Source organism: Saccoglossus kowalevskii, chromosome 12, assembly GCF_978046115.1.
Source record: "Saccoglossus kowalevskii chromosome 12, keSacKowa6.1, whole genome shotgun sequence".
Lineage (NCBI taxonomy): Eukaryota > Metazoa > Hemichordata > Enteropneusta > Harrimaniidae > Saccoglossus > Saccoglossus kowalevskii.
This window is the reverse complement of record NC_140652.1, coordinates 3,739,634-3,811,722: the sequence shown is the minus strand read 5'-3', so window position 1 is coordinate 3,811,722 and position 72,089 is coordinate 3,739,634. Positions and strand designations below refer to the sequence as shown.

At 36.6% G+C, this 72,089-nt stretch overlaps 1 protein-coding gene, 1 long non-coding RNA gene and 1 pseudogene across 2 annotated transcripts in view; 1 reads left to right on the top strand and 2 right to left on the bottom strand.

The window, feature by feature from the left end:
• LOC144358039 (uncharacterized) overlaps positions 1-2,473 on the bottom strand; it is an 18,340-nt gene extending 15,867 nt beyond the window's left edge. The window contains exon 1 of the mRNA XM_085506077.1: positions 2,340-2,473. Coding sequence (XP_085362203.1) covers positions 2,340-2,450 — 111 coding nt within the window. The 5' untranslated portion in view covers positions 2,451-2,473. The remainder of the gene's footprint in view (positions 1-2,339) is intronic.
• Positions 2,474-30,587: 28,114 nt separating this feature from the next.
• On the bottom strand, positions 30,588-43,354 carry LOC144357545 (uncharacterized; annotated as a pseudogene).
• A 9,875-nt stretch (positions 43,355-53,229) lies between these two features.
• Positions 53,230-53,951, top strand: LOC144357546 (uncharacterized). The gene is made up of 2 exons (XR_013421667.1): positions 53,230-53,313; positions 53,813-53,951. It is a non-coding gene; the product is annotated as an uncharacterized LOC144357546 (long non-coding RNA).
• The last annotated feature ends 18,138 nt before the right edge of the window (positions 53,952-72,089 follow it).

Here is a 72,089-nt window from a genome sequence, read left to right as displayed (position 1 = left end):
ACAAATGTCTATTTCAGGGCAACAGAAACAAAAACAATAAATGTGTAGGTAGGCATTTTAACAATTGCACAATTAATATTGGATGAAAACGTCATTACCGATATAAATCATAATTCTGTTCAAATTAAAAATAAGATCACATTTAATTTAGTCAGTTTTCATAATTAAATACATAATAACATGTACTTATAAATTTGAATAAGGTTCAACGGCTTTTTCATTTAGTGCCAGTTTATACACCATAAAACTTCTGGTTTAGGTGTCACACTCAAAGAGTGAAAGGCCTTTGGTTTGGCATCGCGAAATGTTGGAATTGAATCCCCCCAAAAATTCAGTAAAGTTTACGAAAAGTAAAGTATTTTCTAAAAGAAGTTTTGAATAAATACAAACACGAATACATTGCTTAGTTGTTAGTACCGGTAGCAAATGATCACGGTAGCACAATCTGGTCATTCTGTGTTTCGCAAGTGAATAACTTACTTGTTTTCGAAGTATTGCAATTGTTTATTATTATTCAGTAATGATTATAATACGCACAAAAAAATAATTCGTTGAATTTTTATGAATTGGAAGTAATATTCAACTTAGTTTCATCGTAAACGAATGATTTCGGTCGAATGTAAATGCGATGCGATATCCGCCATGTTATTTCAGTACACGTGGTCATTTAAATATGTTAATGACGGCTCAGTGACCTCGTGGTGAACGCAACAGGGGATTCACCGATGTTTAGCAAGATCTTTATGCTTTGATTTTGACGGGGAAAACGGCATGATTTTTTTTAAATCGAAAAATTAGTTGTTTTCAAAAAATAAACTGAGCATTCAAAGAATAATTTAACATTGTTCACAGAAATAACAGCCCATTGTCGAAACGAAGCTTACCCATTCACGCTATTCACAATAAACATGATACTCTTGAATAAGTGTCAATGACTACGGTAAAATATAAATTAGACTCTTTTAGGCATCAGGAGTGAATGAAATATCCAAAACATTAAAAAAAAAAACTGCCGAAAAAACGGGCGATTTCACGGTCCGTTCACAGACTGTGGTCCGTTGCAGACTGCTCGACCGACCGTCCATACACGTGTTGTTACTGTACATCCGCCATGTTGAATCGCACAAGATCGCCAAAATCTTCATTGCAACTAACAGTTCAATGCTCACAACATAAAAATACGAATATAATCATAGGCAACCTGCTATTATATAATGAATAAATTGATCGACACAGGGAAATTCTCCCCCCCCCCCGAGTTGTGAATATTTCGGAAATCGCTACACAAGCAAAAGACCAGAAAACGATTTACCGGTACTTGAAAACTATGTCCTCGTGAATTAATCGTTCGTGTACAATAATTTTACAGGGTATACAATTCACAAACTAGTTTCGTAGATTAGAGACAATTGTTTGCTTTTTTTGGTTTTTCACAAGAATATAAAGCTGGCAATCATCATAATATTCACGTCCGTACGACACGAAATGTACACCAATCGTACCCCAATAAACTGGAAAACTTACCTTTGCAAACACGTCTCTTATGCCGCCTTCTTGAAGTTCTTGAAATCAAATAAAGTTACTAGTTCTTCTAGTAACTAGTGAATGAGACCACTGAGCCGAACAGAATACATGTATAAACAGTACTACATGTATAATAAATTGCATGCAATGGAGAAATCACGTGCCGTAATAACAGCAGCGTTACTCACAGATCTAATCTACTGTAAAATATTTTATTTCAGCTGGAATTATCATTCGCTGAAAAGACTTTTTCTGGGTGTTTTGTATTGAATTTATTTTCATTGATTTTTGACAAGTTGACTGTAAAATATAAGAAAAGGGTATATTCGCTGGATTTTATTTTAACTGAAACATTCCTTCAGCAAAAATAGCAAAAAAATGTTGCAAGCAAAAATAAAGTATTTTACAGTAATTAATTTATTCTGAGCATGCGCAGACGTTTTGTCAATGTTGCCGGGAGAGGCAATTTTTGATAAAATCGTGAAAAAGACCCACTTGGGATTTTCAGATCTGGAAAAAAAATTACGTGCATACTCGGAGGGAACATGTTCATCAACCTGCCAAGTTTCACTGATATCTGCTGTAGAATTTCTGAGAAAATGTTGGAGACGGAATTATGGACATAACCTGAATTATTAGTCCCCTTTTCAGGCTGCGCCTGAACGGGGACTAATGAGTGTTACAAGAGATTATTATATAAACATTTATTATGCACAAGATACACAACTTACGCACACATAAAATTAACCAAATATGTCAAATAAAATAATAACTACGCCCATGTACCTACACTGTTTACATTTTGTTTTACTTACTTCAGATGGTATGAAATCATGTACTTCATCATTAAAACAAAGACGATCTACATTGCTGGTGCTTGGCTGTGTCACTTGCAACCCGGCCATGGTGGTGCTTGGCTCTGCCATTTGAGATATGTCAGAGCATTGAAGCGTTGTTGAATTAGTGTCTAATTGTGAACTGGAAGCGTCATCTGACTTGGAACCACATGCAGCATCCTTGATACCATTGCATACTGGAACAGTGGTGCTGCTTTCCAACGTGTAACATCCACTATCTGTAAGTAATGAGAATAAAGACAAACAACTTAGATTAATAATTATACAATGTAATGTACACTTACTAATGTATGCATGATTGTGTATGCAATTGACATGTGATAGATCAGCTCTAAAACAGCATCTATGGTACATGGACTGCGTTAGTGCTCAGGGTCCTCAACTCAGAAAATAATGATTTTTTTTTAGGGGTTGGCACTCACCCAAGCACCCCCTCTGGGAAAGAATGCATATGACAATTTTTGTTCACCATGTGACAGTTTGAGGGGATATTACGACTTTGGGGGAAAATATATTCACAAAATTGATTGCATCGTTTATTTATTACAATATAAAAAATATTAGAATCTGTTGGAACACAGTCATAGTCGAAGATGTCTGATTTCTCGCCAATGAATCAGATATAATTGATGAGGTGCACTGCTTCTTGCGGAAAATAGAAGGCACGATAGGCTGCAAATGATCCAAATGCAGACAGCCAGCTTCCTAGCGTGTTAATGGACTTGAGTTTACTTTGAGAGGCGACTGTAGCAACGGTTGGGGCAGAGCTCCAGAAGGAGTACCTACACTTTATGCAAATTTTTTAAAATTATGCTAATTTATTCATGACGTAGCAGTTTCTGTGCTCATGAATATTCATTAATTTGTGGGTCAATACATTTTAAAAGGGGCGATATATTATTTTGGGGGGAAGAGTTAGAAAGGGGGATTAGCAATCCTTAGGGGGTCAATACAAAAGAAGGGAGAGCAGCCATGCTCCTCGTGTCTGTTGTTGCACGTGACCTACAGCTGTCAACTGTGTTCGTTCTTCGACGACTTCGACTGGCTTCCTTGTGGGGTAGTATTCTTGTGTTCTGTTTTCCTGACTTGAGTTTTTGAAACCGCTGTTTATGATTTTAACGTCTTTGATGTCTTTTGCAGGAGTGTCCAATCCGTGATTCGAACTTGCGATCTTTGAGTTCCCAGCGCACTGTCTTGTCCACTGTACCACGAGTGTCTTCACACATGAGTTAGGATTTAAGTCCTATTCATAGGAGCACTGTCTTCACTAGCATTCAAAAATCTAACTAAACATACTGGATACGAACCAGCGATCGCTCACATTGCTGACATAGTACAAATCAACTGAGCTATGTGAGTAGTCATGCAAATTAAATAATTTGTTGTCATATTTAGCTCTATTTCCAAATGGTGTTTGCGAGAAAAAGATGAGCAGGCAAGGGAATTGAACCCAGGTCCTCCTGATCACTATGTAGAGAACTGACCCACAAGACCACAATGGATTGACTGGATGTGTTTGCATTTGATAAGACTATGTAGTGTGTATATATATAGAAATACAACATATTTCTATTATTGAGTTACAATTGTCCAAAAAATTGCCAATTTTGTCTTTTTACTTGTGTAAACTATATGCATGCCATAACCCGTTAGTGTACATCTTGCCAATTGGGTGTTTGCCATTTGCGTTGCCCATACCTGACCCGACCCTAACCCTAATGCCAAGACACGTTCCTGTTAATAATTCCGTTGCCCATACCTGACCCAACCCTAACCCTAATGCCAAGACACGTTCCTGTTTATAATTGCTCAATAATGATACTCTGTTGTGCACTGTCTGCGGGTAAGTTGCATTGATGTCAACTGAATAAACAAGTCGCGTTTAAGTAATTTCCACTATTAACAAGTGGTTAAATTGTGACAATAAATGTGTGGACAAATATTTGAGATTAATTTTGGTGTAGACAACTCTCGTTTAATTATTTTACACCATTACAAGTTGTTAAATTGAGAGAATAAACGTCTCAACAAATATTTAATACTTAGTTTGATGTAAACAACTCACGTTTGATTAATTCCCACAATTACAGGTTGTTAAATTGAAAGAATAAATGTGCGGACAAATATTTTAGACTTATTTTGGTGTAGACATCTCTCGTTTGATTAATTCCCACAATTACATGTTGTTAAATTGAGAGAATAGATGTGCGGACAAATATTTTAGACTTATTTTGGTGTAGACAGCTCTCGTTTAATTATTTTACACCATTACAAGTTGTTAAATTGAGAGAATAAATGTATGGACAAATATTTTAGACTTATTTTGGTGTAGAAAAGTCGCATTTAATTTACTTCCACAAATTACAAATTGTTAAATTGAGAGAATAAATGTGTGGACACATATTTTAGACTTATTTTGGTGTAGACAACTCTCATTTAATAATTTTACACCATTACAAGTTATTAAATTGAGAGAATAAATGTATGAACAAGTATTTGAAACTTATTTTGGTGTAGACAACTGCGTTTGATTAATTCCCACAATTACAAGTTGTTAAATTGAGAGAATAAATGTGCGGACAAATATTTTAGACTTATTTTTGTGTAGACATCTCTCGTTTGATTAATTCCCACAATTACATGTTGTTAAATTGAGAGAATAAATGTGCGGACAAATATTTTAGACTTATTTTGGTGTAGACAGCTCTCGTTTAATTATTTTACACCATTACAAGTTGTTAAATTGAGAGAATAAATGTATGGACTAATATTTGAGACTTATTTTGGTGTAGACAGCTCTCGTTTAATTATTTTACACCATTACAAGTTGTTAAATTGAGAGAATAAATGTATGGACTAATATTTGAGACTTATTTTGGTGTAGACAGCTCTCGTTTAATTATTTTACACCATTACAAGTTGTTAAATTGAGAGAATAAATGTATGGACTAATATTTGAGACTTATTTTGGTGTAGACAGCTCTCGTTTGATTAATTCCCACAATTACAAGTTGTTAAATTGAGAGAATAAATGTGCGGACAAATATTTTAGACTTATTTTGGTGTAGACAGCTCTCGTTTGATTAATTCCCACAATTACAAGTTGTTAAATTGAGAGAATAAATGTGCGGACAAATATTTGAGACTTATTTTGGTGTAAACAACTTGCGTTTGATTAATTCCCACAATTACAAGTTGTTAAATTGAGAGACTAAATGTGTGGACAAATATTTTAGACTTATTTTGGTGTAGAAAAGTCGCATTTAATTTACTTCCACAAATTACAAATTGTTAAATTGAGAGAATAAATGTGTGAACAAATATTTTAGACTTATTTTGGTGTAGACAACTCTCATTTAATAATTTTACACCATTACAAGTTGTTAAATTGAGAGAATAAATGTATGGACAAGTATTTGAAACTTGTTTTGGTGTAGACAGCTCTCATTTGATTAATTCTACCAATTACAAGTTCTTAAATTGACAGAATGAATGTATGGACAAATATTGACCATTATATTTTTGAGTAAATACCTGTTGTTTAATTAATTTCCACCTCTACAGGGTTGAGAGAATAAATGTGTCGACAAATATTTGATACTTATTTAGGTGTAAGAACTCGTGTTTGACCAACTTCCACCATTGCAAGTTGTTAAAATAATGAAATAAATATACTGGTATCAATGGATATTTGATTTAATTGTGAAACTTTCTAACAAAGTGTTAACTGCTGGCTTCGAACCCTCAATCAACAATTCCGCAGACACAGTATAAATTCAACAACACCACAGAAGATATTCGTCTGTTGCCTGAATTGTTTTCGTATTATAGGGAACGCCATCGACACTTTAACAAAACTTACCTTGACTTGGGTCTTGTTTATCTCTTGTCACAATCTGGAAACTGTTGAACAAATTGCGTGTCGTCCAGTTTAAGACGCAAGTTATTTTATTATTTATTCATTCAGTTTTGTATGGTGGAGTTTTGTGCGCTTTATTATTTTTTTGCGACGTTCTTTGTTTACTTGTTTACGGTTTGAGAGATTTCAGTTTATTTGATTTACGTTTTTACGGTAGCTCTGAGCGGGACTGGAACCCACTGTCTTTTCAAGCTAATTTTGTTTTATTTTGATGGCACGCTTGTGTACCACGCCACGACGTTGGTCGTTAAGTGGTATTCATTTTTGTAACTACTCCAGTGTTCCGATGAGTTGAACGGAAAAGCCAAAACGATTGCTGGTTTCTGATTGCTTCGGTTCTGGTGAGTGTGTATCTAGTGTGATTCGAACCCATGTCGTTTGTATTGGGCGTTTTTTTTATTTCCCATGTTGGCTACGCCATAATATGCAACCACTTCCCCGTTTTATTGTAATTTTGAGTGTTTAATGATGTCTTCCTCACCCGTCACGCCATGACCCAGTTTCAACCACACGGCCATTTTGCAACACAGTTCGTGACCCTCGGAGTCACCCGACTGACTATATGAGCGTTCTGTTCAACTGTTAAGCTAGGATTTATTACCGTTATTATCATTATATTGTCACGTGATTTGTTTTACCTTATGTGTAATGTCTTAAGTATCTTTATTGTAATTTGTATATACCAATTCGTATATACCGAGGAAACGACCCCGATTGAAGGTCATGTATTTTATGACGTCACCAATTCGTGTGTAGGTACTGCTTCTAGATCTGTGCCACGGTTGGGTTGTCGGGGTCCAATTCGAAACGTGTAGAAATCGGTGGGGCATAGTTTGGTCGGTGGTTGATGCAGTGTAGAACGGTCAATGAACTTACCCCGATTTGCAAGTGCGTTCAGGGTTGATTGTTCTACGCATGGTAGGTGGAGCTCTGGAGCTGGAACTGATGGTAGAACACTGATTGGTGGTCCGGAGTTGTAGTTGTAGACTCGGAGGGTTCGGCTGATGTCCTTATAGTCGGTTCCAATGCCGGTATTGACGTTAATGGGAGCCGCCATATTGTTAGTGTTGAAAGCCGGAAGCGGATGTTGGTGCGCCGCCAGCGGCTGAAATTGGTTGAGTAATGGTGGTGAGATTGTTTATCGTTTGTGCTGGGTGTCCTGTTGCGGTTTGTCCTGTCGTCGCTGGTGCTGTGGCGTGGGTGAGGTCGATAAAATTCATTGTTGAAGCTGGAGACAATAAATTTTGGGGTGGTTGATTCAGTTGTGTGTCGACGGTTGGGTTTTTTCGAACGAGTGGTTCAGCTGCAGACTGTTGGTTTTGTACACGAACTATCAAAGCCTCGAGGTCTTGCATAGACATAGTAACAGTATTCGATGCATTTGGAGTGGTGTTGTCTTTGTTTGGTTGTAGAGACTGCGCTGGTGACGGTTGATCTCCGGCGATCTGAGTCTGTGGTGTGGTTGGAAGTGGTGCGTTGGCGGCTGATCGTGCTGCCGTTGCTCGGCGTTGACGTGTTGTGGTAGGTTGACTAATTGTAACATCGTCGTTGATAAAGCGTGCTGGGCGTTTTGACGATCTCTTCTTTCTTGCTGGAGCCATTGTTGGAAGTACGGTAAGCGATTTTGCGAATTGCTGGATACTAAGTGCATACAGCGAAGCAGCGAGATAGTGTGCTTCGGCAATGGAAGCATGGGCTAGTTATGCACTAAGGTGTGAATGGTTGAGTGTATGACACGAGCCCAGGTTAAATGCCAAGGGTTAAGCCGGTGAATTTAAGCCTGATGGACAGGCGAGAGATGTCGAGTTGAGGATTAATGTGAGGGTGTGCCAAGGTCATTTTTTAGCATTAACACTGAATATATCAGTGCCTTTAATATCCAAACAAATAAAAAATATTAGAATCTGTTGGAACACAGTCATAGTCGAAATCTTCATCATTATCTTCATTTTCGAATGGATCATACATCAAAATACGATTTGTTGGAATTGATTTGGGCAAATAAATGGCATGTATTTTCGTTACTAGCACTTCAGGTAAACTGAATATGGCATGAAATATTTATAGCATTTTACTTTTATTAAGAGGTCATTGTCGAAGCGTAGTTTTACGCATGGTTACCGTGGTCTATGCATTCACAACATATTCATGGTGGTTGCTATACACACTGTATCATATAAAAACGATTACCAGTATTCAGTATTCGTTAAGGTAGCGAGAAGGGAAATTTTCACTTTTTTCTTGATTTTTCAAAAATTGATAAAACGGTTACTCTAGACCTTGATACATCACCCCAGGTTTACAAAAGATCGAAATTGCGAAATAACGTTGCTCAAATTAGTGTTTTAAAACACTAGCAGAAAAGACTACAACTGCCGTATCGTGGATATTTGCATAGTGTTTATCTTTGAAAGGGTTTAAATGATAACATCTTATCTGTATACTCTGTTGTTGACGATTCTGATATAACGGGTGATAAGCTTCCAGTTGCAAACAATGCGTGTTTATCTAATGTCCATTGTCAGCATTATTGTCAGTCGAGACTTCGTCGGAGAAACATGGTCATACAGTACTCATTTCGCCCAACCTTCCGCTTTTACATCGACCGCTTATCGCTTAATTTCCGACCACGCGGTCTTGTCCGACCGGAAACCGACCGCATTTTAATTTTTTTTTTCGCTCGCTCGCTCATCGAAAACATTGACCGCTCGCCCAAACACTGAAAACTGGCACATGGGTGGTCGAAATGGTGGTTTTGATAGTAAAGTGTGAACATACAACTAGTATTAACTATTATTACATTCTGAACGACACTTCAAATCTAATAGTTGTATTACACTTGTATCGTGAAAGCAACTGAACTGGGACCTCTTGTTACGTGTTTTGGGTGCTTGTTCTAGATGTAATATTTTTTTTCATTTTAATGAGACAGTTACGTGAAAAAAGCCTAGGTAACTCCTTTTGACAGAGCAGAGAAACGAGGAAATGTTAGTGATTAATTCCAAAAATAACGATATCGAATCCACATTGGTCCTCGTCTGGTAAAATTTGACATTCAATTTTTAAAATTATGTCACGATCATTGAATGAGCTCGGTCTATACCGTATACGTACCGCAAAAGTGATCAAAGAAAACAAATTTTAAATTAGTGGCATTTTGAAGGGGTGGCTGCTTTGCTGAATGTGACCTAAAGGTGAGGGGTGGGTGCTTGACTGTGGTCCAGTTCAGTATATACATAGACATGTACTTGTATGCAAAATCCTCACAAATACATTATTGGCAATGATTCTGTTTGGTACTTTTACAACTAAAATGGGCATATCTTCATAAAAAATCATGCTCTTTAAGGTAGCGAGAAGGGTTTTGTGACATTTTCGAATAAAACATTCTCTGTCTGTTGTGTTGTTCAGAAGAGTAATTTAGCTTATATATTTCAAAAGACTAAGTATAGAGGCACAATTTCGCACAAACTGGACAGTCGTTGTTTACATAATTATCACGTGACATCAAAAATGGCGAACCTTGTAAAAATGACTAAGTACGCGATTGCGAGAGCACACTGCAGAATTTCCTGGTGAAATTTACGTCATGCATTGTCCGTAATCAAGTCCATTGAAATGCGTCTCAGATAATCAAAAGACCTATTATTCCGATTTCTATGCAGGTTTGTTTTTTTGTCCTCAACTTATTTCATACTTGACACCTTTAACAGACTATTATTCTGTGACAAAGCATTTTCTTTAAAAACCCAGACATATTTTTCACCATCATTATCTATTGAACGATAACTGCGAGTTTGAATGTCCTAGTCCGAACGCACTTGATTTGGCGGCGGTCCCAATGAGTCGTACTCAATCGAAACTTCAATTCGAGAAAAACGCGAAAAACAGTTTTGGTTAATAAAACACTGTAGATTTGCAGCATTATTATAAATATTCACTAAAAATGGCCAAACATATTAACCACTGATATCATAGAGCTCATAAAGAGTGTCTGATAATGAATAATTTCATGCTCGAGCGTGAAAAATGAAGAAAACTGCTGGCATTTGAGTCCCCACTCCAGGAACGTTCGGGTTTCCATTGTTATGCAAACGAATAACGAGGGATAATCCTCTGACAAACATTACTGTCCCACTGTACACGCTGACAGTTTACAAACAAGCTAATCCTTCAAGTGTCTCTGATAAGTGATCTAATAAAACGGTTTTCATGGTGAAACAAAATGGCCGATGTTTGAAAACAAAATTGCTGTGTCAGAGTGTGACACTGAGTGGCAGATTTTTCTTTGCCTCATCTGTCAACGCTTTTTTTTCGCCACTGCGTTAGAAAACATGGTACAGTGTATTAGTAAAATAGAATATTGACTTGGAAAATAAAACGATTTAAAGGAAAGTTGCGCAAATTTACAGTACTCATTTTGCACTACCTCCCGCCCGCTCCCGCGTTCCAAACACCTTTTTTCTCGCTTTTTTGACCGCTTGTTGAATTGGACAATTATTTAGTTTTATTTTCGACCGCGCAAACCCCGAAATATCACCGCTCGCTCGCACGCATTTAAAATTCGGACTAACAGAAAAATTTCCGAGGTTCACATTGTCTTATAATTGTCTTTATGGTTTTTATAGATGTTGAACAGCTGACAAAAGTTATAAGCACGCAACCTGATCCTTTGGCCTCGATTTGGCTTGGACTGAATATTTTATTTTAAACAATATTCTGACGTGAAATACAAAATGTATTTCAACACAAGTACGACATGGTTGTCTGGGTTTTCTTTCCTGATTATTGAGTCTTCGCAATGTGTTTTGTATAATTATTGTTGTTTTCCTCCGAGGCGAAGACAAGCTGAAGGACTATGAAGCTAAATGGCAGTTCCATGCATGGGCTGACTGAAAGAATATATTTCTAAGCCTAAAATAAACCTAGTCTTTCGTTGATAATTTTGATTGTTTGGAATGTCTGTCGACCGTGTAATAAAGACATTATTCTCTATCAATAATCCGCCCAAAATAGGAACATTTCTACTAATCGACGTTTTTCGAAAAATCTGCGATTAGGCTGCGAAAGTAGAACATTCCGGGGGGGTGAAGAGCATCGCCAGGCGATGGACGCGGAGTTCTTTGGCAACGACCGCAAACGTAATTGTGATCAGCCATTGGTTGGCCACAGAGGTCAAAATACGCGTTCTATTTTTATGCGTTAAGTTTGGCTCTTCCGTTTCACCGCCTCCGGAATGTTCTACTTTCGCAGCCGTGTGAATCTTGAGTTTCGAAATTGTTCATCGACTGGCCACCAAATATCTATGGCTATAACTAAATTTTTAAGCCCAATAAATTATTCATACATGTCAAGCTCTGTTCGATTTTTTCAGGGCCTGTGGCCGTTTTTAGTCGAAAATATTTTTTGTGGGAACAATTTTACGTATACGTATACGGTTTAGGCCGAAGTCATTCAATGATCGTGACCTAATTTTAAAAATTGAATGTCAAATTTTACCAGACATGGACCGACATGGATTCGGTATCGTTATTTTTGGAATTAATCATTAACATTTCCTCGTTTCTCTGCTCTGTCAAAATGAGTTACCTATGTTTTTTTTCACGTGATTGTCTCATTAAAATAAAATAACATATTACATTTAGAACAAGCACCCAAAACACGTAACAAGAGGTCCCAGTTCAGTTGCTTTCACGATACAAGTGTCATACAACTATTAGATTTGAAGTGCCGTTCAGAATTTAATAATAGTTAATACTAGTTAGTTGTACGTTCACACTTTACTATCAAAACCACCATTTCGACCACCCCTGCTGCGCCAGTGATCAGTGTTTGGACGAGCGGTCGGTGTTTTCAATGAGCGAGCGAGCCAAAAAAAAAAAAAAAAAAAAAAACGCGATTAAAATGCGGTCGGTTTCCGGTCGGACAAGACCGCATGGTCGGAAATTAAGCGTTAAGCGGTCGATGTAAAAGCGGAAGGTTGGGCGAAATGAGTACTGTATGGCCATGTTTCTCCGACGAAGTCTTGACTAACAATAATGCTGACAATGGACGTTAGATAAACACTCATTGTTTGCAACTGGAAGCTTATCACCCGTTATATCAGAATCGTCAACAACGGAGTATACAGATAAGATGTTATCATTTAAACCCTTTCAAAGATAAACAATATGCAAACGGCAGTTGTAGTCTTTTCTGCTAGCGTTTTAAAACACTGATTTGAGCGACGTTATTTCGCAATTTCGATCTTTTGTAAACCTGGGATGATGTATCAAGGTCTAAAGTAAACGTTTTATCAATTTTTGAAAAATCAAGAAAAAAGTGAAAATTTCCCTTCTCGCTACCTTAAATTAGAAATATATATAAATACACGTCTTTCATTAAGCATTGTTTTCAGGCATTCATGTACATATGTATATGGTTTAGTAACTTTTTTGACAGAGAAAAGAGATTGCATGATGATGTTCGTTCTATTAATTAGTGAATGAAACATAAATTATTAGTGCCTGCTTAAGATCTGAATCTTAAATGTAAAATAATTACCATTCAGGTCAGCTCGGAATTAGTCAGATTTTATGAGATAAATTGATACCAAATGACAGATCCTGGTAAGTATGTGCATAAATAAAAATCAGAAGCTGATTGACTTGCAAAATACCGATAACCAGACAAAAACACTGATTGCAAGCCATTGACAATAATTAAAAGCAGACTCAAACTGATGTGAACAAGCAGCATGTCGGCTGAGATAGCTCCGCTATTAGTAAAACACATTTCAATCAAAGAACTGAAGATATCATTAGAAAATGAACAATATGTATAGTATCACAGCTATCAGACTCAGACTGACCGGAGTCTATGGTGGGTAATTGAACGTAGTGAATTTGCTGTTTTCAACAAGAATTGGAAGATATCACTTTTTACCAAAAATGACACAAATATTCATCAAAATTAGAGAATTGATGATATCATCTTGAAATGTACAAATCTAAGAGAGGTCTATCTGAGGTACACATACACCAAGTATCAAAGCATTCAGACTGGTAATTTCCAAGAAGAAGTCGAAAAATGTAAAAAGTTGACGCGGAACACGGGCAATCACTCATATGGTAAGCTCTGCTCGACAAAGTCAACAGCAGAGCTAAGAATCCAATTTGCAGAACACCATCTTCACTATATGACTAGGGACACTGTATACCCCAGTGGTAAGATAGACAGTTCTTAAATATAGTGGTCACAGAATAGGTACTGTAATAGATTTTTTGCTTTGTTTTGTATGGAGTTTATTTTTACTGATTTTTGATCATTTGAATGTAAAATATAGGAAAAAAAGAATATTTGCTGGATTTTATTTTCACAGAATCATCTCTTCGATAAAAATAACAAAATTAAATTCCCAGTGAAAATAAAGTATTTCAAAGTAGTATAATTACTTTGAGCTATAATGGTCTAAATGTTTATGATAATCTTTACTTTAATCTCATCTCATTTAATGAACACTATAAAACCATGAGTGAACTTGAACACATTTTTAATGTTTATGAATAATTTTGAAGGCACTTACTTAGCCAGAAATATATTGAATGATATAAATTATAATATAAAAATAAATTTTTGATATGACATAGCAATAGATAGATCAAGGCTATTTTAAGAAACCACACAAGTTCAATACCCAAAAAGTCTTTGTGTTCTGTTTTTAGCTGTCTTAAGTTGGTGTTGGTGCTTCTGTGTACCTTATAGCAATTACTGTGAAAACATAGGATATATGGTGAGCAAAATTTTGCTGGATTTTTGGCTACTATTTACTATTTATATTTAAAAGTCTGTGAGATTTTCAAAACATAGTACATATATCACTATATTGAAAAAAAGAAGTGTGAACAAAAAAGTTGATACATTTGTATATGAAAAGATTCCCCCTCAATTTTAAATTGTCAATCTTTAATGTTTCAAATTTTGCTCAATGTTTACAAAAGATTCCTTATCTGATTTGCTCACCATTTACTGTACAGTTCTTGCGAAAGCTTTGGCTTCACTTCAGCGTCAGCTTCACTTCAGCGTCGCATCATTATGGCATTGTTATGGCTTCATCGTCGCATCAATGTCGCGACATTAAAAAGATAGGCAGTTATCGCTTCGCTTCATCGTAGCCTCATTATGGTGACAATGCGGCATCAGCATCGCTTAATCAAACAAAGAAGTACAGTACTCATTTCGCCGAACCTCTCACTCACTTCCACTTTTCAATCGTTTGATTTTGCGACTGCTTGTTGAATTTGACCGGACAATTTCTGCTTTATTTTTCGACCGTGCAAAAAATCGGTTACTAAATCGGTTTAGTAATTGTGCATAAATGTTGAACAACCATCAAATGTTCAAATACTTTTTGTTTTAACTATCTATAATTATATGCATGTAATCTGACTCTTTGACCTAGATTTGGCTGGGATTGAATATCTTATTTTAGACAATATTCTGACGTGACGCACAAAATAGACAATATTCCGACGTGACGCACTGCTACAAAATGTATTTCAAAATGGTTGTCTTGGTTTCTTTTCCTGATTGTGTTGAGTTTATGATTTGTGTAATTATAGCTGTTTTCCCCCAAGGAGAAGACAAGCTGAAAGACCATGAAGCTAAATAGAAATCCCACGCATGAACTGAGTGAAAGAGAATATTTCTTAGGGTAAAATAAAACCTAATATTACACCCCTTTTTGTATTTGTCAATTTTGCATATATTTGGTATGACAGTATGTTCGTAAATATCTGGAAAAATCTCGTCATTCGTTAATAATTTCATTTGTTTGAAATGTCTACCGACCGTGTCCCAATAATTTGTTTGGAATATCGATCCCCGTTGGTTTCTCCAAACTGTCCCAACGTCTGTCATTCAACACAATCAGCATTTATTTGACGTAATTCATGGGATCATGTCCCGTAATTTGCGGGCTGTAAAACCAAATAATTAAACAAGTACTATTTATTATATATTTTTTTTACCTCGCAAAACTGCAGCAGAGTGTAGAGTTGTCATGGTGAAATTGATGCAACTTCAACTATCCATTTCTCACCTTGAAATAAAAAAATCGAAGAGCATCGGAGGGATATATTATTAACCAGTCTTACCAATCGCTAGCTTTATTTTATTCAACATTTTCGACATTTGTTGGCAACTTCCATGCTAAAAATGGTTGAAAGTGTGGGTGTGGTTCTCTCGCAAAGTCCCGTTGATAATACAGACAAATATGGTTCTGTGACCCAGGTTGTGTGCTCCGATCATGTGACTCTCAGCCAATCAATGATGTTGTAACAAAGCACATTTGACGCTAATTGAAAGGTTGTCGTACCATCCAATATCCAGCGTCTATTCACATTCCGTGAACTTCCGTGTGAATCATGATTTTCAAATTGTTCATTGACTGGTCACCAAATATTTACGGCTACAACTAAATGGACACGTTTTTTTCTGAAGCCCAATGAATTATTTTTGCATGTCAAGCGCTATTCGATTTTTTACAGGGCATGTGGCTCGTTTTTATTCGAAAATATTTGTTGTGAGAATACTTTTAAATAGATCGAGCTAAGGTCACTGATCGTGACTTTATTTTGAAAATTGGATGTCAAGTTTTACCAGACCGACGCCACCACAACCATCCAATCATATTTGGAAATGTACGTACTTGTTTCGGAACTTTGTATCAAGTTGACTGCCGACAAACCGACGCACCGGGCGGCGTACATGTGTTTTACATGTATTAGTAGGGCGGGCACAGAACACAGAAAAATACCACGAAATAAGGAATCTGAATCTGTTCTCTTACCAGCAAATAAAATGAACGAAAATAAAGTAATTTTATAACAAGAAAAGTTTCATTTCGTATATAGCAAATTGAGTTGTGCCGAACGACGATTGCATCGTGTGATTTAAATTTATCACGATTTTCCTTGCAAGTTGCAGTCAATATGACACTCGTCACCTTGCCGATTGTAATGTACTTCACAAAGTTTTTGGTACCCAATACTCGCAACACTAAAATAATTAAACAAGATATCTTTTTAGTAAAATGTCATTTTACTCTTGATCATATTATTTTATTCCCCTTACCGCTTTGAATTTCAAATCGATTACATATCAAACTTCTGTACATGTGTTTTTCTCTACTGCTTTTCTGTGTGAAAATAATGAGGTCATACTCATGTCACAATACTTTGAAGCTGATGCCATGTTGATGCCATGAGACTGCGAAGCTGAGGCCATGATGATGATGCCACAAAATAAGCGAGGCAAACACAGCTTCAATTTTCAATGACGCGAAGATGATGCCACAGTGATGCCATGCTGAGGCGACAATGAAGCCATGCGAGAAATGTACTGTAACAAAGCTCACACACAACCACACTTCTCACAATAAACAATGAAATTAACATCCTAGGCATGTATGCATGGCGAAACAATCACATACTTCCAACTGTTTACATCATGGAACTACAGAATTAGGATTAAATTCTGTATATCTCACAGAAAATTTGCACAAAAAATTGGATGGGAAAACATCTGGCGGTGAAAGTTTTAATTGTCCATCAATGTTCTCCACAATTTACAGAATATTTATATGTGTATACACTATTTTACAGAACTTCATGTTGAGATACAATAACTCTCATCCATTACATGTACTTAGATTTACTATGGATGTATGAATATTTGTTGTTTGATTTATATGAAATAAAAAATACTTACCCTTGATATCGCGATTTCTACCAGAATTAGTTTTCTTCTTTCTCTGTGATGCAATTTCTGTCTGATTTCCTGTCACCACGAAGAAAAAATACACATATTAAAAACAAAATCGAGATAATCAATGAATCCCATATAGCACAAAACAACAATTATATTCACTAAATTTACGGTTCCATATACGATCAGAATTAAAAGACTAAAGTACCTGAACAATCCGAACACAACCAGTTTCCTTTTGGAATTGTTGCTGGCGACAGATCAACGCAACCATAATGAAACCATTCCACCGTACAATTTGGCGAATCGCAACAGATCATCTCGTCAGTTTTGACTCTATCACATTTTAGACAACACCTTTCTTTGAGAGACGCCATTTTGATCTCGCGAATGTCCCGCCATCACACGACCATCTGAGTTGTTCTTTCGTTCTGTTCGTTTGTTTATCATTACTTCTCTGTACACGTCCTTGTTATCCGCCAATAAACTACGTCCGCACAATGGGCCATCCCAGTTTATATCTGCACCCGCCCTAATGATGAGTTTGACAGTGTCTTACATAATTGGAGTCGCACACTTGAAGCACTGCACAATAATAATCTACATCTATCAGCTAGAAAGACCATAGTCTGCCCCAAATCTACTAATATTTTGGGTTGATTTTGGTCAAATGGCGCAATTAAAGCTACAGAATTGCTGCCCTCTCTTCAATTGATCCACCTAACAATGTCTCAAGTCTGAGGTCATTTATTGGAGCATACAAAGTCCTCAGCCGTGTCCTTAAAGGCTATGCTGACCTCATTGATTCTCTGGAGCAGGCAATAGCTGGACAACAATCAGCTAGCAAAATCAACTGGTCTGAGAACCTAATAGACTCATTTAAAACTGCCCAATATGCACTACAAAATTGTCAAGAGATTACAGTACCTGGGCCAAATGACAAATTGTGGATAATCACAGATGCCTCTGGGAAAAACAAAGAAATTGCTGCTACATTGTACTCCTCTCAACAAAATGGCAAATTACGTCTATCAGGTTTTTTTCAATGCTAAATTCAAGAAACATCAAATTGCATGGCTGCCCTGCGAAGTAGAAGCTTTGTGTATAGGGAAGCAGTAAAGCACTTTGCTCCTTATATAATACAATCAAAACATAAAACACAGCTTTTGACCGATAGTCGACCTTGTGTCCAGGCTTACGAGAAATTGAGACGGGGTGAGTTCTCGGCTAGTTCCAGAGTTACTACATTCTTGTCCACATTGATAGATGTTCAACATATAGCAGGAGTCTCAAATGTACCTACTGACTTTGCAAGTCGACATTCCTCAGAATGCTTGGATCAATCTTCCCAAATTTGTAAGTTTGTTGAAGAGTTGGAGAGTTGTGCAGTTAGTAATCTGACTGTAAGTGACGTCATTGAAGGGTCGGTAAAGATGCCTTTTACAAGTCGTGCGGCCTGGCTTGCCACTCAGCAAGAGTGTTCTAGCCTAAGACGTACCATTCACATCTTACCCAAGGCACCAGACCCTCAACGAAATTGGTTAAAATTAAAGACATAAAACGCTACCTGGGAGATGTCACTGTGGCCAATGATGGGCTTCTTATAGTGAGAGATACACAACCTTTCCTACCAGAGAACGTATTGTTGTCCTGAGGAGTGTCATTGATGGCCTGCTCACTGCAGTTCATCTACGCTTCAATCACCCCTCCAAACACCAAATGAAATGCCTCTTCAGCAGATATTTTTTTGCCTTAGATCTGGACAGAGCCATTGAAGCAGTATGTGCTTCATATCATCATTGTCTATCCCTGAAATTTGTACCAACACAGCTGTGTCCTCAGTCAACATCAACACCACCAAACCACATAGGCAGATCATTTGTCGCAGATATTATGCGCAGACAGCGCCAGTACATCTTTGTTCTTCGTGAAACAGTATCCTCCTTCACCCTAACGGCCATGATGGAGAGCCAGAATCATGATGACGTTCGAAATGTCATATTGGCACTCTGTGCTGAGGTTAGATCTTTGGGTGATGAGGATATCTTCATCCGTATAGACTCTGGCCCGGGCTTGGTTGCCATAACCAATGACCCGAAACTTAAATGACTAGGTATACGTTTACAGGTTGGAAATGTTAAAAATATTAATAAGAATCCTGTGGCGGAGAATGCTATCAAAGAACTGGGCCTTGAATGCCTCAACATAAATCCTGAGGGAGGTCCCTTATCCACTACTACCTTAGCAATGGCGACTGCTAATCTAAAGACCAGAATAAGGAAAGGAGGCTTATCGGCACGCGAGATATGGACACAAAGAGACCAGTTCACTGGGGAGCAGTTACCTATAGATGATCGACAAATAATACAACAGCAACATTTCCAGCGCATATTTAGCCATGGTCCTAGTTCAAAATCGAAAGCGCATGGCAAGTCAAAATCTGCTGCAGGAGATATATGTCTTGGAGACCTTGTATACCTTTACGGCGATAGGGATAAAACTTGTGCCAGAAATCGTTACTTGGTTGTTGGTCTGTCTGATGACCATTGTCAAATTAGAAAGTTCACGAAATTCCAGTTCCGTGCTAAAGTATATGATGTTAGACTTAATGATTGCTATCCAATTAAGCCTACTGTGCTACATCAGCCCTTCTCCGATCTCGTTAGAGGTCTGAATGAAGTTGAAGACTCTGAGTCGGATACTGAGATTACATCATTGCCTACTACCATGGTCACCCCAACCTTATCTCAAGCCTCACCAGAAAGAGGTGACAATAATGAGGAGCCCGCTGATCATATTATGCCTCGTCGATCCTCCAGAAAGTTAGAAAGCCACCAGGATGGCAACTGAGTGGAAATTGGGTAATGGAATGAATTCAAGGCCATAATAATGCCTATGTAGGGTGTGAGCCTAGCGCCACCCATGAATTTAAATTTGGGTTGTTAGCTTGGGCCATAATAATGCCTTAACTTCGGGGTGAGAGCCTAGCGCCACCCAAAATTGTGTTCATGTTGATTATATCATAACAATCCTGTAAATGTATATTTTCGTGTTGTTCATATTACTATACTCGAATTACAGTATCAGAACTAAAGTTTATGACATCCAATTGTGACATTTAATATCATACATGAATTGTTAGGGGGAGAAACGGAAGGGGTATCACGCCATCACACGACCATCTGAGTTGTTCTTTCGTTCTGTTCGTTTGTTTATCATTACTTCTCTGTACACGTCCTTGTTATCCGCCATTAAACTACGTCCACACAATACAGCATTGGTTTGTCTCAATTGCCGCCGGATGTCATTTGCATATCACTAACATATACGAGTTGACCCATTGACGCTGCAGTTCGGCGTCTTCTACACCGCTGGGACAGCGCTTCCGGTGACGACACAACGTCAGTTGACCTAGATACTATGCGGAAGTGCTACTCACAATCGGCCATTTCACAATCAAGTGTACCATTCGGATTTGTGAAGTGTTACGAGCTCCTTGTATGAAACTTTTTTTTTAAGAATGGTAGTATCATACTCTGGAAAGCCCCCTTGTTGATGATAAAAACAAAACAAAAATTGTGGAAATCGCTTAATATTTGGCGAAGAAATTAATGAATTTAGCGCCCCAAATTGGCTATTTTTGGCTGTTACGAGCAGCCACTTGCATTTTCCTTAATTTTGAGAGAGAACACATGTTATGCATTTATTAAAAAATCTACATAAATGTTCTATCTAAATCCTAAGTAACATGTCTTTTGATGTTTGAAGCTCACTATTAAGAGAAGTTTTGGAATTTCTGTCCTCAATGACAAAAATTGTAAAAAGCACCATTCTGGCCTAGCTAAATTCATTCAGAATTATACCATTTATGCTATAAAAATAACAAATGTATCACTAATATGTAGCCCATGCTATGGCCACAACTGGGAAGGCAGCATATCCTCACCAGCAAAAGCATACATTGAAAAATGACTCCTCCACCGTCTCCAATTTTTTGTAGTGTCCGTACCCCCCATGTATTTTTTCAACTGGTGTGTACTTTTAGCCATCAAAGTCATGTATTTGTGTGTTCCACTTCTCATACCTAAATGCAGTATATGAACAACATATACCATAGAAGGATGAAAAACTATACCATAATTAAATCTCAAATGTAGTGTCCATACCCCTCAAATGTAGTGTCCGTACCCCTCAAATGTAGTGTCCGTACCCCTCAAATGTAGTGTCCGTACCCCTCAAATGTAGTGTCCGTACCCCTCAAATGTAGTGTCCGTACCCCTCAAATGTAGTGTCCGTACCCCTCAAATGTAGTGTCCGTACCCCTCAAATGTAGTGTCCGTACCCCTCAAATGTAGTGTCCGTACCCCTCAAATGTAGTGTCCGTACCCCTCAAATGTAGTGTCCGTACCCCTCAAATGTAGTGTCCGTACCCCTCAAATGTAGTGTCCGTACCCCTCAAATGTAGTGTCCGTACCCCTCAAATGTAGTGTCCGTACCCCTCAAATGTAGTGTCCGTACCCCTCAAATGTAGTGTCCGTACCCCTCAAATGTAGTGTCCGTACCCCTCAAATGTAGTGTCCGTACCCCTCAAATGTAGTGTCCGTACCCCTCAAATGTAGTGTCCGTACCCCTCAAATGTAGTGTCCGTACCCCTCAAATGTAGTGTCCGTACCCCTCAAATGTAGTGTCCGTACCCCTCAAATGTAGTGTCCGTACCCCTCAAATGTAGTGTCCGTACCCCTCAAATGTAGTGTCCGTACCCCTCAAATGTAGTGTCCGTACCCCTCAAATGTAGTGTCCGTACCCCTCAAATGTAGTGTCCGTACCCCTCAAATGTAGTGTCCGTACCCCTCAAATGTAGTGTCCGTACCCCTCAAATGTAGTGTCCGTACCCCCGACATGTTGCATGCAACATTTTATACAAAGCTGAAGATTTAATTAGATTAGTATCATGTAGCATGTTCCAATGTGGTATGAAGAAAACAGAAACAGCACATTTTTGAAGTGCACAGTCAACTTAAAATATCTCAAGATGTATTCACAAACTTGTTAGTATAGCACACAAAGTCAATGGTGGCATTATAAAATCATTTGGAATACAAACTAATGTTTTATTCTAAACAACACGGTGTGATGGTTGTAAATATTGAAGTTTGGTAAGAGCATTTGCTGCTTCAAGTAGTATATAACAGCAGCAGTAAAGATGGCTCCCAGGGGGTACGGACACTACAAAAACACATGCTGCATTAGGGTATCCATTGTATGCCCCAAAGCAACATGATTGGGCTGCCATTTGTTATATATTTAACATTTCAATGATACAAGAAATAAATAAAGTTAATTTTATATAAATAAAATTGATTTTCAAAAAATAAAAGGCCATATTGACATTTTCAAGTAAGTTAAGCAGTCTAGTATTTGAATATTTTGCTGTCCACCATATTGGATTCCACTTGAGAAGAATTCCTGCTTCTGGTAAAAATGTAAGTATCAAAGTATTGAATAAATGAGTTTTTGATAAAGATTATAATGAATAATGTGAATTTTAATAAAATAGCATTTTAAATAGCAGCAAACATGCATGTAATATGTATACCAGGACTGCAATATCTGAAACAGAGTGTTATTGTTTATGACTGCTGTTTATTTTCAGTACCTCCCAGTAAATTTGTGGATTGGAAATAAATTCACTTCAAATTTTTTTGGTCTTAATTTTGGAGTGGTCTTACAGGTGTTTTTTGAAAAATAAAGGTCCAAACATTCTTGTTCTTTTACAGTAAAATAAACTGCTTTCAAGATGGAAGAAACACAACATAGAGTGAGAAAAAGAAAGGCCAGTGATGTTGAGGAGACACATGTAAGCAAAAACGCTCTCAAGAAAAGACGACAGAGATCAAATATGAGGAGGGATTCTGATCGGTATGCTGCAGCTCAGCAAAAGGACTGTGAACGAAAGAAAGTAAGTAGAGCAAATAGGAGAAAGTACCTACAAGAACACCCAAGAATAGCTAAGGAGGCAAGAGAAAAGAAAAGACAGGAAATGCAGAAATATAGGCAAGGGAGAAAATACAAGACAGGATTAGACCAGGTGGGAAATAGTAGAGCTAATGCTGCACAAGAAAGGGAAATTAGAAAGAAAAAAAGATGTTCAAAGCAGGTGCAACGCATGAAGACAAAACTAGAGAAAACAAATAAGCAGAAAGAGACTCTTCGAATCAAGGCGTGATGAATGAGAATAAAATTGAAAAATAAAAATAGTCAAGAAAAAGATGGCCTAAATCAGAACATCAGCCCATTTTCTTCATCTTCCACTGAAAGACGTGCAGTAAAAAAGCCAAACAGGTGTTGCCAACTACACCCAGAAGAAAGGCAAGAGTACTTGAGATACTTGTGCAATCTCCATCCTCAAGGAGAATGCTTGAAAAAAGGGTACTGACAACGCAGCATGTAAAGAGAAATCTGCAGATGGGTGAGAATTTGCTGGAAGCCCTATCAACACAATTGGCTGCAGTGAAACCAGCTGGTGGTGCTTCAAGTGCACAAGGGACAACATATGGTGTACTGAGGTCCGTGGTGTCCAAGAAAGGCAAGTACAGGGTGAATGAGGCAATGAGAATTAGGCTGAAAATGAGGAAACAACTACAGTTGCCAGATAACCAGTGGTGGAAACCAAAGTGTAGGAAGAAAAGAAAGGATCGAATTTCTGACATCATTAGAGAAGTCGTGAAGTTCCTGACAAAAGAGCAACAGTAAAGGTTGACTCCAAATTGATGCAGAGACACAACATGACTATTACAATGGAGGATGCACATGATATGTACAGGAAAATGTACCCAGAAGACAAGATTGGGCTGACAACCTTCTGCAAGCTAAAAATTCCACCCAGACACAGTATGGTTCTAGAAGATTCTCAGTCACACGGAAGTGGTAAACAAGTTGTATGCGACACAAGTATATATAGCTTTTTTCTGCACTGGTGATGAAACTAAAGTAGTTAGTATCAGTAGTAGTGGTAGTGGTGGTGGTAGTAGTAGTAGAGGTGATGGCACTGTTAGAGGTGATGGCACTGGAATGGGTAATGTTATAAGCAACGCATGTGAGAAACTACAATTTGCACCTGGTGACTTTGTGGCAGTAAAGATATGGCAGAAACAAGTCATGCAACATTTACATGGCAGAGGTTATGTTTGTTTCTATCTTTACTTGAATTTCAGATATACATACTGGGTAGATTGTTATTAGGGGTTAGAACACCATTTTGATAACATACATATACATGCAGCAATTGGTGTAACTTGACATTTTTCCTTTTATAACAGGTGAGTGAGTATGAACAAATGGAAGATGAAGTTCAGCTCTGTTACATGAAGAAAACTGGTAGTGACTTGTATATGTGGCCTACTGCAAAAGATTCCTCATGGGAACCAGTGACAAATGTTATCTGTGTCATTGGTGTACATAAACTGGCCAACACAAGGGAACAGTTTAGGTTTTCCCAGAACGATATTAAAAAGATACAGGAAAATGTAAAATCAAAAACATACCATTTCAAATGAACAATTTCAATTTAAATTACTTTCATAGAGTTGAAATGTTATTAATGTTAAACTCAGAAATGTTAAAAAAATGATTATTTGTTTGTCAGTTGATTTATAAAGATAGATATATAATTTGTAAAGTAGATTTTGTTATTAGTTTAAATCAACATACCAGAATGCTATATACAGCTGCTTTGCTAAATTTGCATAATAATGACAAGCTAGCTATGCCTGGAAAATAATTCTACAACTAAAATATATATACACAACTCTTGTGCAGTGTCCGTACTCCCGCTGACATATGTACACATATGTAGTTTTTAAGATATCTAAACAACATTTAATTGGTAAAATTGTTCAAATATCATGCAGAGAAACTGGTACTAATATAGTGGGAAATTTACATCCAGTATTCATCTGGTGAGTTTAAGGTCAAGGCATAACAAATTGTGTAAAACTGGTTAAGCTGCTTTGTGTAAATTCAATATGTAATTTACAGACAATAAACCTGTGTTACAAATTGTGTTTTGATCATTTTTCATACTTATGACATGCCAGCTTTGTTTGAAAAAGTTGATATAACAACAACAACATTCACTTTTGAGAGTTGAACTCTTGTGTAGTGTCCGTACCCCTGTCGCCATATGATCATGGAATGTATTTTACAGCAGTTTGAAGCAATATGAAACCAGTAAAACTATAGATTTTCCATCCAAATACTTTACTTATGATTAAAGTGGCAAAGTAATGCTTCTAAAATTTGTAGAATAATAAAATTCAGTGTTTGACTGTTAATTGTACTTTTAGAAACAGTTTTGTTCCTCGGTGACCATCAGAATATTGCAAATAAACTGAACAAGGTAGAGTATGGCATATGTGTAGTAGTTTTTTTAGAGTTAGATTATCCATCTCCACAGAAATATGTGAATATTTACCAATTTCTTCATGCAAGGCAACACTTATGGATTGTCACTTATGATACAAACCTACTATTGTAGTGTCCGTACCCCTTGCATGGTATGTTCCTTAAAATTAATGGCAAATGAAGAAAAATGCAGTTTTAGCATGGCATGCCCAAGGTATGTAGCTATGAAAAAGTGTTATTAATTAGCTGATATGTTGAAGATGAATTTTACCCCTTTGTGGCTGCTAAATAGTACACTTGATTGTGAAATAGCCGACTGTGTTTACATCGCATTCACTATGGTACACGATAATGAATTGTTCCCGTGTAAAAGAGTAGGTTAGGGTGTTTGCAACAATAAATAATATTTTGAAAATAACTGGAATGAATGTACTTAAAATTCACAAATAAATGAATATGTATAAAAAAAAAAAAAAAAAAAAAAATATTAAAGAAATCTAATCTCTAATTTTGGTCGCAGCTAAAATAATGTTTGATATCTCTTGTTGAACTAATTTATCTGGATGTGAAAGTAAATATGTGAAACAAGAAATGTTATTGTCAGCCGGGACTTTAATTTTATGTAACAGTTGAGATCTCTGCTGTTCATATTTTTGACAATCTAAAAGGAAATGGATCTCATCTTCAATGCAGTTATTACAAAATTGTAAAAGTTTGCTATTTATTGGTAATTTAGGGATAGAATGTCTGCCTTTTTCAATAGCTAAACTATGATCGCTAACCCTGAATTTAGTGAACATTTTTCTATTTTCACCGTTCAAATTAAGTAAATAAGGCTCCAAATTATACTTTGATTTAAATTTTGAATATGTTCTGAGTTTAGGATTTTCATTTGATATAGCAGTTCTCCACTTGTTTACATACCTGCTTTGTAAATTTGATTGTAAAATTTTACAAATTGTTGCTGTTTGTGTTTTGAGGATTTTTTTTTTCAGAAGAAAATCTAATGATGCTTCCTGTAATATGGTTTTAAGATTAATGAACCAACTATTTGATATAGATGACTTTTTCTATTCATAGAATGCTTGTTTAGTTAGATTATCATCTGGTAATTCTACGATATGCAGCCAATATTTTCTTATTTGTTTTTTGATGTCAAGTAAAAGAGGATATTGCCCCAATTCTGCTCTTGCTGCTAGATTACATGAGGTCCCGTTAATCTGCAAGATTTGCTTACAAAATTTCGAATGAATTTTTTCTATCGTGTTTTTTCCCATTTGTTGTTGTTGATAAAACTTTGTCCCCATACCTGTGATCCATATAGAAGGATGGGTTTTATAAAACGTTAAATAAATGTAAAGAAAGTTTAATATTTTTATTATCCCATAGTATTTTGTTCATAGCATTTATTGAAAATAACATTTTCTGTTTTAGATATGTTTATTTTAAGTTGCCAATTTGAGCAATATTGTTCAAGTTCATTCAAAGCTTGTTGAAGTCCATCTGATGTAGTGGAAATGAGAGCCATGTCATCTGCATATATTAATGAATTTACTGGTGTATTATTCAATGTTGGTGGTTCTGTGTTTGTTTTGTCAAGGCGGTCTTTAAAATCATTAACGAAAATATTAAATAATGTTGGACTAATTACACAGCCTTGTTTCACCCCTTTTGTAACATCAAAACTCTGGGTAATTAAATTTGATATTTTTATATGTGCTTTAGTATTAGAGTACATATTTTTAATGAGACGGTAAACCCTTCCATTTATATTATGTTTAAGTAGTTTATAAAAAAGTCCTATTCTTCAAATTGAATCAAAAGCTTTAGCAAAATCAACAAAACTTACAAAAAGTCTCTTTTTCTTACATAATTGTTTTGAAATTAGAGTTTTTAAGACAAAAATATGATCAATAGTACAATGGTTCTTTCTAGACCCAGCTTGGTTATTATTGATTAGTTTGTTCTCTTCAATATAGTTATTAAGACGAGAATTGATTATGCTACAAAACAGTTTACCAATACAACTAGATACATATATTCCTCTGTAGTTTTGGGGATCATGTTTGTCACCTTTTTTATATAAATGTGTAATTATACTGGTATTCCAAATATCCAGAAATATTGAAGATTCATGAATTAAATTTTTTTAGTTTTTTGTATTTTCAATGCATTAACAATGTCTTTTTGCGTAATTTCTGTATCTAATATATCATTGTGTGGTACACTGTTTTCAAATCTTAATAATTCATTTTTAACACTATCATGAAACGTATTTAAGTTCATGTTATCTGAATTCATATTATTATAGTAGTCAAGCCATTCAGTGCCCGAGACATTAACAACATTACGGAAATCGATCGACTGAAGAAGAAAACCGTGAAAGAACTCAAAGAAATACTCAAATCAAATGGACTCAAGGTCGGAGGCAACAAAAATGATCTGGTTGTTAGGACGTTTGCTGCAATTTCCAGCGAACCGCCGTCGAAAGACGCAGACGATACAGAACATGATTCGCCGCCGACAACTTCTGCCGGTCAACAAGATGATCGCGCTTGGTCTGTTGATGGTATACTTTCTTCAGCTGAAGGAAAAACATGGTCAACAGATCTTCGTCTTATTCCAGCCTTCACATTTCTGCAGCTCTACCATTACCTGGTCGTAGTTTCAGAAAAATATTCGGTGAATTCAATGGGTAAGGCAGGATATAAACAGCTGAAAGCGTTTAAATGATTTCTAGACGATACAGCCCTGGTTGGTTGCGGCCCTGGGGGAATGATATAGCGATTTTAACGTAACGTGGCAATATAAAGTTTTCAGAGAGCGAGCGATATAGAATTCTGAGCAGTTAACTGATAGCTAGACTGAATCAGAATGATTGAAAAATAAATTTGTATACAAGGAATATGTTACTGGCTTAATTTATGTAGGTGCTGCTGTCTTGTATTAAAACAGTTTTTTAAATATTGCGCTAAAGGAATTGACATTTTCTCGTTACTTAGTAATGATATGAATTTATTTTCATTACTAAATTTGTCAAAATTTGGTATACATTTATTAGCTACAATGTAAAGTTTTAATCTCATTTCATTGTAATGAGGACAATTTATGACAAAATGTTGTTCATCTTCAACATGGTCATTGTCGCACATATTGCAGACTCTGTCTTTAAAATCCAAACCTATATGCCAGCCTGTTTCAATTTTCAGACAGTGGTTGCCAAGTCTAAATTTTGTTAAGGATTTGCGAAGTTCATTGTTTTTCATAATTGTTAAGTAGTTTTCTTGTTCAATTTTGGTTTTAAAAAGTTTGTAGGTTCTTAGTTTAGTTTTAAAATTTGATTTTTTCCTATTGAAGAGGCAATCAGTACCAGACAAACTACTGGACTCAGTTTTATACAGACCACAGTTTTCAACGTATGCCATAGAATATGGCAAAAGACATGAAGAGGATGCTGTCATGGCATATGTAGAAAATAAAAAACAGGATGGCAATAACAGTGTTGGGGTTCATGAAGTCGGGCTTCTACTGTGCAAAGAAAACCCAGATTACGGAGCCAGTCTTGACAGAATAGTGTTTGATTCTACAGAGCCCAATAATACCAAAGGCGGGTTAGAAGTAAAATGCCCACCATCATTTCAAGGTATGACTGTCAAGCAAGCCACTGAGAAAAAGAACTCGTATTTAAAAGTTGACAGCAGTGGTTCAGTGATGCTAAAATATTGTGAATACTGTGCGAGTGGCTTATAATAACGCTATAAGGTTGGTCTTTAGCCTTAAACGGGCTAGCAGCGCCAGTGGTAATTGCGCAAGGCATTATATAACTTCAGTCAGCGCCTACTTACGAGCGATAATGCTTTAATTCGTACTTGTGTCAAGTCTTGACAGTTTTTTCTTATCCAAATTGTGGACTAATCTTAGAAGTTGTATTTATTAGTGTTCGTGTTTGTTATGTATTTAATATGGGACTTTTTTGGCCTGAAATAAAGGATTAATAATAATAATTAATAAAAGAAACACATGACTATTATATTCAAATACAAGGGCAAATGTATGTGTCAGGATTACCATGGTTTGATTTTGTTGTATGGTTTGGTAACGATTGTGATATTTTTGTGCAGCGTATCCGATTCAATGACAAGGCATGGCATACTCTCATCCTCCCTGCTATCAACCACTTTTACCATAATGCATTTCTGCCAGTAATCGTCACTCATTGAGTCAAAAGGGGAAGAAAACTATATCTTCATGGAGGATGGAACTATAATGTCAAGTCTAAAATGGACAAAAACTGTATCTAGTTCTTGACTAGTCTTGGGGAGAAACCAGTCTGCTTTGTGAAATGCGACAAAATTCATAATTGCAGAGAACAGGGCAACAAAGAGGAGATAAATAATGACTTATTTACACATGTATTTAATTTTAAAACTATTTACAATTCATGCATAAAATACAATTACATGTATTTGAAACATGTGCAGTATTTAATTGGGGACACATTGCAGGTGAATGACAGAAAGCACTTTTTTTTATTTATTCTATTATTTATACATGTATTTAATTTCAAAAACTATTTACAGTTCATTGTAATACAATTATTTATAACCTCTGCAATAATTTATTAGTGTCTATAAAATATAAAACAGATTGTTATACATTTTTCAGTTTTCTTACATCAATAAAAATAGTGTTGCACAGATGATAAGTAGCTATTTTGTTTAGCAAACTACAGAATAAAACCTTTCTTATTGGTTATTTGTTGGCTATGAATGCATCTGGACTTAAGGTATTATAAAATTACTCATCTATGGCCATGTAGTGTCCCGTTACGCTATATGACCTTTGACCTGTAATTAATATACATGGCCAGTAGAGGGCGTGCTTGATTATTAAAAATCCATCATGGCTGACTAGATTAGATTCTGTGTGTATGTGAATTATCCAGTGCCATCCTGCACTATTGAGTATCAGACACTCTACAGGCCAGTCTCTAAAGAAATTGAATTTAATCTAGACAAGGTGCAATGAAGTAAAAAAATGGCAGAAAATAATAAGCCCCCCCCCAAAAAAACAAAAACAAAACACAAACTGGCAGCAAAAACTAATACAATAAGGTTTCTATTTACACTGACCACTTATTACTGGCTCATTGTTTTCCATTTTTTTGGTGCCAATAATGGTGGCAGAAAGTTTGTCAGGTAACTACAAACAATAAATATCTGATTTGAAACTTTTACTAAAGATAGTGGCATAACTCCATATAAAATATGATAATTCTTAATTCTCCCAATTGCCCTTTCAACATTTATGCGAACTGATGCAATGTCCATTGTGTCCTGCACTTCACTGGCAGTGAGTTGTGCCCCGTCACCTTTAAATGGTGGTATATTCAGATCAACACCTACTGGGAGAATACTCTGAATTTCAAACCCTCTGTCGGCCATTATTGTCACCTGGATCCAGCTTATCACATAAACCTGACTTTAATGTTATTTCTTTGTCCGATATCCGACCTCCGTACAAATCAGAAATAAATGTTACAGCACCGTTTGGAGAGATACCAACAAGTGACTTAAAGGTGTTGTGGTGCTTGTAATTAGATCAAGTTTGACTATGGGCCAGTAAAGATGAAGGCACCTCAACAGACACCTCTGTACAGTCAATAACTCTGGTTGTAGGGAACTGCATAAACTCTGTCAGATTTTTTCTAGCAGGCAGCACATGCAATAAAATAACAAACAGAAATCACGCCAGTGTGCGGTTCAGAATTAATACGCTTTATTAAGCTGGTAGTGAGTTCTATACACAATGGGGTGATGCTAAGGGAAATATTACTAGTTATATTAATACATGTCACAATCCGTAAAACGGCATACAATTATAAGACAAACTAGACTACACGCTAATCAAAATTACAACAATGCGTGAAGCATACACATTATAAATACAAGCAGTAAATTAAGAACTAGCATTACAAGTTGGTAATACAACCGGTTAGACCTCATGAACACGTCACACAACAAGTTCAGACTGTCCTAATGTCCGGTAAGTTCAAACGTGCACTTGCTCGACACTTGCTTCACTCCACACAATCCAGAATTCCACTTCACAGCCTTCCACTCAGACTGCGCTCCATGCTCCATGCGTCACGACGGCTCACCGCTCACAGGTCATCTGGAAAAGGGACAAGTACATTGCATAATACTCGCCGTTTTAAACACAACTAAAGAAACGTAATATGGATGTATTTAATCGGGCTACCGTACCCGGCATAGTTGAATGAACTACTAGGAAATGATTAAACTGAAATCTCAACTTACAGTTTCTATGTGCTGGCGTCTTGTCCATCTCCCTCACCAAAGGGTGGAATCTCCAAGTCTCAGGAATATCCCCAAGCTGCAAAACCAATTTGGCAGACCTCTACTCTATATACTTGGCTGACCGAATACAGCAAAGTCACCACTGACTCCCACCAACTCAAAGCCTGAACGCCTTGCCAGTTGATAGTAAAATTACGAGTCACCACGAGTAGAATTGCAGGAGATGCTCACTCCTGGACAACTGATGGACAACTAACCACATCACACTGCAGAATTACCAAGCACACTCACCTACTTTGCATCACAAAAGTAGTTCTATTCATCACTCCATCCTACTCTAGTAAACCTCCATACACCCACCTGTAAGTGCATACCACTAACTTCCAATACACACTCGCATACCAGCACACTGCAAATCAAACTATGACCTGATTCATGTACACCTGTACACTAGTTACTAAGCAACAGACTTAGCACTATTAAGTTTATTATATGATGAGTTTATTCAATAAAGTTACTTTACAATACTATAACCTACAGACACAAATAACTAGACAATAACAAATAACATCCAAAATAGTGACAATTTTGTCACAAACTCATCTGGTAAAGCTTTCTTAATTTGAGCTTGTGTTGGAAAGGGAAATAAAAGTTTCAGCTCATGGCTGAGAAAATTTATCAAAGTTGTGAAAATTCTAGAAAATTGGCTAGAACTAATGTCAAACCTGTCTGAAATGTCCACAACAAACAATCCTACTTTCAACCTAAGACCATAAATAACTCTTCCAAGGTGGACATTTTTCGTTTACGCCCTGATTTACCTTTGTTCATAGTTTGATACTTCTGTGATTCTGCCACCTTACTCGAATTCCTCCAATATTGCAACTTCTCAGCTTTAGTTTTGAGAAAGTCATGGAATGCTATCAAAGCATTGTAGTTTTGGAAACCTGTATAAAACTGTACAGCCTTGTCATCACTTTTTATACGTTCAAGTGAAAATTCTTTTTTTCGATAGTTTTCCACTTCTTCCAAAAGCTCCGATATTTTCACTTTCATATTATAAAAATCTGCTAAACTAGCACAATGCAACTCCAAAGATGCAATTTCTGAACACTGTAATGGGAAACTGTAATCATGTTCATTTTGTATGACTGAATGATGAGGTGTAGAGTCTAAGATATCACTGATATCATACTGTGTCCCAGTGTCTTCAGTGAGAGTTGGTGTCTGAAAAATAAAAGGTTTATAAAAGGTTAGTTTTAATTCATTGACATTAAAAATGATTTTAAAAATAGGAGGAAATAATCCAATCAACAAAACGTTGTTGGGTTGTAAAATAGTTCCAACTAAATCTGCCTTGTTATAAACTATGGTCTTGGTATTTGAGTACGAAAAGTATTAATTTAATTTTACTAGCAGAAAAAAAAATTGTCTGTCCAGAAAAAAATAAGATGCACAAAAGTACACATTTGACAAAAAAAACATTGGTAAAATTTACAGTCGATTGGTGGTTGACAAAAACCCCAAATATCACAAACCTACCTTCTCAAAGAACTGAACAACTGCTCATTGATACTGATTCATCTTCAGATTTGGTGCAGAGTGCAGGGGAATCTGGCTCTGACACCTACAAAAATATCATAAAGTCACACAAATTAATTTTCATTACCAAAGAATGTTTATTATGTTACTAGCTTGCGTCTCTGCAGGGAGAAAATTGTTCAAAATTAAACTATTTTTGCTGATAACTTGATAATCAGTTAAAACTATCATGGTGATACAATTAATACACAATTATGATACTGTAAAGTAAACAATTTTTACTGGGTTTAAATTTCGTTGATTTAGCATTTCAGTAATATTCAGTGGGTTTTAGATTAGCGCATTTTGCAGTCAGCGAAATAAGCAAAATCAAAACCCAGTAAATAATTACCCCTTTTACAGTAGGTTGAAAAATCCAGATAGATGTATGCCCGCTTCCTGAGGGTTTAAGGTTGGGGTTGGGTCGGCCAATCAGGATCAACCTTGTATCTAACTTTGAAGCCTCTATTTTAGACAGCCACACACCATGGTATGAAACTAGGAAAGGTATTGAGATTAAAATGCTTTTGCAGAGTCCTCATTACCATGTTCATCTTGCTGAAAGTTCAGGTTTGGTTCAGCTGCTAGCATTACCAACAACAGCTTATTAGTCCCTGTTCAGGCGCAGCCTGAAAAGGGGACTTTATAATTCAGGTTTTGTCCGTTTTCCCGTCTCCAACATTTTCTCAGAAATTCTACAGCAGGTATCAGTGAAACTTGGCAGGTTGATGAACAAGTGTATTCCGAGTATGCACGTATTTTTTTCCAGATCTGAAAATCACAAGTGGGTCTTTTTCACGATTTTTATCAAAAATTACCTCTCCCGTTTGACATTGACAGAACGTCTGCGCATGCTCAGAATAAATTAATTACTGTAAAATACTTTATTTTTGCTTGCAACATTTTTTTGCTATTTTCGCTGAAGGAATGTTTCAGTTAAAATAAAATCCAGCGAATATTCCCTTTTTCCTATATTTTACAGTCAAACTTGTCAAAAATCAATGAAAATAAATTCAATACAAAAAACAGCCAGAAAAAGTCTTTTCAGCGAATGATAATATTCCAGCTGAAATAAAATATTTTACAGTAGATTAGATCTGTGAGTAACACTACAGCACGCGATTTCTCCATTGTGTGCAATTTATTATAGTACTGTTTATACATGTATTCTGTTCGGCTCAGTGGTCTCATTCACTAGTTACTAGAAGAACTAGTAACCTTATTTGATTTCAAGAACTTCAAGAAGGCGGCATAAGAGACGTGTTTGCAAAGGTAAGTTCTCCAGTTTCTACAAAATTGAATGTGTTTTGGGGTACTATTGGTGTACATTCCGTGATGTACGTACGTGAATATTATGATTGCCAGTTTTATATTCTTGTGAAAAGCCAAAAAAGCAAACAATTGTCTCCAATCTACGAAACTAGTTTGTAAATTGTATACCCTGTCAAATTATTGTACAGGGACGATTAATTCATGGGGACATAGTTTCAAGTAAATCCGGTCTTTTGCTTGTGTTGCGATTTCCGAAATATCCACAACTCGGGGGGGGGGGGATGTCCCTGTGTCGATCAACTTATTCATTATATAATAGTAGGTTGCATATGATTATATTCGTATTTTTATGTTGTGAGCATTAAACTGTTAGTTGTAATGAAGATTTTGCCGATCTCGTACGATTCAACATGGCTGATGTGTAGTGGCAACACGTGTATGGACGTTCGGTCGAGTAGTCTGCAACGGACCATGAACTCGCCCGGCGTTTTTTCGCCATTGTTTTTTAGTTTTTTTTTAAATATATTTTAGATATTTCATTAACTCCTGGCACCTAAAAGAGTCTAATCTATATTTTACCATAGTCATTGACACCTATTGTGAATAGCCCGAATGGGTAAGCTTCGTTTCGACAATGAGCTGTTATTTTGATTAAAAAAAAATCATGCCGTTTTCCCCGTCAAAATCAAACCATAAAGATCTTGCCAGAACATCGGTAAATCTACTACCGCGTTGCGTTCACCACGAGGTCACTGAACCGTCATTAACATATTTAAATGAGCCACGTGTAAATGAGAACATGGCAGATATCGTATCCTTCGCGCATTTTTATTCGACCGAAATCATTCGATTACGATGAAATTTATAAAAATTCAACGAATTAAATTTTTGTGCGTTATTATAATCATTACTGAATAATAATCAACAATTGCAATACTTCGAAAACAAGCAAGTTATTCACTTGCGAAACACAGAATGACCAGATTGTGCTACCGTGATCATTCGCTACCGGTACTACCGGTAACCACTAAGCAATGTATTCGTGTTTGTATTTATTCGAAACTTCTTTTAGAACATACTTTACTTTTCGTTATCAACAAGATTATAAAAAAAATAATGCATGTTACAGTATGTGAATTTTTTTTTTTGGGGGGGGGGGATTCAATTCCAACATTTCGCGATGCCTATGAACCAAAGGCCTTTCACTCTTCTCTGAGTGTGACACCTAAACCAGAGGTTTTATGGTGTATAAACTGGCACTAAATGAAAAGGTTGTTGAACCTCATTCAAATTTATAAGTACATGTTATTATGCATTTCATTATGAAAACTGACTAAATTAAATGTGATCTTATTTTTAATTATGATTATGATTTATATCGGTAATGACGTTTTCATCCAATATTAATTGTGCAATTGTTACAATGCCTACCTACACATTTATTGTTTTTGTTTCTGTTGCCCTGTAATAGACATTTGTAAAAAAAAAATTTCGTTGCATCAAATAAATAACCCAATTTTATGATAGAAGCTTGCAATCTTGTGCCATACAGGGTCAAGTGATTGAGCAATAACAAATGTGATTTTATGTATTAGGTCGTTGAATGTATCCAAAATCATGGTACCAATGATGTGAAATTTCAGGAATGTTCGCTGAAAGTTTATCAATCCTGCGTATTGTCTTGTTCTTTTTCAATCCTGCATTTCAGTTACTAGAATTCATACTAAAAAAATAGTTTCTGTTTTTCTTCTAATAATTCGGCCACTTTCAAAAACAAATATTTTTCCATAGTCGAAATGCTAGAAAAATACAAAACTACTGTGATTTCATAGCGATACCTGTAGAGCCATTGTCAATTAGTTCGCCTGATCAACACAGCGTTATACATAGGACTGATATTGAATCACGGAGAGTAAAATCTGGTGATACTAATCCCTAGAACCACTCAGATTGGGACATATGTCTTATGAACCCACATGTGTATGTCTTTGACTATACTTATTTTAACCTATTTTTTTTTTACAGTGGTGCTGTGAACTGCTTCAATTTCGCAAGGCAATTTTTTCTGGGTTCCTACAACATGGAGTGTCAGGGACTTTATTGAAATGTTGTACACAAATTTCACAAAATCCTGAATATATCTAGAAGTGAAAATTAAATGGTTTACAGTATTTTATACCCATTAATAATGATTGAAATGCAATAGTATCACTGCACTAAAAAGACTTCAAACAATTATTTGTTTCTTCTCCATTGAAGGGAATGAGCAGACCAACCTTTATCGCAACTGGTTTTCTTAATTATTACATGTACTTGCTCTGAAAACATTAACAGATGTTGTTCTATGTACAATGAATACATTTTAAATAATAAACCTTACTGTGTTAATGTGTCAAATTGTATTTGACAACATGAGAATGATTCAGATGTCCAGTGGTGATGTTGAAACAAACCCAGGTCTTGGTAATATACTAAGACCTGATTAACAAAGAAGTCATGTACATCAAGGTTCACTCAGATTTATGAATGCAGTTTCTTGAGCAAGTATACATGTTTGAAAAACAGTTTTGTTGCACTTGTGTACTCTGAGATTCTGAACATGGGTCAGTGGAAGTTTTTAGTTGTCAGTACAAAACTAGATCATCGGAAATCACTTTATGATGAGTTGTACCCACATAGAGTACATATTTATTCACCTGTTTGCAGATGTTCCTTGTACAACTTTATAATCAAATAACGGGGACTGTGACATTCCATGTCTTGTTTTGATGTAAAGAAGGATATACCAGTGTAGAAATGAATTTGTTAACTGTACAGCTTTATACACAGTTGTTCTTTGCCCCACTCATTACTATAATGTATCCAGAAATTACACAAAATATATAGTCCATATCTGACATATATTAAATAATATAAAATACACTATTTATTGAACCTTTCTAATACATTTATTTAGTGGTGCATCCACAACATTTTAAGCAGTAATGTCTCCAAAAAAACAACATGAAAAATGAAGTTACTTTTACTTCAAAATTACACTTGTGTGTTGGCACGAATCTAGAAGCCGTACCTACACACGAATTGGTGACGTCACAAAATAAATGACCTTCAATCAGCGGCGTTTCCTCGGTATATACGAATTGGTATATACAAATTACAATAAAGATACTTAAGACATTACACATAAGGTGCCTAAAACAAATCACGTGACAATATAATGATGATAACGGTAATAAATCCTGGCTTAACAGTTGAACAGAACGCTCATATAGTCAGTCAGGTGACGCCGAGGGTCACACACTGTGTTGCAAAATGGCTGTGTGGTTGAAACTGGGTCATGGCGTGACGGGTGAGGAAGACATCATTAAACACTCTCAAAATCACAATAAAACGGGGAAGTGGTTGCATATTACGGCATAGCCAACATGGGAAATAAAAAAAAACGCCCAATACAAACGACATGGGTTTGAATCACACTAGATACACACTCACCACACACTCGCCAGAACCAAAGCAATCAGAAACCAGCAATCGTTTTGGCTTTTCCGTTCAACTCATCGGAACACTGGAGTAGTTAAGAAAATTAACACCACTTGACGACCAACGTTGTGGCGTGATACACATGCGTGCCATCAAAATAAAACAAAATTAGCTTGAAAAGACAGTGGGTTTGAGTTCTGCTCAGAGCTACCGTAAAAACGTAAATCAAATAAACTGAAATCTCTCAAACCGTAAACAAGTAAACAAAGAATGTCGCGAAAAAATAATAAATCCCACAAAACTCCACCATACAAAACTGAATGAATAAATAATAAAATAACTTGCGTCTTAAACTGGACGACACGCAATTTGTTCAACAGTTTCCAGATTGTGACAAGAGATAAACAAGACCCAAGTCAAGGTAAGTTTTGTTAAAGTGTCGATGGCGTTCCCTATAATACGAAAACAATTCAGGCAACAGACGAATATCTTCTGTGGTGTTGTGGAATTTATACTGTGTCTGCGGAATTGTTGATTGAGGGTTCGAAGCCAGCAGTTAACACTTTGTTAGAAAGTTTCACAATTAAATCAAATATCCAATGATACCAGTATATTTATTTCATTATTTTAACAACTTGCAATGGTGGAAGTTGGTCAAACACGAGTTCTTACACCTAAATAAGTATCAAATATTTGTCGACACATTTATTCTCTCAATTTAGCAACCTTGTAGAGGTGGAAATTAATTAAACAGCAGGTATTTACTCATCACAAATATAATGGTCAATATTTGTCCATACATTCATTCTGTCAATTTAACAACTTGTAATGGTGTAAAATAATTAAACGAGAGCTGTCTACACCAAAATAAGTCTAAATATTTGTCCGCACATTTATTCTCTCAATTTAACAACTTGTAATGGTGTAAAATAATTAAACGAGAGCTGTCTACACCAAAATAAGTCTAAAATATTTGTCTGCACATTTATCCTCTCAATTTAACAACTTGTAATTGTGGGAATTAATCAAATGAGAAATGTCTACACCAAGGAGGACCCGGGTTCAATTCCCATGCCTGCCAGTCTTTTTTCACAAACACTAATTTGCAATAAAGCTAAATATGAAACAAAATTTGCATGACTACCCATATGGTTCAGTGGATATGTACAATGTAGGCAATGTGAGAGATCGCTGGTTCGAATCCAGTAAGGTTAGTACGATTTTTGAATGCTAGTGAAAACATTGATCCTATAAGTAGGACTTAAATCCTATCATTTGTGTGAAGACACTCGTGGTACAGTGGACAAGACAGTGTGCTGGGAACTCATAGATTGCAAGTTCGAATCACGGACAGAACACTCCGACAAGATATGAAAGAAAAAAAACATTAACAGCAACTTCTGTATATCAAGAACTCAAGTAAAAAAAAAAAAAAACAGAACACAAGAAACTACCTCACATGGAAGCCAGTTGAAGTACGAACACAGTTGACAGCTGCAGATCACGTGCAACAACAGAAACGATGATCAATGCTGCTCTCCAAATGGGTCCCTTCTTTTGTATTGACCCCCTAAGGATTGCTAATCCCCTTTCTAACTCTTCCCCCAAAAATAATATATCGCCCCTTTTAGAATTTATTGATCCACAAATTAATGAATATTCATGAGCACAGAAACTGCTATGTCATGAATAAATTAGCATAATTAAAAAAAAATGCATAAAGTGTAGGTACTCCTACTGGAGTCCTGCCTGTGTGTTTTGCACTTAAAAATTCAAAAGTGAACAAATAATTAAAACATGCTTTAGAACATCTGGTTCAAGCATCGCAATGGAAGCTAGACAAAGTTCACAAAAGTTTAACTCACCAACTTTCCCTTGTAAATAATTTTTCGCCGATGAATTCTTTTCTGTTGTGATCTATTTGGAAGAGAAAGTGTTGGTGTATAACTTTTCGATTCTGGTAAATCAATCTTTCTTCCATTTATAAAATATTTGCTGTAAACACGGGAATATTTTGTAGGCCTCCATTTGTCGTCCCTTCCTATATTGCATGCACGAATGTCTTGTACCTGGAAGGGGCTTCCTTGTTATGGTGAAAAACGAAACATCGTCTCCATACGGTTTCCCTTTGCGTGGTTTGGCTTGACTGCTACAGCCCGGAACACAGAAAACCATTATCGCTCTACTATTAAGAAAGAAGAAGAAAATAGCTGAGAGTACGCCTACAACCGGATCATAAAGAGAAAGATGCCATATAAGAATTTGTTGTGTTACCGGAACTGTGCAATATCAGAACGTCATGCATGGGCGAAGAAACGAAGTCCGAAATGAAAAGAGGTCAAAAACAGAAAAAAAATGCTTAAAAATATTGACATTGTTATTTTGTGAGATCATTGTCGTTTCTCAACTGCAGACACTGACTGCCGGATTGTGCCATAAACAAGGGCTAGACCGTAGCTAGCTGTTTTCAATACACGAGTCGGTGAAAATGATTGCTAAAATTCAACAGTTTTAACTGCCGTCCTGACTCAAATGTTGCATTCAAGCTATTCTATAGTTCATGCTCGATTAATTAATGCTGGATTGCATAAAAAACAGAGTCACAACAAAGACAGTACAAGATAAAAAACTTACCGTTTACTCCGTAGAAAACACACGTCCTCGAAATTGCAAGTATACTTCCTACTCGTACCTAGGTCAAATTGGCGATTTGCATATTGCTGCGCATGCGCATATATACTTCAGGTGAGATTGTGCAAAGGGTCTAATAGATCATCATCCCGAAGCGATCCGAAGTTGCACGAGGCAGTCCGTAGGCGACTAATCCATGTTAATCACTTGTAAACATAATTTATCTGATAAATCTGAAGTAGTAAGCAAATATTGGCTACGCAAATAAGATCAAAGGGTCAAAAGACGTTGTTCATCCCAGGGTTTGTAGTTCCATGTTTACATGTACAAAAATGCTCCATATAAATTGATCTATAACAACCTTATGGCCTAACACTAAAATTCAGGTGAGTTTTTAAATGTTTCTTCACCCCTGCTGTATTGGTGGGTTCAAACTTAGCACTTGGACATTTGACAACCATTTGACAACCATTGATGAAGGAAGTGTCTAACACACTTGACAGGTGGGACTACAAATAGACAGAAGCCATGCATGGCAAAGTCCCTGTTAGTTATCAAATTTAAGATATATAGTTTTGTTTATAGTAATATAGCTGGAATATAACCATGTCAGGAATATGATTTTTTAACATTAAAATGATTGACATTTGTATCTGATCGTCAAACAAGTACTTGTCTATATTGAGAGATATTGCTCTGGAACAGCATTCAAAATCAGCCATGTTGAATACATGTATATATATAACATGATGTATAACGAATATATAAAATTTGAATATAATCAGTCAAAGCATTTAAGAGATATGGCTCTAGAAGCCCAATCATTAAAACAAAATGGCCGCCAGTCAGCCATTTTGAATCTAATCTGAAAAATAAAATGATATGCATCAGGAACCCGTAATAATGTCTAATGTATGTACCAAGTTTGAACGAAATCCATCCATAAATGCCAGAAATGCTTGATATTTGATGATTTTTTTGCACAAAAATGGCCACCATTTGGCCATTTTGAATAGGATCGTCAAACAAATACATCTGTTTATCTATGACATGATGTATAATGAATATTTAAAATTTGAACATAATCAGTGAAAGAAAGTCAGAAATATGGCACGAGAACCACATCCATTAAAACAAAATGGCCGCCAGTCGGCCATTTTGAAACTCATCTGAAAAACAAAATTATTTGCATCAAGGTCCCATAATGTCTAATGTATATACCAAGTTTGAATAAAATCCATCTGTAAACAGCCGAGAAATGCTTAATTTTTAAGAATTTTTTAGTACAAAAATGGCCGCCATTCGGCCATCTTGAATCAGATCGTAAAACAAAATTATGTGCATCAATCCTATAATGTCTTATGTATAGTTTGAACAAAATCCATCTGTAAACAGACGAGAAATGCTTGATTTTGCTGATTTTTAGCACAAAAATGGCCGCCATTCGGCCATCGTGAATCAGATCGTGAAACAAATTGATGTGCATATGTATAATATCATGTATGTACGCACGCACGCACGCACGCACGGAGGTCAAAACATAAGTCCCTGTTTTCGGACTGCGTCCGAACGGGGACTAAAAAGGCAATCATTTGCAAGGTGAATACTATTGATATTGTCAATAGAAGTTCTGGGGTGCCTGGTTTGCACAACAATAGAGTCTGCATCAAAATTAAGTGAATTAGTTAATTATTAATAAAGAGGCAAAATGAATAAATTGAAGTATTACCGGGTAATAATCCAGGAAAGAGCCCATGCACGGGCAAATGCCCGAACCCCACTTTTGGTAATAAAGAAATTGAGGTCATGTCCTGGAGTATTTGTTATCATTGTATTAAGAGTTGACTTCCTTGTAGTCTGTTGTGATTCTGATAACAATTCGTGAAAAATAATTGTCAATTGCATGAAATGAGGGTTGACGGGTGAACGCAACATAGCTGTGACAGCAAAACAGGTAATTTCGTGTTCTGCATTCAGAGCAGCACGTTCGCCACTGTTTACATAATTTACATTCATTTTTAAAGATTTTTTTATCTCAATCATATTAGTCAGCAAGTCTACAAAAAGGTATATTAAAGCAGAAACGGCAGTTTTCTTTTTAAAATATGTTGTGGCCCTGAAAAGGGCCAGCCGTTTGGTTTGTGCTTCCTTAGAAACAATTCAAGCAAATCTTACAATATATGGATCAGAGCAGCGAAGCAAGTGTCACACTGGTTCGGCTTTAGCATCATCGACAATAAAACCAATGTTGCAATATTGTAGCAACCCGTACCTGAGAGAGTGGTTGAAATCACTTTGTTTTGGCTTTATAAAACATTTAGTAGCAGCTTGCGAATCCATAACTGGGGCCAGCAATTTTTTAATGTCATGATGAAGACTGCCAACTTTTTTACCACCTTTCATCACAGCTATTGCTATTTTTGTCATGAAAATTATTCTTCTGTCATTGGAGAAATAAAAATTCTTTCTATTTCAAGCCCACCGCAATAACCATATAGTGAGACATTCCAACCACCGGAACTTGCTGAATGATAAATTTCACCAAGATTGATGAGCGTCTCGTCTGATAAGAAAGCAATGTAGACTTTACCTCTATGATGAAACACTAGTAGTGAAGTCATTCTTAGCCAATCAGTAAAGCAGATGCTTAAAGGTCAAAGATGATTGACAGACTGTAAACGAAAGCATCGTGTGCCATTGCAGCAACCCCATTTTTCTTGTCTCTTTATTGTAATTAGACGTGAAATAAAAGTGCCAAGCTGACAGACAGCAAAATCTGTAGAGTAAAAGTGCAAGTCCAAGTAAAAGTCTAAATTGTGTGTGACAACATCAACAAACTTTAGGACGAAGCTGTAAAATAAACAAAAAATATGCACATTTTATTACAAAATTAATTACGTACCACCCAATTTACGAGGTTGAACATATTTTTGAGACACACTCAAAATCTTCATCATTATCTCCACTGACGAATGTGCTGGATCATATGCAAACTCTCAATGTAAAGCATTTTCCGCCATGATGTATTCTTGCATGATTTGACCTGCAGCAACGTCTTTTGACCTAATGGCTCAAGTCTGTTATTAACCAATCAGAATGCTGTTCACTACATGTGTTGTACTGACGCAATTCTTTGGAAATTCTCAAAGACTTTCTGGTAACACAATGCGGAAGTGAATTATCAATGTCAAATTATCTACAATTTGTTGGAATTGATTTCGGTAAATAAACAGCAGTTTTTTCAAAAAAATGGTAACTAGCAATTTTTGATAAGTAAACTGAATATGGCATGAAAAATTTACCGCCTTTTACTTTTATTACCAGGTCATTGTCGAAGCGTAGTTCACGCACAGTTACCGTTGTCTACGCATTCACAACATATTCATGGTGGTCGATATCCATGCTGTATTTACATTTTGAATTTTGAATATTTTCTGAAAAATAAAATTATTTGCATCAAGGTCCCATAATGTCTAATGTATATACCAAGTTTGAACAAAATCCGAGAAATGCTTGATTTTTAGGATTTTTTAGCACAAAAATGGCCGCCATTCCGCTTTCTTGAATCAGATTGTAAAACAACATGATGTGCATCAAGATCCTATAATGTCTTATGTATATACCAAGATTGAACAAAATCTATCAGTAAACAGCCGAGAAATGCTTGATTTTGATGATTTTAGCACAAAAATGGCCGCCATTCGGCCATCCTGAATCAGAACGTGAAACAAATTGGCGTGCATATGTGTGAAGTTTGATTGTGATTGGTTCAGGCATTTCTAGGATACAGGTCCGGACGCACGCACAGACGCACGCAGGCACGCACGGACACACGGAGGTCAAACCATAAGTCCCCTGTTTTCGGACTGCGTCCGAACGGGGACTAAAAATCGCGCAAAAGTGGGGGGTGGGCGCTTAACTGGGCATGGGTGCTAATGCGGTCCAGTACGGTATTACAACATATTTTTCTATATAGCAGGTAATACTACAGGTATTGATAAAATTATGTGAAGCTTCTGAATCACTATTACTCAAAAAATGTGATGAAACATCAGTCTACATGACTTGTTAAGATACTTATTGATTGTGATCCATACCATCTTTTCATATTAAGCTTAAGATTAATTGGCTGCCATATATTTCAAAACCCAAATAAATCTGACTAATATTTATCTAAAAAGTTATTCACAATCTATCTTCTGACTGTTAAAATTATTCAGCATATTCACTCTAAGAATTAATCAGGAGCAGGACTGCGCTATACATGAATACTTGGACTCAAACCATTCAAGAATCACTTTCACTAGGTATTTTCAAAATGACTTTAGTTTTTATTTAATGTAGTTTAAACTTTGTTCATAAATGTTTTTCTACAGTAATTATATTGTTGTTGTTGCCCTCTAACACACACACACACACACACACAAAAATGACATATTTACTCTATTAGAAGCACATGCCTAATAGATTAAATCTCATGTATGTGCCAATTTAGCAAAACAATGATAAACGAGGAGGTATAACTGCAAATATAGTAATTATAATTATAGTTAAATTTGTCCTAGATATAATGGCAAACATTACCAAGCTTTTTTTATAGTTTCGGTCATGATCATATGTCAAACTTTCTGACTAGCAAATTAAATATATATAAATCAAAATCCATTGTTCCCCCATAGAATTGTTTGTGATGATCAGCTACTGCTTTCTACTAAATTTATATGGTAACTTTTTTACATTTCTTAGATTCTCAGCTAGTTGAGTGTGTTTCATAATAGAATTTGAATCTGCATTTGGGTTGTCCAGATGAAAAAGGCATTCCTGGCTTTGGCTATTCTTGATTTGATGTCTTTACTTGTGCTGTCCTCTTTGCTCACATTACTACCCAGGTAAGTGAAGTCATCAACTTCATTGATGGCCTTACCTTGATTTGTGAGTGGGTTTTGGTTTGTTGTGTTGATTTCAATAGCTGTGTATTTGCTCATTGATTGCCAATCCTGTTTGTGCTGCAAACCTAGAGACCCTGTTGGTCTTTTCTTGCATATGGTCTAGTCTTGATGAAAGCAGAGCTATATCGTCTGCAAAATTCAGATCGTCAAGTTTGGAAAACATGGACCATTGTATTCCTCTTGCATTTCCGACAGTTGTGTTTCCCATTACCCAGTCAAGGGTAATGTCATGAATTTGTTTTTGCGTATCTGTTGACCGACTTAATTAACTGATTATTAGCGAATTGCTGTGTTATGTCTGTCATCGTGTAGGCCTATTTGAAGTTTTGGACGGAACTTGGCTCAGTGATTTGGAACTAATTACAAGATACCGTCGCTATTCTGACATCCGTAGTTATTAATGTAGTGAACGATTAATCAAAAGATATGACGTATTCAGTACTTGGTTTGATTGGCTTTATGATTGAAGTTTCCGCCTTAGAGTCTTTTTACTGCTTTGTAATTGGTTAGAGTTTTGAAAATGAATAAAGAGAGTTTGAGTTGGTCTTGGCGAATACTCCACGACAGACGAGTCCGAGAGAGTCCAGGGGCGAGCCTTGAGGCAGTCCAGTCTTGGGCGAGTCTTGGTTCAGTCTAAGGGAGTCTTGGAGATTTTTCCCCAGGGCGCTGTGTCTGATAGAGTGATCGATTGACCGACTAAGACGAGAGCTGAAACGTATTCCGTTGTGTGTGCCTTATTTGACTGTAAAGTTAAAGTGATTTTCCCGATCCCGTACCTCAAGGGGACGAGATAGAGAGACGAGACGAGATTCCCCCCTGACAAGTGTGGAGACCCCTGGGGAGAAAGATTTTCCCTCTGATACGTGGTGTGAGAACCCTGGGCATTGCGTCTTATGCACATTGACATCCTGTGAAGAAAAGTGAAATGACGAAGATGTGTCTTTCTTGCGAACCGAACTAACTGCTCCATGGCAGAGACGACTCAGAAACCGCGCTTGACGACTAACACCGTTAACAGTATGGCACCGATGAACGACGCTGAAGAGATGAAGACCTCTGAACCCCTCATGAAGGATGAGTACCGGATAGGACTGTATAATTAAGAATTGAGCGACATTAAAGACAAGAAGAAGATGAAAGAACGACCCAGAATAACGCGACAAGAGAAGAGACGCTTATAGACTTTGACTTTAGCTATCTGTGTATTGCTTAGAGAACCGCTCGTTGGACACTGTAACTGACACTGTGTAACTCAAGGACGTCTTTTTACTGCTTTGTAATTGGTTAGAGTTTTGAAAATGAATAAAGAGAGTTTGAGTTGGTCTTAGCGAATACTCCACGACAGACGAGTCCGAGAGAGTCCAGGGGCGAGCCTTGAGGCAGTCCAGTCTTGGGCGAGTCTTGGTTCAGTCTAAGGGAGTCTTGGAGATTTTTCCCCAGGGCGCTGTGTCTGATAGAGTGCTCGATTGACCGACTAAGACGAGAGCTGAAACGTATTCCGTTGTGTGTGCCTTATTTGACTGTAAAGTTAAAGTGACTTTCCCGATCCCGTACCTCAAGGGGACGAGATAGAGAGACGAGACGAGATTCCCCCCTGACAAGTGTGGAGACCCCTGGGGAGAAAGATTTTCCCTCTGATAGTAATAAGAAAGAGCATGGATGGATGAAAGTATGCATCCCTGTTGTACTCCTGACTCAACTTTGAACCAGTCCGAGAGACCGTTGTCTAGGATGATGCTGCACTCAAAGTCGACATAAAATGTCTTGATTAGTTGAGTTTTGGATGAATTCCATAGGCTCCTAATATCTTCCACAGGCTGTCTCGGTGTAAACTATCGAATGTCTTCTTAAAGTCAATGATATTTATAAAGAGTGATGCATTCCATTCCAAACATTGTTTCATGATGTTTCGTAGTGCAAAAATTTGGTCAATGCACCCTTTTCTGCGCCTGAAACCGGCCTGTTCTGGTCTGAGCTTTGCATGAATGGCTGTTTCCATTCTGTTAAGAAGGATTTTGCAAAAGTCTTTGCTTGGAATTGATAGGAGAGTAATTCGCCGCCAATTGTCACAGTTTGCCAAATCACCCTTCTTTGGAAGTTTTACGATGAGCCCTTTACGCCAATCACCCGGAATTTTCAGTGACTATATTTGCTTTTAACATCTCAGCGTAAATGGCATCGAAACCTGCAGCTTTACCATTTTTTAAACTTTGAATTGCTTTCATCATTTCTTCTGTAGTTGGAGGATCTATGTTGATATCCAAATAGTTTCTGGCTGGTTGAGGATGTGCCAGTAATTCTGGTTTTGATTTGTTTATGAATACAGAAATAAACCAAACTTTTCATGTACATATTAAAAACTTTGCTTGATCGAGCCTATTTTTTGAGTTAACGCACTCTGATGTCGGCGGAACAAATAATGTTCAAAATCAGAGTAATTTGGAAGTTGGTTGTTAACAACGCATCAGTATCTGCAGTATTGCGAGGGTATATCATTGTCTTATTGCCCGTAAGATTACTTCGCCCATCATCGAACTAATTTTAAATATATGCACAGAACGGCAGCTACGCATCTAGTGGCAACGATGCATCATGAGTGACCGTACAACAGCGATTGTTAAAGTTTCTGCATTTCACAGCAAACATTCGATATTGAGCCCAGATAAGTGAATTATGTTTTGAATTATTTAACATGGCGTGTACCTTGTTTTATAAAAGGCAGACATGCATTATAATGCGAAGAAGAGCATACCGGTAGTACACGTATGCAATGGTACGAACATTGGACGAAAAATTGCAGGTCACATGTTCTATATGGCAATCACCTATTGGTCAGTTTTGGATGTGTCATACCCTGTCCATTTAATATATGAAGAGCAGGGTGAAAGCGTCCTACATTAGAACGTTTTCAAAAAGCGTGCGTGTCTATTCCAAAGCTTGGAGTCTGGACAAGACACAAAATGACTACATGTCAAAACATGTCACCACGGCAATGCTCGTAGTACTGTTTTTTCATTTCTAGAATGTTAATTTATTGAATCCATTATATTAACAGAGGCACTTTTGCCTACCACCCTTGGTGAGAAGTGGTGGGGGTCAAACAGACTATTGTGAGAGATATTACATTGCATTATGGAAAATCCACAATATACAAGAAATGATTGACATGTTTAAATGTTTTTTTGGAACTAACATGGCCACCAGTTTGTCAATAGTCAAAATGAAAAACAAATGTACATGTATACTATTGTGGGACCTTGTTTTAGAATTGAGGGGGCACCCATTTTCCAAGGATAACATTTATTAAATAAATGGCTTAAGCTCAAGGGAACATGAAAATAAAACCAACTCGTAATTTGTAATTATGATTGCAGAAAATGCAATAAACTCATAAAAACCATATGCTAACTTTGACAATTAGATGCTGAATATTTCACTCTGTTGGAATGTTTTTTCTGAATCGAGCAATAACAAGTGCAATGTTATAGCGTAATGATTGGGCATGTTAAATTTATATGCAGTTGCTATCAATAATGACTCATTTTGACACAAGTGTATCCATGTTTACGAGGCCTTCAAGTTCAAGCTCACAATATATTGTACAGAAATATAATCACAAAGATGAAATAAATAAACTCTTTCACTTTATTTATCTTGAAAAGTATAATTTCTTTATTCAATCAGTAATCATTTGTATATATGGGTGATGGTCTGGACTTATTTGAGGAGGGAGGGGGTGTCACTGAAGAAACCAATATTCTGGTTAGTTAACATCTTCATTTTATATATTATTGCAATCCTGCTTATTAAGGTAGCGAGACTATTATTTGTGTTGAAAATTACGATTTTCACATTTATTTATTAATTGATGAAATGCACTATAAACTTTCATGTGATAAAGTCAACATAACATAGAATGTCATGTAAGTTGGTTAAAATGTAGATTTTCTGAAGGGAAGCAAGGCAGCTTCAGTAGTGTTTTCCAAAATCAACAACACAGGTTTAATCTGTGTGCCTACAAGTTTCAAAGATAAACTCAAGACAAAGCAATGTTAGGATGTGTTATCAGTAGCTATCTGACACACAATTAGTGTTTCCAAACATTTGAGTGGTTTGTCTCCGCCCCTATTTGTTTCACAGATTAGTCATTTGCATATGAATGTGTCAGACACAAGGTCACACAGCCACTGAAAAAAATCATTGATTATGGTGTTTTCATCTGCCGATTTTATCCAATTATAGCTATCCCATTCCTTTATTTGTTTGGTTTCCAATAGCCTTACACATTTGGATGTCCCTACACATGTTAAAACAGACCTTGATGGGAAAACTAATTGATTGTGCCGATAAACAAGCTTGAAAATCTTTGCTGTTACTTCATGGACGTTTTCTAGGAGTTTGTGTTTTTCAAAATACAAGGTCTTTAACAAAAAATAACGTATACTTATTATCGTCGGATTAACACCAAATTTTCACAGCTTTAAGGTGACAGTGAGAGGAACTTGAATGTGTCCAGACAAACTATTTCATCGATTATTTACCAACGAGTTGTGGTTTGAGTTGGGGGCAATGCGACTAAAACAGTAATTGAAATTCAGCACACTATTTTTTAAAACGCGTTGCTTGAATAAAACTGACCAGACACATTCAATTTACCAGACTATTAAACAACTAGGAAAAGTGAAAAAAATACTTCTTATCGCCAGCATAAATGCGTAATTATTTTTTTTACAGAAAAAGTAATTTTTCACCTTTGATTGAGTAACGCGTCGTAGAATGCAGATACGGGCATGCAAAATACACTTGTGAAAAGCTTGAAGTCTGGCGATTCTAAAAATATATACTTTCCTGTGTCTATTTGTAGTCATTTAGTCACAATTAGAAGATGAAAACAAGTATGCAAATAATAGTCCCGCTACCTTAATTGTTCCATGTTATTACCTGGCCGATCATGCTGGCACATCTTCGCTAACCAAGGTCTAAGTTTATTCGGCCAAGCCTCTAAACAGACCTTGGCAGAACGACCATCAAATACTAGTATGCGTATTCCAACAGCGCCTCAAGTAGTCAGTTGCGGCTAATCATTATCCAATCAGTTTGCGTGTTACAAATCCCTCTTTGGTGTTTCATTTTAAGCAAAATGCCGGCACCCAGGAATCGTGATATTTGTGATCATAAAATTGCAAAAGTTTTCGGTGTTGGTGCCCTCAAGCCTCATCAGGTATAGGCAATCAACGCAGTTTTGTGTGGAACGGATGTCTTCATAGCGACAAAAACAGGAAGTAAAATTTTATTTTATAATTTGGTACGTCCAAGCAGATCTCACTGCTTAAGATACGCAATTAGCCTATGCAATCCCGCACGCCGTGTAGAGGCCTATAGGTCAAAGACACTGGACCGTGCGATTCGGACGATGATGCTGGCAGAACAGAAAAATTAATAACACTCATTCTGTCTGTTTTCTACATACGCAAGTTTCGGTATTTTAATTCACTGGGCAAAATCGTTTGTATACGGCGGGTACAATCGCGTATTCGCAAGCATATATTCCCGATATTCGAAGACATACGTTAGTCGGCGCACACGTACATTCAACGTATGTACTAGGAATACGCAACGTATATTCACTCATTCGGAACATACTGATACGTCAATTTACACAGCAGTATATTGACGGAGACCGGAAGTATACAGTACACCTAATGCAGAACAATGCTGTCTAACGTATTCCTACGTATACGTAGTACATACGGACACGTGATAAACCACTGCACAGAGTTAATACGGACGCAATCTGATTAAAATCTGATGTACCGTAAAAATCATATTTGAGGCTGCAGCTTTAATAGAAGCCGCACCCCTAACTTAAGACATTGTTTCATGTTGAAATTGACAAGTTTTGATCCCAAGAAAAAGTCTGCAATATAAGCCGCACCCCAAACTTTCACAAACCAAACAGCCACCACATATTTCAGAAAAAGATATACCATTTAATTTTAAATTAAGGCAGAATTTTTCGAACATTTCAATGATTCCTGACGCTTAGATTAGAGTCTAATTAAGGTTTTCTGTAGTCATTGACGCTTATTCCAGAGTACAGGTTTATTGTGGGTAGCGTGACTGGGTAAACTTCGTTTCGACAATGAGCTGTTATTATCGTCAAACGTGTTAAATTCTTCTTCAATGCTCAGCACATCTTTCGAAACAACTAATTTCTTGATTTAAAAAAATCATGCCGTTGTCCCATCAAAATCAAAACCAAACGATCGCACGACAACAACGGTAAATCTCTTACGTGTTTCGTTTACCATGAGGTTGCTGAACTACATTAACATATTTAAATGAGCTATGGTAATTTAATCACGTTGGCACGATCCAGCAAAACAGTTTCAGGTCACTAAAGATGTTTAAACATGGCGGATATCGTATCGGATCGAGCGTTTATATGTGACCGAAACCATTTGCTTGCGGTGAACCTAAGTTGAATTTTCACAACAATTCAACGAATTTATTGTTTGTACGTTGTTGTACTACTGAGCAATAATCAGCAATTGTAACACTTAGAAAACAAGTAAGTTATTCACTTGTGTGAAACGCAGCATGACCGTTACCGTGATCATTTGCTACTAACATGGAACTATAAGGTTTATAGTTCCATGCTACTAAGAATGCATCCGTTTTGACTTCTTTTAGAATATACTTTTCGTTATCAAAAAAAATAAGAAAATAAATATATATTAAATTAAAAATAATATACTGAGTATTTTTTTTTTATCATGCGAACATTTTTGTTTGATTGACTTTTTTTATTTTAATTTCCCAGATGTCTAAATTAAACATGGAATGTACAGTCACTCTGCCGGAAGTCGAACATGCCGCAATCGACTGTGTCAGACGGCTGTCTCTTACTTGTGACCTATACCGGTGCTAATGAATTAGTCTATTCAAGAGATTGTAGTATACAGTACGGTAATCTGCAAATGCATACAAATCTATTTGTAGATATTATTTATTGTGCAGTATGTTATACAGTGTGAAATTTTGTTTGTATACAAGTTTGTCTGTGTGTAAAAATCCGAAAGTGCCTTAGAATTGCAACAAAGTTGCAATCGAGTGTCGTGCATCTCATTAGCATATCATTATCCCTTCTGGCCTTTGTTTTTTGAAAAAAATTCCTACTGTTACCAATGTGAATGTTCTAATTAAAGCCGCACCAAGACTTCACGCATCTGAATATGTCCATTGAAAAAATGAATTTTAATTGAAGCCGCTGCCTCAATTAGGAATTTTACGGTAGTGTACGGGCCTTAATTATTTTGGCTATAAACTTATTTTAATTTTATTTTTTATTACTTTTGTTATTAATGCCTTTTTATTTTATTATTATTTTACTTTGATTTTGATTTCAGTTTTTTTTTTTTAATTCCGCCCTACAAACATCAGACCCGATGCCTATGTAACGAGATTTCAACGAGACCCACTATCGACGATTTTAGTCAACGAATCACAGACCTCCTTCTATAGCGCACATGATGATGTCACCGGGCAGAGTCAGGTGGCAAACACACTCAAATAAAATGGCGGATTATACCGACGTTATAAATAGCGACCAAGAATAACACAGCTTTTCGGTAAGTTTATCATTGTCAAATGCAACGAAAGTAATTTTTATGTTAATATTGTGGCTCGAATGGTTCGAGTTTAGATCGTTATTTTGCGCAGTTATTCTGCGAGTTACGATTTGGCTTCAACCGGTTCGACCGAACACCGGTGTCTTTTTCCAGTCGCTTGCCCTGGAGACATGTGATGTTTTGTTGACGATCGGGCCAAAATCTTCTACGGTATTGAAGCCGTAGCTGTAAATATTCATCAAATTGTATCAACATTTTGTGCATTATACAATAACTCTTTATTAAAAAGTCATTGAGCTGATTTGGACTGAAATAAAATATTTTTTTTATTTGGAACACATCGCAATTGATCAAGAAATATTTTTTTGCTCCAATTTTCTGCGTCGATGCCGTGGGCCGGTGACCGTTATACAATTTACAATCAGTTTGCATTGTTTACTATAGCTGTTTACAGTGTTCTAATCATTACGATTTACTTATTTTTTTGCTTCCATTCTAGATAATTATGCTCAGTGTTTGATGTAAAATTGAAGCGATGACTGAATAAAACGAACCTTGGCTGGCGAAGATGTAACAGGAAGTGTACACATTTGTTGGAAGTGAAAAAAATATTCAATGTAATGACAAAAAAATGAAAATGCTGTCGAATCTTTTTTGTAAATAAAAATATACTAGTAATTTTCTATTAATGGTTTATTCAAGTGGGCAAAATATAATGTACAGAAAGATTGCCCGTATATACTGAAAAGTAATCAACCGACAGCCTGTATAAAAGGGGGGCTGTGATTGGTTGTTACTTAGGCGAGATTTGAACGGGACTTACATAGGCGTCGGATCAGATGTAGGTAGGGCGGAATTAAAAAAATCACAAAATCAAAATCAACGTAAAAAAATTAAATAAAAAGGCATTAATAACAAATATAATAAAAAATTAAATTAAAACAAGTCATTGAAAATGATACAGTCCCCGTTAAATGTTTGAAAGTTCTCTTTGTGCTCATCATATTAAAGCGGAGGGGTTGTCACGGGCGTGTTCTTGAAACTTGAGTTCCAAGTGGCGTATACAACAGATTGTTTATTTTCATCAAAACACATGTTCTGTGTAGTAGTAATATGGCCAAAAATTAAAACAGTCGTTATTCGGCCATCTTTGATCTGATTATGAAACACACAAATATCACAGGGAGTTAGACAAACTTATGTATTTTAATAAATTATTAAATAATAAATTGTTATATAACTTTTCTTTTACCCCCCTTGCTGATATCGATTTCTAGTAATCACTGATCTTTGTTTATACCACTCTTTCCTTTATCACAACTTTGTTACGCGCTAATGTTATATGCAAATATTAACGCGCGATGTAGACACACCCTATTATAGTAAAATATCCCAAGGGTTGAAACGCGCCAGGACTGTGGCATAAAATCACGCATTCGAACCTTTCAAAGTTCGTTTTCTTTACATATATGGCATCTGTAATGACATGGATGGCATTAGAAAGTGACACAATTGCATTAAAACACAGGAACACAACCATAAAGCCGGAAATCGAATGTTGCGATCTTTGACCTCTATCGCAAAGAATGACTCATGTATTGTTGTCACATGATCAGAAGTAAACAATTTTCCCATGAATTGTGCTGCTGCTATTTTGATTATTGTCATTAGAAAGATCTCGAAGAGCAACGCGAACGACATTTGAAGTAGAAACCATTTTACAGAAGAGTCCCTGATTCATTGAAGTTGCGTCGTGTCGGAGATTACACTCGCCGGATTTTAAAAAAATCGCGCGCAACAAAGTTGAGATAAAGGAAAGAGTGGTATAAACAAGGATCAGTGATTACTTGAAATCGATACCAGGAGGGGGGGGGGGTAAAGAAAAGTTATTTAACAATTTATTATTTAATAATTTATTAAAATACATAAGTTTGTCCAACTCCCTGTGCTGATATATATGATGTATGTGCCAAATACGAATAAAAATGGTACATAAATTGTGGAAATATAGTAGTAAGGGCAAAAAGTCAGATGGCTGTCAATCGGCCAGCTTTGACCAGATTTTGAAACAAATTGTGATGGACATGCATCCTAACATGTATAAAGTACATGTATGTGCCAAATTTGAATGAAAACTGACAGAGCACGTCCAAGATACCGCATAAAAAAAAACAAGATGCCTGCCAGTCGACCATCTTTGATCCAATTGCCAAATAAATCGTCATGAACATGTATCCTGACATGTATAATCTATGTACCAAGTTTGAATGACAACTGACAAAGCATGTTCAAAATACAGCATCTTCAAAAAACAAGATGGCTGCCAGTCGGCCATTTTGAATCGAATCGCTAAACCACTGCATGTGCATATGTCTCACATAAGGTGCTAGGCACATGTAAAGAATGAAGGGAATCGGTCAACAGGATTCTGAAATATGACTCTGGACACACTGACGCATGGACGGACGGACGGACAGACGGACAGACTCAGGAACTCACGGACAGACAGGACATGTATCCTAACATGTATGATCTATATACTCAATTTGAATGAAAACTGACAAAGCATGTCCAAAATATGACATTTTCAAAAAACAAGATGGCTGCCAGTCGGCCATCTTTGATCCAATTGTGAAATAAATCGTCGTGGACATGTATCCTAACATGTATAATCTATGTACCAAGTTTGAATGAAATCTGACAAAGCATGTCCAAAATACAACATTTTCAAAAAACAAGGTGACTGCCAGTCGGCCATTTTGAATCGAATCGCTAAACCACTGCATGTGCATATGTCCCACATAAAGTACTAGGCACATGCAAAGAATGAACGAAATCGGTCCAAGAGACTCTGAGATATGACCCCGGACGCACGTACGGACGCACGGACACACGAACGCACGGACGGACGGAGACCGAATTATAAGTCCCCGTTTTCGGACTTCGTAAGAACGGGGACTAATAAGTTCATAGCCAAAATAATTAAAGCCGTACACTACATCGGATTTTAATCAGATTGATACGGATGCAGATCGTCGTATATGTAGCGTATACGGTCACGCAACAAACTCATTTTTCAATGGTTTACGTTCTTTTAGAGGCTTTCTTGAAGGCTTCAACTTCGTCCACGGGAAAATGGTAGGTAAATGGCTTCCTCACTGCTTTTCTCCTCCGTCAAAATGGGCGCTACAAATTCGCGTTTGTTTGGACTCCGCCTTCAGTGTGTCGTTTCTAATAAGCACTGTATACTTCTTTAGCAATGTTTCCTGCTTTGGTAGTCGGTAGAAATGTAAATTCTTATTCTTTGATGAATTATTGAAGCATAACGGGACACAGCAATTGTAAGGCATGTTTATCTCAATCAGCGACTAAATTCAAACCGTCAAAAGTACCCGGATGTAAATACACCGGGGTCAAGCAAAGGTCACGGGAATGGCCTATTAACATCGGCGTAGATCTACGTATATTTTGCGTATACTCGGCGAATTTAAAGCGCATGCTATTGGCTAATTTTTCAGGGACATTTGCATACAGGTCACATATTTTAGGTCATGCTTCATTTCCGGTTAATCGTTCACATAGTAATTTGGTTCTTGGGCACCGCACACGCATGTAATTTTTCTAGGTACTAGTATTTTGTTTATAAATAAAGTATCGATAGTATTACTCGTGTTTGCTACCTCAGCACATTTATTTATAAACACAATACAAGAACCTAGAAATATCACCAGCTCCTGTTACAGTCATATACATAGAAAGATAAAGAAATGATTATTGCCACACATATGACCATCCCAGTGATCAGACGTTTTTTTTATAAACACAGGACCAGCAACGAGGCATTAACCCTTTCTTTATCTGTATGTTACAAGTGACTGTTATTCCGTGACTTGCATCAGACTAGATCGCATACCACAGGAAATCAAACGCGGAAGGTGATTCACAATGAAATATTTGGCCACTCGATGTTCAACACAAGTAGGATCATGGCAAAGTGAACAGTTCATAATCGAAAATAACGTTTACAGTAGATCTACAGTCAATGATAACACATTGCAACTAATGCAATTTCGTGTTACCCGGTAATTACTATTGAGGAGCTGTTTTGGGGTAATTGCAAAGATGGGAATAAAAGACAGACATTTATGATTCAAGCGATTTAGTATTTATTTGTAATAACAATACACACACTTACAAGTACACAAATCTTCCTCGACATACATAAATAAATCATATGGGGTTTTAATTTCAATTTAATTGAAGGTGAACAATAAGTTCAGTTCAAGTGGTTTAAATTTAATGGACACAATTAATGCATTTAATGTCTAGTAATTTATAAATTCAATGAAACAAAAGAAATAAAATTCCAGTTACAAGCTACAAATATTGAAAGGGGTCATCAAAACACGTGGGGTTTGACGGGTACATGGTGGTCCTACTTATTTCTAGAGCATGCGGATCGGTTGCCTCATGCCACTAGTTGTCTTCAAGTAGTTCAGTGCCATGACCTGAATGTCGGAGACCTCACAATGAACATTCCTTTCCGATCTTCTTCGCAGTCTTCCTCATCTGACATCCTAAAGTCCACAACTTTCGTCACCATTTCCCACATCTCTTGTTCTTTCTCTTTAACTTCTTTTCCCGGCATTCCGTCAGCTGCAATGATAGAAATGTTATTTATAACTAACACTATATTTATTATTACTGCTATTTTAACAAGCTTGAATAAAACAAATTCAAAATCGTTTATAAATTAACACTTACTCATCTCCTCCTTGGTTCTTTCTTTGTTTTTTCCAAGCTGTATAAAAACACTCTCGTCTTTCACTGTCATTTTCTGGTAACAGTACCTAAAATAGAATATGTAACAGTTTAATTGAGATTTGTCAAGTAAATTTGAATAGGAAAAGGTGTTGTGTTATAATGTTTGGTGACCTGGACAGTTTTTACTCGACTCAACAGTGGGCAATGAGATTCAAACCTACCTCCTGCTCGAAATCAAAACGTGCTAATCTTATGTATTTTATATTTAAAATTATAGGGGTGGAAAATTTGTTGAGAAAACGCAAGCCAATCACCAAGAATAAAAAATGCACGCGAACTGGAGCTGGAACAAACGTTGACACATTCAAGAAAAAAATTAAAAAAAATATAAATAAACAGCGTGAAAAAAATTAATTGCAATGGTCATATCCCATGATTTCAAATGTTTGCCTTGAATATTATGTAACATAAAACTGTTGTTAAAATGCAAGTTGGTATGAAGTATTAGTGCTATATGACTACATCCACCCACACTTGCTTACAGGAAGTCAGTAGAAGATAAAAGATTTTTTCGTTAGTGTGGGGAAACGTTGGTCAGCGTGGGGGGAAACAGAGGTGTTAATCCGAAAATTCATTGTCTGTTCTTGTTTGTGATTGGTTCATTGGTTCAGGCAACGTTTCAAGGATCGCGTTGTAGCTTTTTCGTTGGTAGTGGGAGCGTGTAAATGGCGAGAGCCGGGTTACCACGAAAGTCAGGTTACCGCTATCGCCATTTATACACTACCATATTTTATTTTATAAAAAAATAAAACAAGATACTGTATGCAAGTCTAACACCCACTTTACACTAGCCTGTATCGGTTAATTGCTGAACAGCCTGAGCCCTTTGTCAATTTGAGTAGAGCCCTTTGAAAACAATGAAGGATCAGACAAAAGCATGGAACAACGGACATCATATGGTATAACCAGGCCAATATGAATTACTAGTAATTTGGGTGAATATGTCAATTAATTAGATCGGACATCAATTTTCGACTTTCGTATACTTTTTTCTGACACATAAAATAAAATTGCGTATATAGCGATTTACAGGCTATAATCAAAATCGATCTACTGAATACAAGTTATAATAGTTACAATGAAATGGCATTAACGGTGTGAAAAGTGTGAAAAATTGAACAATGACATTTCTATGCGTGTTTGAAATGACACAGCTAGACATGCTACATCAACTTAAAATTAAACGCAACTTACAAATACTGCAGGGTCAATCCGGACACGCTGATTTTCTGAACTTCTAAAATGATTGATATTATTCTCTTGTGGTGACTTGGTTTCGGTTTTTAAAATAGCACGCTTTTTTCTGTTTGTTTTGATGTAGCCATGACTTCCTTGCGCAAACGTTTTACTGTTGTAACTAAAGATCGCATAATGTTGGTGATCCGCGATGCTTGAAGACTGTGGGCGAGATCTGTCAAAACTTCCGAATAAACTTCGACTTGGTGAAGATGAGATGGGGATTGAGATCAGCCTGAACATCAGACAATCGACAACTACGATGAAAATGGGACATCTTGTTCCTGGATTAATGCAAAAATTACGTAACTGATTTCAAAAGGTCTCATCACTTCAGCCACATAAGCGTATAGCATTTTGTTAGTAGGGGTGTTCGATTATTATTTTATTTCCACCAGTAATATAGATATTTGTTATTTTACTATTCTGTATGTACTAAAAACGTAGTGTTTGATCTGTTAGTGACGACGGTTCTAACTCAGCCCATAATAATAACGTCCAACCAGTGTATTGCGCCCTCATTATTTTGGACAGTGTTCTACGGACGCCCGTTCGCGCAAAAAATTGTGGGACACTCTACCACGAGTATCTCTCATGTACACCATATGGAAAACGGAAAATTTCTAGTAAAATGTATTTAGGAATTCTAATGATAGTAAGAGACAAACATTTATTTACATTTATAAAGAAACCTGATAACAAAATACAAGTTTACAGACAGATTCGGAAAACGGTCGTCGTGACGCAAGTATAAATATGAATTATTTCTTTGCAATTCTCGCTGCAGTAAACAGTAGATGTATGTGACTTTGAATATCACTGCAGTTATTCAATGTTGTATTTATGACAATAATTAAATGTAAAATTAAGATTTTGTTGAATAAAGGTACAAAAAAAAAACATGAACCGGTAAACCGTTGCGCTGCTAAACATGAATAATTAACGAATGTCAATCGATGTCACGTGTTGTGAAAGCACTAAAATATTAGTTTTCACAAACATATACCTAGTTCCTAATGAGTTGCCAAGTACCACATAGCAGGTTCAACCATAGACTGTCTATTGGTCAACGAAGACAATGAGAATTGTGTTCGCAAATCTGAAACGTCACTGCAAAGATTACAAGCCAGAAATATCCATAGTTGTTTGAAATGGAAATGCAATGTTTAGCGATGTTCACTGTATGTGTTTCGAGTGTATATGGTGATATCACAGTTACTCTACTAGTAGAGTGACTGCGGTGATATAGATCGTATTCTGAAAATAATGCAGCGTACGATGGTAAATGGAATAGAAATGAAACTATGTGATCAAACATCCATAGAAATGATGATGATGGCAAATTTAACCAATTTTGTTACATGTGTCTCAGTGAGAAATCATTTCACTTTCTTGGAATGGACTTTGTGGTTATTCTTACCAAAATGCCATTCGTGCCGGAACCGATCGGCCAACAATTACGTGTATGAGACCACAAGCCGGCCCCGAGAAACACGCACACGACCCGAATGAAAAATATTTTAACACTCGCCAAAATGTTCACACCTCGTATTGCTCGCATTCATTCAGGCTTGCGAATGATATTGCTATTAATCAACGTATACTGCAATTTCCTGTCTTGTGTTTGAATGCACCAGTTTATAGTGAGACAAATGAAGACGTCACGTTAATATCAAAGCGATGGTACACTTCAGTCAAGAAATATTTTTTTTTAATTTAGAAATTAGTAACGAACGTTTCTAAATTGTACCTCAAGATGCCGTGCGAGTCGACAGTTCCGGTAATTATTTATTATAAGTACTGGCGGCCGCGATCCCAAATAAAACCGGACAATTCCACGTGCACAGAATTCTCCACGTATGCGTAAATATACAGACTTCGTAAAACAACGTTAATTGTACTACAAGAATGCATGTAAAATTCGTACGTATACGCTGCGTGCCACCCAAGGCGGGCACGTGTGAAAGAAACCATAAAAATACATAGCGCATATGTACGTATATTCCACGATTTGTATACGTAATCATATCTGTGTATACTGTAAATATACACAAAATGTATATCAGCGTATACAATCGTATATCAACGATTTGCCCAGTGATTGCTGCAGCAACTCTTAGCATATTTTAACGAGAAAGACTGTCCAGTTTTTAAGCCCATTTGTGAGTTTTTAAAACTAGAATTCATCAAAAATACTCAAGTAATATTTATATTTATGAAGTTTCTTAAGATAATGTTAGTGTCAGTATGAAGAATTTTTTATTATGCTTTAGTTGTAGCATGAATTTTTGAGGAAGCGTGGAACAGACGTGCACAAAGAGTGACCTGGTTGAGTACCGTAAAAACTCGGCCGTGTAAAAATATGTTTCCAAAGTGGTCAATTTGTTTGAATATGTTTTTTTTAAATGTGTGTATTACCATAAAATTCGTTAGATTGTTATGAAATACAAGTAAAATTCAGCTTAGTTTCATTGTAAGCGAATGTTTTAGGTCATATGCAAACGTTTGATGCAATACAATAGCCGTCAGGTTTTCCCAAGTGTTGACCTGAACTGCGTTCTTTGACCCGATAGACGAAGTGGCGAACGCAACACGGAAGACATTTACCGATGTTGTAGTACGATCTTTTGGCATCAATTTTGGCGGGAAAACGGCATGATATTTTTTTAAATCAAGAAATTATTCATTTTCGAACGATAAACGGAGCAGTGAAGAAGATTTTAACACTTTTTACAGTGATTAACAGCTCATTGTCGAAACAAAGTGTTACCCATTCATGCGAGCCACAATAAACCTCAAACTCTTGAATAGACGTCAGTGACTACTAAAATCCCAAAGTAATTAATATTTTAAGATTAAAATATTCGAAAAATGGCACCTAAACTAGAGATATTATGGTAATTGAATAAATATAGCGTTTTCCGCTGAGATTACATCAGTCAGTACTCAGCACATCCAAGTCATTTTTATGTCCCTTGAACAGCCACAGTTGACACAAGTTCATGACTGCACATCTGGTGGGTATCCTGTTTGCTTTACGTCATATTTAAGTGGATGTGTAAAAAAATACTTTTGTTGAGAGAGTGACGTAAAAATCGGGCGATGTCATCACTGGACGAACTAATTGAATACAAACAATAGACCTACTGGACAGATAGCCGAAATAAATGGATACATCTTAAAATTAACAATGATGCAAAAAATAGGTGGCCAAATTATTTGAGTTTTTACGGTAGTTCTGTAGGTGAAATTTGGACGCTGGACAGATTTGGTTGATTAGCTGTTTACATCCATCAGTGATAGAATTGCCCCATCATACTTCGTTTTGAAATTTCTTAAATTTATGATGACTGCTCGAAAATTAAAATCATTCGAACACTGGAATATAAACCAGTTTAGAAAAGACATCTAAATAAGATCTGATTTCTTTTTTAATCGAATTTCATTTTTAGTTATTTTTACTTGCCCGGAAACAATACCCCTCATGTTTTCTAAGCCAGTATCAAATTCATAGACATCAGTACTGGGCAGTAGTACAATCTAGTGGCCTGTAAAGATAGTTAGCAACGGTTTTTCAACTTGTGTGTACAATCGATAAAAGTGTTCTATCATGTTTACAAGATGTGACCATTTGTCTTGTCAGGTCGTATGGAAATTTGGGACAATAGTAAATTCACATCCAAAATCCTTTTCCCACTTATATTAGCAGTCTGGAGGAGTAGTATGTATACGGAATATGCATAGGAAGGTTCGTTCTCAGGTTTACTGTATACAAAATCAGTACCGTCAATAGACCGACACAATGGAAACAGACAAGTTGATGAATGTTTAGCAACAATCTGGTTATGTGTTCAGTATCCAGTGGACTGCTGCATTTACTAGTGGGCCATCATCAACTTGAATTAGTCTAGTTCCAGGTCATTTTTGCCCGACGATGTATATATTACGAAGCGCGCAATGTTTTAAATCATGATACAAATGACCGAACAGACTAACGTGTACTTGGTTCGAAATTCAATTGTTATGTTATATTTAACCGGGCAAATCGTAATCTGTTCAAAGGATGTTTATATTTCATCCAGTGAGAACACCACTTACCGGTATATCAGTTGTTGTTTTGTAGGATTAGCGGGACATGGAGAAAAATAAGCACTCATTTACTTAGTGGACCGAGGCGGAGTTAATTACCCATGAGCACTTGGTGCAATTCATGGGATTGAGCGGTTCCCCTTCAAGTAGCAAACATCTTTTAAACATGGAGGTATAAACAGAAGGAGTACTCCGTGTATGCAGTAGACGACGGAAACTTGGACTGTTTCGATTTTTTTTTTGTTTTCGTTAACGGTATTGCAAGACTTCCAGGTACATCTTTCGCTATTACCCAGGCATCGCAGTTTTGAGACAAAATATATCTTCTTCAATCACAACGTTTTCAATTTCATTTACTACAGCTGAATAGAAACAATCATCGACTTTGCCTTCAAACGCGTTCACAACTTAAGTTCCAGTGACGCCATTTTAAACAATGACCATAAACAATGGGCCAGTGCCCTCATGCCATGGTCATGCGCCCCCTGGGGACAAGATCCTCTGGCAACCATAAAATTCTGATTTACCAGGGATTATATGTGGCCACAGTCTTCAACTGTGACCTCTCTGATAGTAATTTTGGCCCCAAGGAAGCCATAGAATGCTCCATTTTAACTTAGAATTATCAAAAACTCCACACCCAGGTAGGGAGAACCCTATCTCCCCCACTTGGTGGCGCAGTTAAATTGTAGTGCTCCGTCTTGCAGTTTTTTTCTAGAAAAACCATTGAATGATCTTTGGCCAGAAGGTTTTCAAGTATTCCCGAAGGCTCCCGAAGTACGTGCATAATGCTGACATTGGAAATATCAGCTCCCGTCTGCAGTCCCTTCAAAATACGGTCAGTGGAAAACGATTGGAAGTTAGATATCAGTGAGTCATTAAAAGGTTTATTGACGGTAAGCCTAAGGGATTGCAACAGGCCGGAATAAACACTGTCGCGATGTTGTTGTCATGTAGTTTTCTTCAAAAAAAATCTTCACATCGATGTGCTCTGAATACATCAAATGTTGCCAAAGCTTTTTATTTTTCGAGTAACCGCAGCTTCTGGCGTGACAATGTCACATACGGAATGATAACAGTGTCTAAATAACGATACATTGTTTTCCATATTTGTTACTTGCCAAAATGATTGCCGTGCTGAGTGTGAACTGCAGTAACAATAACGATAATCTTTGGACGTGTGCTGGCTAGTGGAAGTGTAACACTCGTTGTTAATATGTGAATTGGTAACAGGCATTGAATGATAAAGTAGAAATAACTCGTCTGCAAGGAAAGCACGAATTGGATGCAATTTTCTTTCATGCGAAAATTTCATTGCGTGAAAATTCCTCGTCCCACAGTATATTAATTCGATAACTTGTTGCTTGCTGCCAGATTAACAAGCAAACAATATAATCACTGAGTAAACTGAGGATATGATCATGGAACCTTTGATCTTAAACCAACGTTATGAAAACAAACCAAAAACACCCTGGGCAGTGTACCTTCATGGCACGATGTTGAAGTCAAATTTAATTGATAATCCTGTATAATACGAGAAAAAATCTATGTTTTTTCGGAAGCCCAACGGCTGAAGTATCGCATCCATATTATTGTGGTTTATGTCAGCAGGGTTCTGCCCAGCCTGATTTAAGTGCTGCTCGCTAATTAATATTAATGAGGTCATTAATATTCCTGATCTAATTAATATTCATTTTTCCATTGTACTAGCTACTATTTAAATACGTTAGTTATTTTAAATGTTATTTATTTTAAATATTTCAATGTAAAATTAATATATACACTTTATCTTTGCAATCACGTCTAAAATACGTATTTTGAGAAACTGACCTCTGACCTGGCAGCCATTTTTTTCAAAGTTTGTTATGGCCAAAGTGGAAACAAGAATTTAATTGTTTTCTTTTTCAATGGAATGCTGGTAAATCATATTAATAGTGAAAAATAAGTATTCCTTGTATCGCTGACTGAATATAGCTTATAAATTTGATTTTATTAACGAGTCGTGAGGCCAAAAACATCAATGAAAGTTACTACACTCGAGTGCAACTGCAGATTAAACGAACGACAGTTTGACGCATCGCTGCGGTGAAGTGAGCACGTTAAATCCTACTAACAACTAAACTTGCAATGGTAATCCTTCCTTCTGTTTATTTATCATTGTCTCCCCTTCCATTATCTTGATGTACGACTTATTCCGATCTGGTTCGTTTGTTAAAACAGAATGTCAATCACAGAAGGTTAAAACAAAAACACATTAGGCCGATGTCACACGTGTACGTTGATTTTGAACAGCGGTGTCTTCTTTCAAGTTTGTTGTGTGTTATTTGTTTGCATTGTGTTGTTATGTGTTAAAACCAACAAGGACAATAGAATGATGGTTCAGTGTGTATCATAAACAAATAGAATAGTGCCGGTCGGCAACTTTTTGGTTCGGCGCAGCAGCGCTTCGGCCTGACATGTTTTACGACGATGGTGGCCGCAAACATGCAGTGCTTTTGAACTATAGTTCTACACGCCCAAGAACATCAAGATATATATATAACAATACTTTACCCTCTTGAAACTAGTGTTGATCTGTCGGATTGAATCAGGCATAACCACCTCAGGTTCGTCGGGTTTCGTGCTCGCCATCTTAGGTAACTGCAGCTGATACTTCTGGGTTCCCGGCGTCCTTTGTGAATGGCAAGTAGGACGCCACCATTGACGCTTTACTTGTCTCGCACTATGTTACCATGTTGTTGACGCCAACAAAATGGAGTAAAACAACCATCGTTTCTCCGAGAACGCAAGTTCTAGTATTACTCTCAAAGTCAAAAAACGGCCTTCAAATTGGTATACACTCAGTGCAAACATTTTGTAATAAATGGAAACTAGAAGTAAATGTATCAAAATCTAAAATCATGATTTTCAATAAATCTGGCAAAACCATAACAAAACATAAATTTTTAATTAATGGAAAACCACTTGAAAATGTACCCTCTTACACTTACCTAGGTTTGAAACTAAACACAACTGGTAAACTTATCAGAGCTCAAGAAGATCTCAGCCATAGAGCGATGAAAGCTTTCTTCACAATAAAACAATTGTTATACTCTGAAAACAATATCCCAGTCAAAACATACATAAAACTATTCGATAGTATGGTTAAACCTATCCTGAACTATTGCAGTGAAATTTGGACAAGCGACTGTGTACTACAAATAAAAGATATTTTTGATAGTGGACTACCTATGGAAACAAATTTTGCAAATACATTTTACAGGTAAACTGTAAAGCCAGTAATTTGGCATGTATTTTATAATTAGGTAGACACCCTATTTTCTCGACTAGTATAAAACAAATGATAACATATTGGCTAAAAATAAAAACAAAGGGCATGGATGCTAAAGGCATACTTAATTGGGTATCTGGTATCAAAAATATTCTGCACTATCTGGAAATTGATAAGTCACGGGAAAATAATGATCCAAATTATAACACCAATCTAATCAACACAACTTGCATAAAACTCAAAACAGTATTCGCAAACAAGAGTCAAGAACAAATGCATGATGATAATAAAAACAAAAACAAAAGAATAAGCTGCGTACATATAGACTGCTAAAGAAAAAAATGCCAGTATGAAAATTATCTAACAACAGTAACAAATGCAAAGCATAGAGCAGCATTAACAAAATTGAGAATTAGAGCCCATAATTTAGAACTAGAGAAAGGACGATACAAAACAATTCCTTGCAGTGGAAGAAAGTGCACTGCTTGCGACCAAAATGAGATTGAAGACGAAATGCATTTCTTACTTGAATGCAAGCTGTATGAAAATGAGAGAACTGAAATGTTGAAGGAAATAAATTGAATACATTGCAACAACACAAATACCAATAAATTGATTACAATGCTAACAAGCAATAACAGCCAAAAAATAACAAAACTAGCAAGTTACATCTATAATTGTTTCAGTGCCAAATAAAATCATCTCAAAAAACCAACCAGCTGCCCCTAGATAAAAACAAAAATTTAGCCCTTCCATTTTGTTACATGTACTTCCTCAGTTTTTCATCTTTATTGTAATTTACTTTTTCTGAGTCAATATCCAAATAAGGATACGATTAAGCAAAAAAAAAATATTATTATTATTATTACAAGCCCGAATCTGGCCGGTAATGTGAGGGCGATTACACTGTTGGCAAGTCTGTTGGGATTTCGCGGTCACATGACTTTGCATCCATTTATATTATTATATTTATATTTATTTTTCAAGAAAAATACGCAAAGGCTAATTAGTAAACGTTTGTTTGTAAACACCGACACGGTATGACCGTCAGCCGAATGCGAGGAATGTGACGAGCGCCTCCTTCCCTCCGCATTAATCTATTAATATCAGTGAACTCACGAAGACAATAGTGCACACACCCATAAACAATTGACTATAGCGATGTATTGCTATTAATTAAACACAACTAAATAACATTAGTTTGGGTGTAAACTAAGTCAGACATACCGTTGACAAGATTAATTACTAATCAAACAAACAATTGAATTAATATGAAAATAACATCAGAAAATTAGTTGCGTTGAGCTTCTCTGTCAACATAGATGTATATGTGATAAACAGTTAGCTGACATGTAAATAGTAGTATACAAAACTATACGAATTTAAGAATAGTTTCTATATAAGAACATTCAAATATAATTCTCCCTATATAGTAAATATCCGAACATTCCTTGCATGTATAATATTGCAATTTTTACCTCAACTGAACATGGGACATTAGCGGTATAATGAAATGTAAGTGTTTCCTATGAATACTCTGTTTTGTAATTCAAAACAATTAAATCCTTTCAGTAACAATTCGTGATATTCATTGAGTTTCGTATAAGTTAAATATAAATATGTGAATAACATTTTTTTTTTGGTTGTATGGATTGTTGGAAACTTTGTTTTGAACGTTGAAAAGATGCCTTAAACATTGCTTATAAATGCAAAAACATACTAATGAGGATGAGAAAATTTGAAGTTTCATTTCCCCTTTTGGCTTCCTTAACAAACATGACATAACACTGCGCTGCCACCTTTATTTCATTCAAGACTCGAAAAAATAGGGGCAAGGATGGAAAACCCTCATTGATTTCAATAAGCTATTTAAAACTATTTAAAATATTAAGAATGCTTTCTAAATCACCTTGAATATTCCCATCCTTTGCAAAATCGGACTTCCCCCTATTCTAAATGAGTGTGTTCCAAAACTGCAAACGTCATGTACCACTAAACCTAGCTTTTCATGTACGATTTCTCTAATACGAGAGTAACTTAACTTCTTATAGACATTAACAAGTTTATAATGACCTTTTGATACAAATAATGGTCTATAAAAACTTGCCTAGATCCTTTACAGGACCCAGAAATGAAAAATATTGCTCCAGCTTAGAGACGAGGCATGCATGTACGAGGAATGTGAACTATGTTACCTTGTTTACGCTGATCTGTTTTACTCCCACTAATATAAATCTTAACATGAGAACTACAAATATTAACATCGCAAAACGTAATGTTAACAACGTTGCTATATCTAAGAAAAACCTGCGAATGCAAGGAGAAACAGACAGATTTCCCCAATGTCTTATAACGATTTAGAAACCTTGAAACGTGTGACAATTTTAGTAATAATGGCCGCACAAACTGGTTGCTTTTTTTCACGGGTCTACCCAAGAGACGTGTTGCTGGGGCAATTAGATTTCTAATAAACACATGTTCTGTTGGTGATGTGACACCAGCCAGATTATGTACCCACTGAATACCGAAATTTGCTACCAGTAAACCTTGCTTGGTTGCGCTATCAGGGGGGAAATTCTCTTCCTCGGGGTTCTCCACACGTGTCAGGGGGGAATCTCGTCTCGTCTCTCTATCTCGTCCCCTTGAGGTACGGGATCGGGAAAGTCACTTTAACTTTACAGTCAAATTAGACACACACAACGAAATACGTTTCAACTCTCGTCTTAGTCGATCTTTTAGAGCACTCTATAAGACACAGCGCCCTGGGGAAAAGTCCCAAAGACTCTCACAAGGCTGAACCAAGACTCGCCCAAGACTGGACTGCCTCAAGGCTCGCCCCTGGACTGGACTCTCGACTGCCCAGGACTGCACTCTCTCTACCGCGTCTGTCGTGGAGTCTTCGCCAAGACCAACTCAAACTCTCTTTATTCATTTTCAAAACTCTAACCAATTATAAAACAGTAAAAGACTCTAGGGCGTAACCTTCAATCATAAAGCCAATCACACTAAGTACTGAATACGTCATATCTTTTGATTAATCGTTCACTACATTAATAACTATGGATATAAACTGTCAGAATCGCGACGGATATCTCGTAATTAGTTTCAAATCACTGAGCCAAGTTCCGTCCAAAACTTCAAATAGGCCTGAACGATGACAGACATAACACAGCAATTCAGCTAATAATCAACTAATTAAGTCGGTTAACAGATACGCGAAAACAAATTCATGACAGCGCCCTTAATGTGAACGTAGGTAAAACTGTGGCCAATCCAGTAAGTGCAGGGTTGTCACATGCTAAACTATTGATTTCTTACCATATTGAGGTGCTGAACAAATTCATATCTGTAACAAATACAATTGCTCGATAACTATGAATCATTGTTGTGACATGACAATCTGATATGCACCTAACGTGCGTGGACAGAAAACATATGTCCGCCCTAACGGCCAATCAGCTTACAATCCGTTACACAAATATCATGAGCCTTTAGCCGAAGTGCAAAAATCCTTTTGCACTGGTCTTCTTTGTACCTTGAAATCAAGTCTCAGAGCTAGAATCCGAAATTTGAAAGCTTTACCTCCAAAGAGCATGCTTACTTCTACCTTCACAAAAAACTGGTTCGTCATTTGGCAAATCCATTCAATCGTTTACTCCTTTGTGCAGATGCAGCTCATCCGGGCATAATAATGGCCAAAAATAGACAGATCGCCATAACGGAACCGCCAACGTTCCCTTCCCCTTACATTCCTTCAAGTAATTCCATACTTTGCCAATTTGGCAAACTGGCGGTAAAAACCAGTTATGATCATTTCGCCAAAACTGTGTGAAAGCATCGACTGCTTCTGAATTAGGACACCAATACAGTGAATTGAAGCGCTCGCATTTCGCATTATAAGAATTCGCAAATCTATCCACCGAATGTGGTCCCCAACGCATGTTGGTATCAACAATTTTACTTAGATAATCAGCTTTCTCATTTGCAGATCTAGGTATTCATTTCGGGAACAAAGAAATTGTGTTATGTACACATAAGCTATAAATTTTCAGGGCTATTTCCTGAAGATCTGCCTTTAGCAATAACACTCACCACATTTTGATTGTCAGAGAACCATTTTACGGTATTTCCTTGAAGAGCATGTGGAACGCTTACTAATATCCTGTACACTGCTTCCAATTCACGTCAAGTTGAACTTAGACCTGCTTCTTTTTCTGCCCAATTACCATGTGTTATACTGTTATATCCCCCATAACCTTTGCTAGACGCATCTGAATAAATTACTCTACTTTGACGGTGAACCACATAGATGCCCCATTTAATTCTACTAAATTCTACTACTGCTGCCAGAACCATAAATCCTGCAGCAGGACTGAGCAGCACCTCACTCCTCCAGGACACACGCGTGTTCAATGCAAAGTATAGGTGCCTGGTCAAAACCATGTTACCAGTACCAATCCTCATAGATATAATTTGATTGCCCAATGTAACCAGCAATCTTTGTAGGCGATATGCAGAGATAAAAATCTTACCTGTGTCAAGTCAATTTGAGCACCTAACCATATTAACACCTGAACAGGTTTCCAAATACTTTTATTTTGATTAATAGTAAAACCAAGTGCATATAAATTCTGTTCAACCTGTCTACTTACCTTCTTAGCAGATATTAGTGAGTTGCTAGAACCGAGCCCATCGTCTAGATAAACCATGGAGCTCTTTTTTTAGCTCCATGGATAAACTATGAATGACTTACCTTCTCCTCTCCATTTGGTCACTAGAGGGCGTATAATCTTAGTAAATAGGTATGGTCCTGTGGAAAGGCCAAAAGGCAAAACACAAAAAACGAAGTACCTCCTTTTCCCATTGCATTTTCAAGAAAAGCCCAGAAATCTACGATGCTCTGAACAAATTCAATATGATGGTAACCCGATTTTTGATCAAATTTAAACATAAAATCCCCTGGCCTTAACATCTCTTTGGCCACACCCAAATCTTCGCAAAAAGAGGCAAATTTACTTTACGAAGGTCTAATATTAGCCTTTCTTTTCCCTCATGATTAAATGTAACAGAAAGCGGGTTTGTCACATATGGTACTTTACCGACCTCCTCAACTGCCCCCGCTTCCAGTAGCCTGTCTATTTCTGCCGCCACAAATGCCCCGTGCAAAATTGCAGAGCGATTATTACACGCAAGTGAGGGCGGGGGAATAGAAAATAATGGTAATTTTTCTTCAAAAGAAAAATAATCAGGGTTTATTGTAAAATTTCCCTCGTATGAATTGCACACACAGCTCCAATCCCTACATGGAATTTCCAATTCACAATCAAACTTTTGCGTTTCCATTCCGCCTTTCTCG